General features: G+C 42.4%; 1 protein-coding gene across 1 annotated transcript; it reads left to right on the plus strand.

The window, feature by feature from the left end:
* Nucleotides 1-14180: 14180 nt before the first annotated feature.
* Nucleotides 14181-55703, plus strand: LOC144753074 (olfactory protein-like). The gene is made up of 7 exons (XM_078640864.1): nucleotides 14181-14279; nucleotides 20002-20141; nucleotides 25854-25921; nucleotides 28872-28985; nucleotides 32710-32820; nucleotides 54141-54166; nucleotides 55620-55703. The coding sequence occupies exons 1-6, from the start codon at nucleotides 14181-14183 to the stop codon at nucleotides 54164-54166; spliced, it is 558 nt and encodes a 185-aa protein (XP_078496990.1). The 3' UTR covers nucleotides 55620-55703.
* Nucleotides 55704-72089: the final 16386 nt, after the last annotated feature.

Genomic DNA, 72089 nt, shown 5'->3' on the forward strand with positions numbered 1-72089 from the left:
ATGGCACTCATTTAATCGACCTCGGAACGATGAAAGGCTGAGTGGCCCCACCATGACTTGAACCTGCGATCACGAGGGCGAGCACAGATTACTGCCGTGGAGGGATTAATCCACAGGCTCCAGGTCCTGCACTTCACTCCTAACACAGCACTGATCTTTGCATCTGCCACTAACCCCCCTCCCACCCCCCCTCTCCCCTCCCTACACACACACACACACACAGTTATTATTAAATCATGGGTGCCTTTTAAAAACTTGTGCTGCTTCCTCGTGGCTGCTTGCAGGAATTTTATCGATGTTCATCAAACCATCCCACCCACAGGCTTCCCCAGCGTGCGCTCGGCCGGCCTCCCTTCTCCTCCCCCCTATTCACCACCCCCTCCCTCTCCATCACGGCCGCAGGCCGTGACTCGCATCTGTTTCTCCTGCCCACCTCCGTTGCGCTCTCCCCAGGCCCCCCTTGCCTACATAACATTTGGTCTTGTGCTGGAGTATCTGTCATCTCTTGCGGTATTCGTTAACCCTCTTCTCCTCCTTTATCTCAGCTCTCGTCTTTCTCGCTGATCTCCTTGTACTTTCTCACATGCCATCCCCTGTCTCACGTTTCTCACCGGTTCTGTCCCTTTTCACATGCTTTGCCCTGCTACTCCATAACCTGGTTTTCGACCCTGCTATGCCGAGTCTTGTGGTTCAGTGGACGAATGCAACCACTGTAGTGGCCTGTGTTCACCTCATGGTCACAGGTTCAAATATTGGTGGGTCCACTCAGCCTTTCATCCTTCTGAGTACTCCCTCTCCAATCCCTCTCTCTCTCCTCACTCACCCCTCTCCTCACTCTCTCCAAGCCTGACTCTCTCCTCCCCTCTCACCAAGGTATTTAGGAAAGTTTACAATATTGCCATTATACATTATAAATAACTTTTATTTCAATATTAATTAATTACCAAAAAAAATACATTTATATTAGTAAGATATATACATCTAAGTCACGTAAATACAAAACATGTGGCATTACAAATGCTATAAGTGTCACATTTGCTGAAGTTAAAAGTATTGGCATTGTAAATCACAAAACATAAATATAAAATTTCATTTACAAAACCAATAGCTCCAACTTTCCTACTGCGAGACCTATTGGCAACGCCAGTGCTTGTTTCTTTTTAGCACCGGGGGGTGACGATCCCCGTGGCTGGGGGCCCCCTCTGGGCCCCACATAAAATGTAATAATTTTGCCCCCGGTATTTAACCCCCCCGGGGACTAATTATAAAAAAACTTTGTTTTATTTATGGCACAGTCCGTGCACCCTACACGCACCTGTCGGGTGTTAAAAAAAATATTTCTGGGACCCTCTAAGCAGGTCTAGAGGGTAAAATGATTTCTACCCTGCCCCCTTTCTCCCTTCTGCACACATATTTCATTGACTTCCTCAGCCTCGCTTCTACCGAGGCACAAAATGGCTGCCAACAGTTCCTGGTTTCAAATGTTGACAACCACTTGATAGCCAATTAGCATTCAGCGCGTGCTCGGAAGAGTGCGCTTACGGCACAATGACAATCCTTGCCCTCTACGCGGATCCACCGCGCCCATAGATATATAAATGAGTTTAACTGTAATTTTCTCAGGAACTACTGAATAGACTGTCACCATATAAGCAAAAGGCACAAGTCTGAACTGAGGACTACCTCTTTGCCAAATGTGGCATTATTCCGTTCAGCTATTCGGGCTGTAGCTGTGGCTAAAGGTCCTATGGGAAACTGCACGGGGAAAACACGTTTTGGGACCCCCCTTTTTTCTCGGCCCCCACTTGACGAATCACCCCAATACTTTCAGGATAGGAGCGGACCAGAGCTGGCCAAAAGTTTGGAAAAGTTTGCAAAGATTCATCAATCGGTGCCAAAGATATTGGGAATAGAATGTTGCGGATTTCCTAACTATAACTACCTACTGGCGAGTGCCAGTAGGTAATATATATATATATATATATATTCACTGAAAAAACCATAGGTTATAGACCATATATAGTTAGGAATTAGCATTTACAAAACCTTGAAAATTCACTGAAAAAACCATAGGTTATAGACCATATATAGTTAGGAATTAGCATTTAAAAAACCTTATTTTACTCACACAAAACCATTGAAATTCCATATATAGTTAGTTGCACTAACTATATATCGCGCACCCGCAATCCACTGCTGATCATGTCACATATTACATCATTCATGACATGGTCAGTGACATCACTGATGACATCACTGATGACATCTCAAATGACATCACTGATGACATCACTGATGACAACATCCAGTGACTGTATTTTTCTGTAAAGTTAAAATATGTCTTGAGTGGATGTATAAGTGTCTGGATGAAGGATTTAGTAGGTGCATGACTGACTGTATGAGTGAGTGATTAAATGTGTCTCACTGAATGCATGGGTTAGTGACTAAACTGTCTTAATTTGTGCATCATTATGTCTGTTGTTCTGTAAACTGCTGCATGTGTTGATCATTAGCTATACGAGAGGCTATATGTGTTATTAATTGGTTGCCCAAGTATTTCTATGGGAGATTGAGTTTGTGTGGGGGTGGCTGGAAGGTGTGAGACTCTATGCATAGATGTGTGAGCAGTTTATTCACTAGGTGTATGAGTTCAAGAGTGCATGTGGAAACAGCTACATGGGCAGTTGACTGTGTGCATGAGTGTATTGATGAGTGAATGGATATCTCAATGCTACATGTCATAGTAAGTACATATGTAAAACACAGTACATGTGAGAGTTGGCATGTATAAATAACTGTGCATGAGAGCCACTGAATGAGTGAGTGGTTGTATCGATCATTGTGAACTTGTATCAGGGATTGTATAAGAGAGTAAATATGTGTTAGTATATGTTTCAATAAGTAAGGTGTGTTTAACTGTATAGTTGAAGAAATGGAGGTGAGATTGTTTCTTTGCATGACTGACTGGGTGTGTGAGTAACTCCATGGATGAGTGGCAGTGTGTGAGTGTCTGTATACACTGAGTGTATCTAAGGTTATATTAGAGTCTGAAGAGGTTTATCGTATTAGCACAAGAATGATGTCAAATGAGATGTCATCAGTGATGTCATCAGTGATGTCATTTGAGATGTCATCAGTGATGTCATCAATGATGTCACTGACCATGTCATGAATGATGTAATATGTGACATGAGCAGCAGTGGATTGCGGGTGCGCGATATATAGTTAGTGCAACTAACTATATATGGAATTTCAATGGTTTTGTGTGAGTAAAATAAGGTTTTTTAAATGCTAATTCCTAACTATATATGGTCTATAACCTATGGTTTTTTCAGTGAATTTTCAAGGTTTTGTAAATGCTAATTCCTAACTATATATGGTCTATAACCTATGGTTTTTTCAGTGAATTTCAATGGTTTTTTAATAGCAAATATCATAAGCTGTCGAATGTCAAGTACGTGGTAAGTAAAAACATTTTCGTGTTTATGCACACTGATCTGCTTTGAATGCTGCCCCCCACCCCTCATTTCTATTAGGAGTACTCTCTCTTTGCAGATAGTGAAGGGTAGTTAACGCAGCCCTTTGCCCCCTTTGTAATCCGTCGTGCCTGCTTCTCTCTCCATTTGATTGATTGTTCTCTTTGGTTCATTCTCTATTTACAAACAAGCACAGAGTCGCAATACTCTGTTTAGTCTTTGCAGATAGCGAAAAATCGTGTAAAAAACAAAAGGAATCGAGCAAAATCAGTAGGCCACTAATGGGATCTCTTTTTGACCTCGCTAAAATAGAAACATTAGGAACAACCTGTTGAAAATAGCAATGCGTATGTACATAAGCGGCGTTCATTTGTGTTCACAGTACCCCTTGTTGATTGTTTCAATCGAGCATTGAATTGTTCGAAGTTAATTCTCTTAAGGATCTTCTCTACCTGCAAACGAGGAAGAATAGGAATATTCTCTCTCCCTTTGCAGATAGTGAAGGGTAGGTAACGCAAGCCTTTAACACGTCGTACCTATTTCATTCCTCATTGATTGATTGATTGTCCGAACATTGACTGTTTGGGAATTAGTTCTTTTTGGAGGTATTCCCTGTTTGCAAATAAACGTAGGAAAATCTTTGCAAGTAGTGAAAGGGTACGTAATGCGGACCTTTCTCCCCCGTTGTAATCTGTCATGCCTATCTACTCCCCACTGATTGATGCACCTTTTTCACCCGGACCATTTACTAGAGATACGTCATCTGGCCCGACCAGAGAGCACCCCTAGTGAAAAGGACATATGCAATAATAACGAAGTGATCACTGTATCCTGTTAACAGAAACTTTACCATGAAACAACCTGGAAAGAAAAAAATAGGAAAACGAAAATCAGTAGGCCACTGATGAACATGAACTTTTATTAAACAACGAACAAAGAAACGATAACATAACGTAATGATAAAACCTATTAATGTCCTAGAAACAAGAAAACGTTAAAATATGCCAGTGGTGAGAGACCAGAAAAACAGTAAGAGAAACCAAATCACCCCTCGCTGTCCCACCGCCTGCCACGCCAAAAAAATCGATAGACTAGGGAAAATGCAAGTCAGTAGAACATCCGCCCCCACTCTGGAAACTTCCAAGGTGGGGCAGGGTTCCGGCTACGCCCAGCCGGGAGCAGCCCATATAAGGCAGGTCCTGCTGCCACGCCTCGGCCAGGAGATCCTAACGTAGGGTGTAGCCGGAGGAGAGGCCGAGGCCAGCGGGACCCGGCCAGGGGATTGCCTTTACAACGCTGAACAGTTGCAGGGGGGGGGAATGTCTCCTTGACCCTCCCCTCTCTCTCCCAGTCCGGCCGCGGTGGCCCTTGAGAGTTGCAGGTAGTCCCGCCACATGCTCTTCCGGTCCGGCCACCAACGGTCGGGGGGCCGAGGCCGACGGGATCCGGCTGCAGCCGATAAACCAAGAAACCCGTTCATGGGGCCAGAGCCAGGGGCGTCCGGCCGACATCCACCGGAAGCCCGGCCCGAAGACGGACGGGACACTTCTTTCTTTTATAATGGCTGCGACAACACTGGGGGGGGATGTCTTGCACATGCCTCCGACCCCCCCCCCCCCCTCGTCCTCATCGCCTGGTCCGGCCATAACAAATCTCAAGCGAGACGCCGTGGGGTGCACTGGGAGGGAGAGACGGTGCGAACAAGCCTCTCCTGCCTCCCCAGGTGGAGGCTTCCCAGCTGCACCCTCAGCGCTCCAGGCGCCCGGAAAAGGGTTCTTCCACTGTGGCCATGCTGCAACGTCTCGCCCGGCAGGGTGGAGCCCGTCCGCTCATGTGACCCCGCGATCGCCGGTAGCTGCCGAACTCTCAAAATGGCGGTCGACCTGGCAAGAGCGGGCCCAGCATAAAGAAATGGCCCGGTCACTGGTTGACTCCACCACCGTAGTCCTCCACGACCTTGAAAATTCTAGAGGAGCCGCGGGAGTCTCCGACCCCCGATGGGGAATGACTGCCATGATCGCCCGTGGAGTGACGAAACTGTATCCGCGGGACGTCGGCGCTCCCATGCTGGCGCCAGCCTCACTTTGAATTACTAGAATCCTGCAGACCTCACTTCCGGTGAAAGCACAGTGTGACCCGGTAGGAAAAATTATTGCACCCCCTCCCCTTTTTGACTGATAGTTCAAACCACCGATCCTTTCCTTTGCCCTTTTAACGGAACTTTGGACTGCCTCCCCCTCTTTTACATTTTCTAGAGAAAACAAAACATTAACCACTACATTAGCATAGCAGTTGACACCAGAACTGTTTTCAAATTGAAAACCAACAACATCTTCAACAGAATCCTTTTTGTTTCTGCTGTGACCCTGCTACAGCACAGGCATTGTCCCCAGCAGTAATTCTGCAATGCCGGTAAGAATAGCTGTGGTGCCTACTGGACTCACTCACCCCCGCGGCGCCCCACGCCGTTTTTTGCTGGGCGGCAACTTACTAGACATCACTTTCGTGCCATCTAGATTTCAGCGCGTTCTGCTGCCTTGGAACTATTCGCACAACAGACCGCTACTGACAAGAATATTTCATTATTGGTGCTGTCAATTTCAATAAATCTATTGGATAATTCAAAAGAAATTGCCACGGTCTCTTCGTTGTTTAAATGTTTTTACTGTTTTTGTTTTCTTGTATATATTTATATGTTATTAAAGTTTTATATTCCTACTACTTTGTTGGAGTGCTATATATTTTTAATGTGACACATAATTGTAAAAACTTTGATGTACAAAGAGTCATTCCTGGAATCTTCCGCTTCAGGCTCGGTCCCCTCCCCAATCACAATACAGGATGGTTTTCAGATAGTAGGAACACGTGTGGTGTGACGGATCTCATCGGGTGTGGGCCTTGATCTACTATAACTCCTTTGAAGAGGGGTGATTCTTTACAGCTGGGGCCATAAACTACATCTGCAGGGCTAGCTGATAGCCTGGACAATCGGACACAGAGAAAGAGGAGTGTCAGAGGGTGCGGTAGTGAATAGGGCGAAAGGGAGGTGTCGGGCGGGCACAGAGTGTGATTCTCAGGGAAGAGCAGCGCAGATGGGGGGAGGTTTATTGCCCATGCATAAGACAGAGAGCGGTGGTGACCAGTGCCTAGGGAAGATGCTTGCGTGGGTGAGGAGCCATGCTACGAATCGACAGCGTGCAGAGAGTGGGTCTGGTCAAGACATCTAAAATGGCTGCCGTGCACGACAAAAGTGTGGCATTTCAAAAAAGGCAAGATGGCGCAGACAATGTTTTTCAACACTTCCTCATTTCCTTCGAATCGAACGTTAACAGACGTTGGGGCATATTACCAAAGTTAAGCGATATTTATCGCTAACGATGCTTACCAACCAATTTTTTACCACTAAGCATCGTCAGAAATTATCGAAGATAAACCTTGCTATTATCAAGGTTTATCGCAAATGCGATAATAAACGGCCGCAATGCATGAATATCGCTAAAAACTCAGCGATATTCATGCATTACCGAGCTAATGCTCTTAGCCATGTTATCCACCTCCCATTGGATAACATGGCTAAGAACTGCTCAGGGCAGGTGTTACTTTTTGGAGATATTCGCGCTTAGCGCGAATATCTCCAAAAGTTGGTAATAGGAGATAGATATCTTGCATGTTGTAATGCAAGTTATTGTGGTATATGGAACTCATACCATAATCTCTCAGGAAAGCAGAAACTGATCCTTTTGGGACCGCCTAAAAAGGCCTAGGGGTGAGGAGTACTCTACTTTGCCCCCTTTTCACGTTCCGAACTATTTTATTTTACTCTCTTCTGTAATTACACAAAATAACAGCGATAAGATGCATCGGAGACACACAGTGAGAGAAAGGAGGCCGGAGATGAAGAAGAGATGTCAAATACACATTGGAGATAATATAGTGGCAGAAGGCAAGTAAATATGAGTAAACTTACCATGTAACATAAAAATGTTGCACTCTATACTATAAGTCTCATTTTATACTACAATCACTTCGCTACAACCTCATAAATTAAAAATAAAAATGAATAATGTCTCAAACAATTTTTGATTTCTAAATATAAATTTATTCTTCAGAATTTTCTAAATTTGAAAGAACTAGTAACATGTCCTCATCAGCAATGTCCTCATTAAAAGTCTCCAATGATGATTCTTGTAACTCTATGGTCTCCAAACACTCGATAAATTCGCCATCAAGAGATTGATCAAAACAATCATTCAAGTCATCTCCTCCTTGTGACAATATTTCATTATTGGTGCTGTCAATTTCAATCAATGTAGTGGAATCATTCAAGTCATCTTCTCGTGACAATATTTCATTATTGGTGCTCTCAATTTCAATCAATGTAGTGGAATCATTCAAGTCATCTCCTCCTTGTGACAATATTTCATTATTGGTGCTGTCCATTTCAATCAATCTAATGGAATCATACAAGTCATCTCCTCCTTGTGACAATATTTCATTATTGGTGCTCTCAATTTCAATCAATGTAGTGGAATCATTCAAGTCATCTCCTTGTGACAATATTTCATTCTTGGTGCTGTCCATTTCAATCAATCTAATGGAATCATACAAGTCATGTCCTCCTTGTGACAATATTTCATTATTGGTGCTCTCAATTTCAATCAATGTAGTGGACAATTCAAAAGAAATTGCCACGGTCTCTTCATTGTGAGCCATTTTATTTTGAAATTGCTTGCTGTAAATTGCAGAAAAAAATAATCACTTTCATTTATCGTTTTTAGTAATACATAATATAAAACTAACTTCATCAAGTATTTAGTATAACAGAAGGACTGCAAATAAATAACAGAAAACATTTTTCAAATTATCTTCAAGTGTACAACATAGTTCCCCTTACAAATTAACAACTCACCTTTTTAAAAGTAGCAGAAGTGTTAGTACTGTGTAAATCAAACACCAGAAATTCACCACCAAAAATTCCTCACAAATGTACCTCAGACAGTAGTATCACAAAATGGCTGTGGTTTCCTCTCATTTGACATATATACATAACCAATTAACTTTCATCACACACAAATACAAAACCAAAGTAACATTTTAATTGGTTCTAAATTTCAACACTTTCAAATGTGTTTTCCCCATGCAATTTTCCATAGGACATTTACATACGTCTACAGCCTGAATGGCTGAACGGAATTACACCAAACTTGACAAAATGGTACATCAAACCTAAGAGGTCAGGAAGGATCTACTATGCCCCCTTATGGTCATTTCCCCCTTCGCTTTGGCCTCCTCTTGTCTCTCAATCCTACCGAGAGACAAGATGGCGGCCGCTACGGACTGTTTGGAATGTTGACAGACGCCGGAGAACCAATCAGCTTCGCAAAGCTCCGTAACGCGAAAAGTACGCGAAGCGGAGCGCTGTTACAGATATATATCTTTTTTTGAACGTTAATTTCTCAAAATCCACTGGAGCACATATATTGAGACCTAGCAAAGGCACATCGGGCTACCAGTCCCTAATATTTTGCCAAGTTTCGTGCAAATCCATTCAGCCGTTCGATTATTATTATTTTTTTTTTTTTTTGCCCCGCGGAGCCCTTTTAAAACCTCCACATCAAACGTAGGGGGTCAGCGAGGATCTACTATTCCCCCTTATGGTCATTTGCCCCTTCGCTTTGGCCTCCTCTTGTCTCTCGATCCTACCGAGAGACAAGATGGCGGCCGCTACGGACTGTTTGGAATGTTGACAGACGCCGGAGAACCAATCAGCTTCGCTTCACAAAGCTCCGTTGCGTGAAAAGTCCGCGAACCAGAGCGCTGCCCGGTCCGCTGTTACAGATATATATATTTTTTTAAACGTTAATTTCTCAAAATCCACTGGAGCACATATATTGAGACCTACAAAAGGCACATCGGGCTACCAGTCCCTACAATTTTGCCAAGTTTCGTGCAAATCCATTCAGCCGTTCGGGCTAAAAGTGAGGCCAACCGCCCTATGGAAAACTCAATGTTAAAAACACGTTTTAGGACCCCCCTTTTTTCTCGGCCCCCCCTTGACGAACCCCCCCAAAATTTTCAGGGGCTGCTCAGAAACAAAATGTGCCATTTTCCTGAAAATTTCAGCCAATTCCGTCCACAAACGCCAAAGTTATTAGACATAGAATTTTCAAAAATCCCATAGAGAAAAAATCCTAACTATATATACCTACTGGCGACCGCCAGTAGGTAATATATATATATATATATATATATATATATATATATATATACACTATCTACTTGCAGCCACCAGTGGATAGTTATGGTTAGGACCCATGTTTCCATAGGAAAAGTGTTTTTTGTTTTGCCAATAACTTTGGTGCCACTTGACGAATCTCCACGAATCTCCCACAAACTTGTCACAAAACTTCCCCTCTATGGTTCAGCAGCTGTGTTGAAAGTTTCAGGTGATCCATCAAGGGGGGCTGTGAAAAAAAGAGGGTCCCAAAACCCGTTTTCCAATTTTAAGTCTGTATGGATTTTCACTTTTGAATGCAACTACAGCTGAACTGCTAGATGGTGGTACAGAAAGCGTGCTTTTTGTGATTTGCTGTAAATCCATTCTACAGTTTTTGAGATATCTACCTTTAAAAAATATAGATGTCTGGGACTCAAATCCTACAAAAATTTGATTGCCAGTCAAAACTTCAACCAGGAAGTGTTGACAGCCATCTTGGGACTCGAGTTGGAGTCCTTGAAAAAAGTTTTAACAATGAAAAGGGGGCAGGATAGGAATACCCTGGCTCCCCAGATATGTTGGGGGTTCCTGAGGGATCCTGTCAGAGGTACATTTTTCATTTGTTTTGTAAATTTTGCCAAGTATCCGCGAATCCGCTGCAAAATTAAAAAAAGAAGCACGCCCGGGTTCCCACGTTTGCTTTAAAATAATCCCCAGGCCAGGTCCCAGGAGCATATGAGGCCCTCCTCCTAGAGTTTATCAAAGCCCCAGGGGGCTGCCACCTCCCCAGTACACTTTTGAATATGAACATGGGCAGGCCCACTGGAACCACCTGCAGATCCAGGAACCACCACCTCCCCAGGGCTATTTCGAATTATGGGGAGGGCCTAGCAGAACCTCCTTGCCATGGGGACCACCCCCTTCCTGGAGCTACTTTCAATAAATAGGGGAAGCCTCATAGACTCCCTTGCCCTGAGGACCGGCACCTCTGCAGAGCTACTTTCACTATTAGCAGGGGCCCTCGCGGGCCCACTCTGCCCCGGGACCGCCACCTCCCTGGTGCTACGTTCAACAACAATGGGTGGACTTGCAGAGCCCCCACTGCCCCGGGGACTGCCACCTCCTTGAGCCACATACTTTAATAAAAAAAAGCGTGGGAGGACCTATGCCCTTCCCTGAAGCCCCAGACACGGCCACCTCCCTGGGTTACAAACCAATAACTAAGGTAGTCCATTGTGGACCCCCGCTGCCACCACCTTCCCTGAACAAATGTGAACAAAGGATGGGGGCTGCGCGGGACCAAATTTGAACAAAGGATGGGGGCTGAGCGGGACTCCCCTCCAGTAACCCTTCTTGGCCCTGGGGACCACCACCTCACAGGGCTGGCTCCGGTAATGTCCCAGGGTGCCCACCCCCAGGACATTGAAGTTTGCTATGGCATGGCTGGACCAAACAGTGTGCTCTGCTTTGAGTAGGTCTATGGGTGACTGACAGTGTGTGAGTGGCTGTATGGGTATATGAGTGAATATATCAGTGGCTGTATTAGTGAGTGAGATGGTGAGTGAGATGGTGTATGAATGGCTGTATGGGCGACTGAGTGGATGTGTGTGTAGACCTATGAATCAGTAGTGGGTGTGTAAGTACTGGTGTGGGTTTTTCAATGGTTTTGAGAATGGTAGTTTGAAAATTGGAGTGGGTGTATGAAAGGTTATATTGGGGTGTGAGTGGGTGTGTCAGAGATTCTGTGGACGATGTCATCAGTGATGTAATTTGAGATGTCATCAGTGATATCACTGACCATGTAATATGTGAGGTCATAAGCAGTGCATTGCGGCGGGCTTGTTAAAGTTAGCTAACTGCTGAATTTCTCTGGTTTTGTATGGGTGAAACTGGAGCCTAAGTATAACATCTCTGTAACCTTTGTTTTTTTCAGTGAATATATACATATAGATAAATAACAGCTTTGTAACAGCTACAAAGGCTTTTTTCTCGACTCCTGTGCACATTTGAGTTTCTTATTTACACAGAAACTGACACTGAAGGCAGACAAATTACTGAAGCAGCAATGGCGGCCAGATTGGAACATACATGTAGAATATATTAGTGTATTGATTAAACACTTTTTTTCAACTTATGCTCCTGGCTAAGCAATGTTTCAAAAGATTAGATTAACAATAAATCAGAAAAAATTAAACGGACGCTGGACTCACAATAATTTGTACATTTCAGCTCCATTGGTTAAACCTATATTCGTCAAGTACTAAATAAAGTTATATTCAAACAATGAGCCAGTTTTTGGACATTATGGCCCTATTATGTAAAGCAATCTGCACAAGTGCTCAATAGAGTTATTTTGAGACTTTGAATCTGCTCAATGAATACAAATAAATATTTTCTCCATTACAATTTAGAGCACTGTGACGTTCAATAAACATTTACTTATAGCATTTTGTCATGGAATGAGATGCTGTTTGGACTCAAAAGACGGATTTTCCCACACGCTGGCTCCAGCTAAACTGGTAATCCCAGACAATACCGGTAAGACACGTTGCTGGAAAGCCCTCCGGTTCCCCTTGCAGCGTGCTTATCTGTGAATACCGGCCTTCCTGATAATGGGCGGGGGGGCACGTCAACAAAACAAATCCAGTAGCTGCTGCATGTGGAAGACGTGCATCCAGATCATAAGGGGATAACATGCATATTTAGCAGCACATACGGGCGGTAAAAACATTTTATTTATATTTATTATGAAGCTTATAGAGCGCGCGGCTACCTCCAACGGAGGTGTCCCGGCGCTAAGATTACAGGCAATCACACGAGAAGAGAACCAAGTGCATGTCCAGTCAAATGGCAAACCAAGGGCTAGAGGTATAAGATTAGCGTTTGGCAAACAGCCAGGTTTTTAACTTGCGGCGGAAGACTAGCTCAGACTCGATGAACCTAAGCTCTAGAGGAAGGCTATTCCAAAGCTTGGCGGCTGTGACGGTGAAAGTTCTGCCGCCACTTCGGGAGAGCCTGAATCTGGGGACATTCAGCAGACGTAGGCTGTTAGATCTCAGGTGTCTTACTGAGGATGATAAATTGAGCCTTTTTCTAAGATAGACCGGGCCTGTTCCATTAATTGCCCGAAACGCAAGGACCAGAACTTTGAAGTCAATGCGACGGGCAATGGGGAGCCAATGTAGCTCGTCTCGGAATGCTCTGACCGAGTTGCGAGCAGGAATGTTTCCAATGAGCCTTGCTGCCGCATTCTGAATGATTTGTAGTCGGTCTATAAGATATTGGGGGGCACCGGCATATAGGCTATTGGCGTAATCAAGATGTGACGTGATAAGTGCGTGGACCACCGTTTTACGGGAAGTCAGAGGGAGGAAAGGAAAAATCTTCCTAATCATACGCAACTTATTAAAACAGGCCGCAGTAACTTTGTTAACCTGGGCTTTGCCAGACAAGGTGTTGTCAAATACAAAACCAAGGTTGACCATTGATGATACTTATCCAGTTGCTAGGCACTTTAGAGATCAACTCTGATCTTGTGACATACAATGTGCTAGACCAAATACCACAGTCCATGAGGGGAGGAAATAGAGAAGCCAAATTGAGACACCTAGAAAGCAGGTACATCTTAAGGATAGGAACTAAAGAACTCTTTGGGTTGAACATTGTTGATGAAATGTACACATTTTTATATGTGTAAATATACATTTTCTGCCTACATGTTTTTATTAAGATTTTGAATATTTATTTGCTGCATGTTTTGAGCATACACATACATTAAGGCACTGACTGTTGTTTTATGTTTTATATTTTTTTATAGGTTGGAATTGAAAATAATGCACATTGAGCTGGTGGGGAGCTGTAAGGAATGCAAAGAAGCTAAGGTATCTATAATTTGGTTTTGTTTCATTTGAATTTTCATAATGTTTTGAAAAATGCCTAATGGGGCTCAATATGTGCTATGATGTTAGAAATATGTATATCTTTGGTCATTAGGTGAGCTCATTTGGGCATTAGCCTGGTGGGGGTGGTCCCAGAGGAAACCTTTCGGTTTTTCACATGGATGTCCTACAATTAAGATTTAGGGATCACCTAATGACCTAGAGTTGGCTTGCACTTTATCTGCTTCCCACATTTGGAGCAAGCAAGCTAGAATGGCTATGTCGGGAAACCAATATAGGAATTTACTTAACCATGAATTAAGATCTTTTGTTAATCAGCGCATGCAACCAGAAACTAAGCCAGTTTTATCAAGAAATTTGACAGCATAAAAGTGACATTAGATTATCAGGATATCTCTTGTATCTCCAGTGGTGCAATGTGTTGCATAACCAAGTCTTGGCAGCAAATAATCTTCCTGCTTTACTTCCTGTAGTGAGATGTATAAATGTACAGCGTGCAGAGCAGCAGTCATCTGAGCCTCCGGAGACAGAGTCCACTAGCCATAAGAGACCCAGAGTCACAGACAGCTTGAAACCTTGAAGACCATCATGTCTGCGATGTGGATAAGCCTTGGCCTGCTCTTCTCAGGCCTGCTTCACGTGCAGGCTATGGAGATTCCAGTCATGAGCAACTTTGACCCTGACAAGGTAACTATCTTAATTGTGTTAATCTGCTGCACATATCTCAAACTTGGAAAATTATCAGGTCTGTGAGGAATAGAAGAGGTGCACAGGACTCAACACTTAATGCATCATCTCCAACGCATGTTTATTTTAAACTGAATAACTTTGATCTTCCAGTGCAGCAAATAAGATCTTTATTTGCCATGCACTGCAACCCTGCTTTTAGTCACCGTTAATATTCTACTTTGGGGCCTAACACATATTTTCCAATGTTTTCAGTTCACTCTTCAGTTGTTCCAGACAATCTAGTATGACAGGAAACACACCTCTTCCAATGCACCTCAATCCAGTCCTGAATTACTTCAGATATTACCCTATTGCATTATAACACACTCCTTCCAAATACATCTAATTTCAATCCTCAATCACGCTATATCCTAAATAGTCTGTTATTAAATACCCATTCCTTTTAATGCACCTCAAATGTTTCCCCAGCATTACATACACATACACATTCCATCCAATGCAACTCAATTGAATCCTTAATCACCCCAGGTATTCTGATATGGCATTGTAACACACTCCTCCCAATGGACCTATATTGAATAATTATTGACCTTGGATATTGGGGTATGAGTGTAACACACCCCTTCAAGTGCACCTCAATCTTCACTGGACCATTTCAGTTATTTTCACAAAGGGATCGGACACAACACTTCTAAAGAACTCTATTCCAAACTTGCACTGTTTCAAATACTATATTTAGTTGCCAATACTTCCATTCTGCCTGCACCACTTCTGAGATTCAGATTCTGCTAATAGTGATAGCACCAGGGTCGTTATGGTGAGTCAGTCATTTTGGTTTTCTTGTAACGTTGGCACCGTCTGACAAATCTGCATGAAACTTGAAAAACAAAATATGTCTTGGGATGTTTCATGCAGATCCGTCAATTTAGGCCCAAGGATAATCAGTAATTCACCATTTTTTTCCCCATTGGAAGTTTTGCTTTATGACACAGAAAAAGCAGTTGAATGGAATGATGCAAATCTTTGCATGGATTTAGAAATGTACTCGAGGAAGTACCTCTTTTGTTGTGATATAAAAGTTGGGCATGAAGGTATTATTTATATATATATATATATATGTATACCTTCCTCTCCCCCCCCCAAATAAAGCACACAGTCAGGGGGAATATGCATGGCAGTTGAAAATGTATTTCATTACTGTGTTTCGACTGCGAATAGTCTTGATCAAGATTGTTCGCAGTCGAAACGTATAACTGAGTGTGTGCTTTACTTTGCTTGGGAGAAAAATTAATCAGTCCAACACACTTCGCCGGTACATCGCTCCATCTACCTACAGGCCCGGAGATCGGAAGGAGCATCTATATATATACACACTGAGCATAAACTGTCATTTATTTCCACTTATTTTTTTCTTCAGAGTTTTATATAGCACAAACTTGACCCTAAGGTATCAGAGTGCTTTACACGAGCACTAGTTGCATTAACGACAGACACATTCATTTTGGTAGGCACGGGGAGATTTAGGGGTATATTACCAACAACTAGCGATAATTTTTGTCTCTAACTTGTTTAGAGACAAAAATTATCGCCGCACATCGGCGATTTTTATCGCAGATAAACCTTGCTATTAGCAAGGTTTATCGCAAATGCGATAAAAAACGGCCGCAATGCATGAATATCGCTGAAAAGTCAGCGATATTCATGCATTATCGAGCAAATGCTCTTAGCCATGTTATCCACCTCCCATTGGATAACATGGCTAGGAACTGCTCAGGGCAGGTGTTAGCTTTTGGAGATATTCGCGCTTAGCGCGAATATCTCCAAAAGTTGGTAATAGGAGATAGCGATGTTAGCGACTGTTTCCAGTCGCTAACATCTTGGCACGCCCACTTTGCATGTCATTAGTGATAAATATCACTGACATGCAAAGCGGGGCCCAAGATGGTCGCTATCTCCTATTAGCTGTCACTAACTGGTGTTAGCGACAGCTTGGTAATAGGGAGATAATTTTATCTCCGCTTTCTTGGCTTTTAAAGCCAAAAAAGCGGAGATAAACCCCTTGATAATATACCCCTTAGTGATTTGCCCAAAACCACAGGATGTTGAGTGTCCCTTGCGGAGACTCAAACCTGGTTTCCCAGCTTCGCAGTTGACCGCTCTAGCCATCAGGCTATAGACTCTCCCCTTGTTGTGTGTAGGGAGGAGTCTATAACTCGCGAGAGGCGATATGTGCATCTGCACATATGATTTAAACGTGGTATTTTTGCCATTTATAGAAAATTTATTTACCTAAAACCATGATGCAAAGGGTTAAATTTGAGCACTAAGATAAAAATCACTTTAAAGATGCCTCTGATCAGAAGGCTTGTTTCCATGTTGTTTCTGCTGTGGTAATAAACTGGAACATGACCTTTTCACTGTAGGAATGAATGTGCATCAGTATATCTGCCATGTTAGTCAAAATAAATGTGGACCAATTGGTATTTGAAACGAGCATATTATTCAATGTACATGCACACATTTAATTCTAGAATGCAAAGTCTTTTTTTCCATGTTATGCTTGTACTCCAGCAGGAGGGCTGATTTACCATTTGACAGATGGTACACCCTCTAAACGGGTGGCAAAGGATAATGCCTCCCCATCCTGACGGACACAGTATGCCAAATTTTGAGATGACTGCTGCTGGCCAGGTGGTCACTTTTGGTCACTTTTGTATACTGAAAGACACTGGTGATGCCTTTTAATGTACAAAAATTATAGTGGTTGGCCGCCGGTGGTTTTGACAGTCATTCAACAAGGTTTTTACATTTTATTGTCAGAACCAACCTACAAAAGCAACAGATTGTTTCAGAAAAATAAAAAAAGAACACCCCCCTCACCCTCCTGTCTTTCATTTTCCAAAGCAGGAGTTTGTTTTAGAAAAACAAATAAAAAAAAACCTCCACTAGGAAATGTTCTCTCAGCATTGGTGGGGCTTTACTTTTTTCCGTCCCTCTGTACCAGGTTGCTCCTTGAACAGAACAAAAAGACTTCACACCAGTTAATTGCAATTATTCACTATTTGTGCAAAAACAAATGGGCACAGGAAACATCTATTGGGCCAAGCCACTCCTGTGTTCCAGGCACTGTTCTTGCCACCTCCAAGGCCAGAGATCACAAAGGCAGTGCCAGGGGTCACAAGGCACAATCCAGGGTTGGCAGCTGCGACCTTTGGTGATCCCTAATTGGCTTCCATTACCGACTATGTTGACGGAATGTTTTTAGCCCTCCTGTCTCTAAATGAGGTGGAGGGACCACAGGTTTGGCGGGCATGGAACTCTGTTGCAATAATGAGAGAGTATATTGTCCACCAAACTCTAAATCAGGCCTAAATAGCTTGAGATCTACCCTGCTGTGCTTAATCCCAAGCAAAATAGGCATTAATAAAAATACACATACTAAACCTCCAATAGCTCTGGAAAGGGCAGATTTCAGACAATTTAACTGCTTCAGAAAAAAATGATATACATGACAAGGAAATACAAGCCTTGCTAGAATTATCTGAAGTGGATACCAGAGTCATGACATGAGAAGTGAAAATACATGTGAAAGAAAAAGCTAAACAGAACACAGTTCAGATCCTAATGAAGAGTTCATTTCACTTCTCCAAGGCAGCAAAGTAAAATAAAAACCGAAAGACAGTTCTTGAAACAAAACAGGATGTCCATACTGCTGCATTTTTCTGAAGGCTCAGCCTAGGAGAGCTCCTAACACTGCAACCACAGCTGCTAGGCAGTTATCATCCCCTATGTCGATGCAGAATCATATGAACTCCTAACAGTTTCTGAGAATAAGAGAGGTTTTAACATCTAAACAAAAAGGGGCAGATTTACAAGGCTGGCGCATCTCTGCAAATCAGCAGGGATGCTCCAGAACACTAGCGACACGCAAAACCACCCGTGCGTGACCACTGATGCGCCGCATTTACAATGCGGTGTGCCGTGGCACAACGATGGGCAGATGCGTGTCGCATCCCCCGGTGGAAACGCAGCGCATTGCTGGAGTAGTGTCGCAAGCGCGACGCAGCTCCAGCAAGGCTCGGGGTTGCCCTATGCCTAACATGCTGCGTCACTCCTTACGCCTGCTTCAAGCAGGCGCAGGGTTTTGACGCAGCATGGCTCTAAAAGTGACTCAGTGTAAGCTTGTAGATTTCACTGTGTCACTTTCACAAGGCGTACCTGCGAGGGAACGCCCACATGAAACCTGTTTTAAATCTTCCCCAAGTGCTCAAAGCAGAAGGTGAATGAAATAATAGAGAGTCTTCTGACTCTCATGGATACAATGCAGCAGAGAAAATCAACTGGGCCGTTAATCCCCTCCCCCCAAAGTCTTTAATAAGATAATGGGGATCCATGGCATAGCTGAAATGCCCAACTTACTGCGGCAGGATATCACTTTCACCTAGGAGTACTAATAAATATTTTTGGTTGGGAAATCAATTACATCTGTTAGTTTTGCATACATAAAAAATAGCTTGGAATAAACTGTACATGCAGATGCACAGAGTGTAACATGCTGATTATTGCCATTGTTGAGGGAAGGTCAGGAATCATGGTTTGTTCAAAGCTGCCTCTCATGAGTTCTCCTCCTTCCCATACTCAAATGTGTTAATAAATACAATAATGTATTCATTGCATCTCCATAAATACTATGCACTGCGTGTTTGAGTGTTTTTATTCCACAAAATGCTGTGGTATCAACAACCATATTTCACAAGGAACCATGAAATATGGAACACATGCTACCACTCGCAGAGAAAAATGGATCTCATCATCATAATGCCAGTCACAAGCCACTCTGCAGAGCGTTATCATTGTCATGGCTAGTATGATGTGCATCATGAATATTCATATTATGTGACAAAGTTATTTAAAATGTGTCAAAAATGCAGTTTATGTGACACAATCTCTGCCAGTATTACTTTCATTAGTTTTAGTTGGAAACCTAGAGCCTGATTCAAAAAGGTTCGAGTAATTTACACATTTGTGTAGGTTTAATACTTTTTTGGGTATTCACAAAATCTGAGTCTATATTTACTTCAAAATTGTAACGTACATGTCTCCACCAAACTGAAGGGCCTGGGGTCTATTCATTACATGCAGGGTTTAGTCACAAAGGTAACTAACACTTTTGAGTAATTTACATTTGTTATTTACTCTTATACATTTGAGTAACTTTACGTTCGGATTCGGTGAATAGTCAAAAGTATTAAAGTTACTCAAAGTGTTAGAGTAACTCATATGATGTCACCAGTACCCCACTATGAGAATATTGTACCCTATGAAATAATTACCCAATATGTATCCTTTTTCTATTTCTCAACCGATCTCTCTTTCTCTCCCTTTCTCTCTCTATATAGACAATACAGTGGCAGTGATTGCCCCTCTGTAGTTATTGTTAAGACTAACTTTCAACACCTTTGATGGCTGTTCGACAAACCTGCATTAAACTCTAGAAAAGCAATGCTCATCAATGGGGGAGCATTTACAGGAACTCTGAAAACAATGCACGTTCTTCTTGTACTAAACTATTGGGCCAGTGTTTTGAGTAATGCCACTTCAGAATCCTGATGTAGAAGCAGCATTCTCCTGTACTACGGCCACCGGTAGAGGTGGTTCTCATCTGCCAGCTCTACCGTGTCTGCATTCTGGAGTCTTTTGATTGTCCCTTCTCTTCCAGATTCTAGGACTGTGGTATGCGGTGGCAGTGGCATCAGACTGTCCAGAATTTGTTCAGATGAAGTCAATGATGAAGATGCCCATCACCAAATTCAGCTCACTTGAAGACGGAGACCTGTATGCTGCCACAGGCGTCGCAGGGTAATTGTTAGAAAAAGCACTCAACAGAGCTAGTGGCCTATTGGCTAGGCAGTATTCGATGAGCATGAAATATAGAGAGAATACGGCAATGATTTGTATTAGAGATTATTTGTTTTGTTAACGTATGTGCATACATTTCCAAAAATATTTCACTCGACACACTTTGGTGAACATTTTTCATTTTAGAGTCAGTTTTTACACATTTTTGGACACCCTTTTTACCCCATCCCTTGACTAATAATTCAACCTGATGCCCTGCGCACAGCTTCAGAAATTGTTAGTTTTTGAACTTATTCCATCAGGCCATATCCAATCTCTGTTTACTCTTAGTAGTATACTGCTACTCCCCTCTACCCTAATGGTAAGTAACATTATCACTTTATTGGAACGATGCATGATTCTTGTGACACAAAAGCTAAGTAGTCCGTTGTAGACATCTGAGCTGGAATCTTATTTGCCTCATGGGAAACGATGAAGGGGCCATTAGAAAGTGTTCTTAGACAAAATCAATAGCCTAGCTGGTGTTTACAGACAAATGCCTTGTTACTTTTATTCATCAAGTTGAGCTGATGAAACACATTGGATCCCAGGAAATCCTTGACAACTCCCAGAACGGTTTTCGTGCCTGTCACAGCACCAAAAACTGCCTGGTAGCGCCACCGACTGTATCCCCATGCAGTTTCACCAAGGCAGATCTGCAGTGCTGATTTTGCTTGACCTTTCAGTGGCATTTGATAGAATCACCCCAGTGCTCATAATTCAGCGATTGCGGGAAGCAGGAGTTACTGGTTGGGCCCTGCAGCTTCTCCGCTCTTTCATGACCGGCAGGACTCACATTGTTAGCTATGGTGGTGTACCGAGGAATGAGAGGACAGACACAGGTATGGCTTCAATAAAGATGAGACTTTATTTAAAAGTCTTTTAAAAGTATCTCAATACGAACCCACAGCAGAGCAGCGCCTCTTTGTCAAAGAGCAGCTAAGGAATGAAAGATCAGAGTTCTAGAATAGAATAAGTAAAATAGCAGAATAGAAATAGAAGAGAGAAAGAGATAGGATAGAGAGAATGTTACACATCTTCCCCTTTTTGGAGAAATAACAAATGATACATTACTTGATACATTAAATAAACAATATAAAAGAATACAACATTTAAAGAAATAAAATATTAAGAGAAAACAAAATCTTTAAATCGAACAGGTAATTTACAAATCCTTTTTGATGGTAAACAGGAAGTTGAAACAGAAATCAAATCAGAAGCATCAACAATACTTTCAGTAGTTGGAATAGAGACCACACTTCCTCTTGAAGTAGAAGATGTGGAAGCAACAACATTACTATGCAAATTGGATGATGTTACATTTGAGAAAGAAGTAGAACCTTCAAAACAAAATATAATCATCCAAATCATGATTAATAGCAGTTTTTTTTATAAATCGAAGCTTGCTCATCAGAAATAGGAACAAGTCTATTCTTACTCCACCATCTCCCATCATGAAGTAAACAAGAATTGAGACCAACTTTTGTAATTTTATAAGGAAAGGAAACAGAAGATTCTCCCTTCTTGACAAGAAAAGGTTTCTTGATGAGGACATACGAGCCAGCAATAAAATCCGCTGATTTAGCATGTTTGCGAATATCAAAATGATACTTTTGCTTGCTTTGTACTAAAACAACAGTTGTTGCAAAACAGACTTGTTTTCATTGGTTACACCACCTGAGGAAGAGTTAGAAGAATGTCGCTCTAACCAAGATGGAAGAAGCAGAGTAGGACATTTTCTACCTCTTAACAACTCAAAAGGTGTGAAATTAGTTGTCGAATGCGGAGAATTGTGATATGCATTCACCTTATTTTTAAGAAAAAGATTTACATCTAATCCAGAGGATAAAGCACTCTTAACCCCTTCTTTGAGAAAACGGTTCGCTCTCTCAACAAGTCCATTGGCAGCAGGTCTGTATAAAGCAACCTGAATGTGTTTAATGTCCATAGAGTTCAAGAAATTTTGCATTGCATTAGATACAAAATGAGTACCGTTATCTGTAACAAGCTCTCTGGGAGGACCTTCAGCAGAAAAAACATTGTAAAACCATATTGGTCGAGGCTGATTCAACAAAAGAAAAATAAATCCATTTTGAGAAATAGTCAATCAAAACTTCCAAAATTCTTGACGTGGTGGGTAATAAATTAATGGACCAGCAAAATCTAGGGCAACTTTATCCATGGACCTTCGGGTAAAGAGACTGGACGTAATGGGTTTTGTGTTGTCCTCCAATGTTTGTCCGATACGACACATTGAGGACACACATCAACAAAACTCGAACCAACAATAATTCTCTCTGAGTTTCTTACAGGTAGCAGTGACTCCTAAATGTCCTGAATGAGCAATTGAAATAAGTTTACTCCTAAGAGCAACAGGAGGAATAATGCAACCATTCCTCGTACAGATGCCATTTTCCAAAGACAATTCTGAGGAGACTTGAGCAAATGGTTTAAGATTATGTGGAATATTACGAATGGGAGGCCAACCTTTAACAATAAAATTTGAAATTCTATTCAAATCATGATCAGTGGAAGTAGCTTCAAGCCAATCTGTTTCAGAAATGGCACCATTACATGAGGAAGATATATCAATGGAAGCCACTACACAATCAAATTCATCTAAGACATCATCAGTTGTAGTAGGTGAAAGGAAGCGGAGAGAGGCAATCAGCCCTGAAATTTTTCCCACCTTGAATATATTTAATGGTAAAGTTGTATTCCTGCAACTTGGATAGAATACGTACAAGACGAGCTGAAGCTTTACCCAAACCATCTCCTTGCAAAAGATAAACCAGAGGTTTATGGTCAGTGTACAGAATAAATGTATTACCCCAAAGATAAGTTTTAAATTTGGAGAGGGCCTCTCTTTCAATTGTCGAGTATTTTGACTCAGCATGAGTCAAAGATCTCGATGCAAAAGAAATAGTGCGATCCTTACCCAAATTATGTTGTCCAAAAACTGCACCAAGTCCATTTAAACTGGCATCAACAGTAACTGTGCAATGATGACCATGAACAAACGGGCTGAGCGCAGGAGCATTAACCACCAATTGTTTGATATTTTGGAAGGCAGTATTAGCATCATCTGACCAAATAAAACTGGTACCCTTCTTGAGCAAATTTCTTAAAGGTTGAACATAGAAAGAATACTCATTCACAAAACGAGCATAGTACTCGCAAAGACCTAAAAAAGATCTAAGAGTATCTTTATCAGAAGGAGGAGGAGCTTTAAGAATGGCCTGAACATTGCAAAATTTGGGTTTAATACCTTCAGGCGTGATGGTATGACCTAGATAGTCAATTTGTTGTACCAAAAATGTACATTTGTCTGGTTGCACTGTAACTCCTCTTAATTTCAAAATGGAAAAAACTTTATGCAAAAATACACAAATGTCCCTCCTTGGTCTCTGTGAACACAAGAAAATCATCTTTAGAGCAAAGGCTTTCCGCCTTCCCTATTAACATCACCTGGGATGAAACAGCTTATAAGGAACCGATACATTGGACACAATTTCTCCAAAGTTTAATTTTAGGACTGATAAAGCAAGACTCACAGGATACTGCAGTGAGATGAGGGTTGCATAGAAAAAGCTGACAAAATTAATCATAGTAAAAGCAGTGAGTGTTGTACTGAATACTTTAAATTAGTCGTTCACAAGAAGAGAAATGCCACCTCCCATGGCTGAAGAATGGTTGTTGTGTCTTAATTCAAAATCAGAGTGGCTAATGCTTTGTCAGTGGGCGAGTCTGTTAGGTTTCAGTAAAGTCAATGAAATCCATCAGCTACGATGACTTAGGTTCCCTTCACAGAAAGAAAAGATGCAGCAATGTGTATACATGGACTTACCACCTGTTCGCGAGAATGCAGAGGGATTCACTTAGAATAGTGCGCTGCCTTAGGCAACGGTCAAGACCCCAAGAACTGGCAGCATGGCCCGTGGAACAAGTTATCCTGGTGTGGATCAGTGCGGACGGGCTGGCCTTTGGCGCATTGACAGTTCAGCCACGGTTCGCATCTGCTGTGCAGCTCTTCTGGTAGGAATATTAAGCAGCCTGTAAGTAATGGTACGAGTCAGTTGATCCGTCTCCGGTATAAGTAAGAAAGACAAAGTACTATGACTGAGGTGTGGGGACTAGATGGCAGACCAGGTGAGCCATCCAATTCTGTGAAAAATATTAGGTGAGAAAAACAAGTTAAATGAACAGCAAAAAATATAAACTAACATGAATAATACAAACTAAAAGAATAATGTGCTAAGCAAAATAAGAAATAAAAACATAAAAGACAACATGAGATAGGATTAAAGGTAATTTTAAATGGTCTCAGGTTATGAGTATTTGGAAGAGTTTTGTGCTGACAGTAGTACCATTTAGAAGGCCCTTCTCAGTGTCAGTGCTAATCAAGTTTAATCCTAAGGATTTTGTGGCCATGGGCAAGAAATATTTTTGGGACCCCTGTTGGAACAACTCTGAGTTTTTTAAAATAATTTCTGCTCATTCAAGCTCTATATTGCCTAGCAATATTGAATAATATGTTGAAGGCTGAGATACAGAACTACACAGAAGTGAGCTAGAGATAAAGTTAATTTCCAAAAGGACCTCTTGGCAGGTGGGAGCCCTGCCCTATTGCCCACTTTGTCCAAACCTTGAAACATCACAGCGCTAATCAGGTAACCCACCATTGATGAAAGGAAGAAAGAAAAAGCAAAAGGGCTGATTACCAACTAATGCGATTTATGATGGTGTTATGTGATAAGCTCAGAGGGTTTGTGTCTTCTGCAGTGTTCTGTGACCCAGTCAGGCATTGCACTGTGCTCTGAAGGCCCACATATATAGAAAGACAGAGAGTGTTCCACATGTATATTTCATCCTCACTTCTCCTATATTATATCATCTGATCCCCATATTCCAAGTGCCCAAAATGGTCTGTGCCTAAAAAACTGTTTTGGCAGACCTGTTATTCTAACATATCTCACCTTTCATTTCAGTACTGCCTGATCTCCTCTAAAAGCAACTGCACATCCTCTGGGATTGTGTTTCTCAGTAGTGTAGTCTGGCTGATCATCGTCTATGTACTCGGGGTGGGTTCGCGGGAGTTGTGAGCAGCGGCAGCAACAACAACAAGCCAAGAGGGCAGGGGCTGGATTTTGAAGCTCATGTTTTAGCACTATTACCAGAGATGTGTTGGGGGCCAAGGCTTCATAGCCTCATTTTCTTGGGGGCTAGGATAATATCATACTGGCCCGTGTATCTCACCGAGGTCTATGAGGGTATGACAGGCCGCTGGCTCATGTTTGAGGGGCAACGGATGGCCTCCAGTCTTTATTCTGAGGTTGGGTGGGGCAGAGCAGAACTCCGCAGAATTCCACAGAGTTTTAATGTAACTCTGCAAAATTCCACGTGGTACAACTCCACGATCTCTGGCCACCCCTAACGAGTACACTAGCACCTTTCAGGAAGACTGAATAAATACCGGGCCTAATTGGTAGGTTGATGCATCTCCACCATGACTATTGAAAACATTGACTGGTAGCTACAGTATCATATTTGTTAAGTCTAGTGAGCTGGTGAACACTTATCTGCTAAAACAAATAATAAGGTACATATTTGTTCTTTGTCTACAGCACAATGGAATACTAAATAATATGCAAGCTTATTTGTGTTCTTTTCCAGACCTTCAGGATGCATGAAGATGGATATGGTATACCATTTCGTCAAAAACGGTCATTTCACTCTAAGTGGTGAGTATCAGCCATAGGGGGTGTCTATTCCACAATAATGGTGTGAGAAATGTGTGTAATTTACTTTTGCATAATGAGGGGTAAAATTGGAAAAATTGCACATAAATATGCAAAATGTAAAACCATCATTTAGCACTATATTTGAGCAAAAAATACATTTGCACATGAATTTTTGACATGAGGATCCCTTTTGGACTAAAAAGTGCAACAAACAGAACAGCAACAAACAACAACCACTCACATTGTGGTTGCTCGAGTTGTTACTGCACTATAATTTTGCCACAAGTAGCAGCACAATTTTGCGAAATTGTGAAATGGCATCATTTTGCGAAATTCACATAAAGCATTTGGCAAAATTCAAAATGTTATGCAAATTATGCCAGCCTAATTTAAATTTCACCCAGGCCTACTCCATACACTTACACTTTTTTACCCACCTGAATGACCTGTTATCATGTGAAGGTCAAACAGCTACGGCACAAATATTAACTGAAACTCAAACCTAACTGTGGGATCCTGTGCTTCCCTATTCCCTGCATGAGTGAGCTAGTGCGTGGAGGGCCTGATGTAGATCTCGGCAGAAGGGTTCTTTGTGACAGATAACCCATCTGATGAAATATAAATCTCCTAGGAAATATAATGGGATTAATACTTTTGCAGACAGGATATTCGTCACCGTTGTGACTGGGTAACCTGGCCGCCGAGGTCTAATTGAGGTCCTTCCTTAACCCCTCCCCTGCTGGTGACGGAACCACTCCGTCATCACCTGCGGTCGCGCTGTGCTGATGACGGAGCGGTACCGTCACGGCCCGCTCGGAGCGCGCGCTGAGCGTTCCATTGAGCGGGCGGGGCCGTGACGGAACCGCTCCGTCATGAGCACAGCGCAACCGTGGCTGGTGACGGAGCGGTTCCGTCACCAGCATGCGCCCATCGCGCGGCCGCCCAGCCCCCTTAGACTGAGCAACATGCCTAGCTTCTGTGGTACCTTTGCCCATAACCTCATGCAGGATTGTCAAAAGCTTTTGTGTAGCCTCAGTCATAAACATTCAGGGCCCTGGTTTACTGGTAGCATATCACTGATGAAATAGTGCCATCTAATGGTAGCTAACTTTGCCTGCTTCATCAAGCATATATCACAAAAGCAGGCTGGGTATGTTATGTGGTACATATCTTGAGCAATGACCATGGAGAGCCCTGAAAAGAGCAGGTGAAGGTAAAACAGCCTTTGATGCTGAGGCAGCTGCTGTCAAATTAAAGTGGAGGTGCAGCACAGGCAGAATATTTTGACCCAGTAGAAGGCACTGCCCAAAACCCTCAATACCCTTGGGTTCAACACCAATGCTTTCAATCCTGGTTCATTCCAACCAGTGTTTATAACGGGCCACGATTGAGAGTTCTGGAGTTGCGAGTTTCCCACAGTGCCTGTCAGTGATTCAAAAGAAACATTTAATGAAAACAAACTCATTTAAAAGATTACTTACCAGCTAACTTGGTCCTCTGGTCCGGTTTCTGCAGTCCATGGCTCCAGCACAGGTTCCCAGAGTCTAATGAACTCCCCTAACCAGTCCAGACGCTGCTCTCATGCTGGCAATACTATCAATCAGCATGAGAGAAGTGCCTTGATTGGTTGCAGAGGTCTTCCTTGGCACTCCCTCATGACATGGACCCTGTGCCTGTTCCCCTGCTGGCTGTGCAACATGTTGCAAGACAGTCAGCCAAACTGGCATGCACACGTGCAGTGCCCACCACTGCTCCTGCCCGCTGCTGTCCATCACCAGTAATATCACTGCCCCCGATAGGCTCGGCTCTGCTGGCAGGACACGAAATACAATTGTAATAAAATTGTTATATTACCATTTTATTTTTCATGTTTTCTCCACTGCCAGCAGTGGGGCGATGCTCCTCTGCCTTAATTGAGGAGCCGACACATTCAGCTACTCAATTGTTGTGTCAGCCCTGATCTGAAACATGAAGTAAAGTGAAGAAACCTATGACTGGCTCTGCTGGATTCATAAAGTGGATAATAACAATACCACTATCTTTCCACAATTCTATTGTAGACATCATTTAGGTGTCAGTGCATCCTGCCTCCCCCAGTACCCCTGCAACTTTGCCTGTGTATACGGTGAGCAAAAAGCACTATGGTGGGGAAAGAGCTGCAGATTCCATCTTAAAAAGTGACATACAAGAACTAATCAGTCGAGGCACATTATCTTACCTAATATATTGTGAAAATCACATGGTTTCATGTTTGGCCTCCCAATTTTATAAATTGATCTTAAATGTGTTTTTAAGATTGTTCTTCCCATTACATTTGTAAATTGCACTAAGAACAGTTAAAAAATGAAGGTTGATATACACTTTCCTGCCCATTACTACCACACTTAAACATACACCATGGCAACATCAAAAGCAATTGCCAACCAAGTATTCAGACAGCACTGCCTTGTTCATGCTCAGTCATTGTTAGTCAGAGCCAAAAGGCTAATACATTTCCGTAATAAACCCTATCAGTATCCTTCCAACACAAACTTTGATACAATTATAAGAAATTGGAAGATCCTATTTTGGTGCCATAGTTAATATATTTTCCACTTTTTAATTAAGATATATGCAGATTAATAAAACAGTAAAATAATTTATGAGTAAAGACTTATTTGATGATATTGTTAACCCACAGGGGTTTCCACGAGGAGCTTAATTTTTAGACTACTCAAATGTGCTGTCAACTGTCTTAATTATCTTTATTTAGTGGAAGATGAATGGCACTGTTTTGAACTTGTTTAGCAAATTAGCAATTTTAATTCCGATATAGTGATTATTTTTTGCTAACCTAGTTTCATGTTTTTGAGAGCACATTTACATTTTGCTTCATAAATTTAATGTAATATGTACCCCTTTCCTCCACATTTCCTACAGTGTGAGTAAGCAGCTGCTGTTTTTTTTCCAGATCTCGCTAACAGTGACATCCGCTTTGTTGATGGGGACCCTGAACTTAGTGTCCTGGAGTACACCCAAAATGTCTCAGAAAGCGGTGATGCCTGCAAGATGGTGAAACTGTTAGGTATGTGTCTATTTGAAGCATCTCAGGAGAGCATCCTCGAACATTCACAGAACACTCAGACAGCTCTAAATGCACACATGATGATGACCAGCCATGATATTCAAACAAATGTCAAAGTCAATACACCCTACAGGCATGTTCATGGTGCAGGACATGCTTTTGCCTTCCTACAGTGTGTTGTGAGATTCAGGGGGAGATTTACTAAATTGTGGCACTGTGTTGCATTAAAAAGAAAGACCAAAACAACACCGTGGCTAGTCTCCTAGTGGTGGCACACTGTTGGCTGCCTTGTACCAATGCACACACACATGCACCATAGTGCAAGGGTGTGTGATTGATGTCAAGCCTAGATTTTGTACTAGACTTCCAGTAATAAATACCATGCTTAGTTAGTCATAGATGAATACTTTTAAAATCTTGCATTTGTGCTCTACTGTGCATCACAGGTGCACAATTGGATAACGATTGAGAAAAGTAGATTTTTCTGTAATAATACGCCTGCCTCCAAGAGGCAGTCGTTTTTGCCACAAAGTCCTGTTTTGTAGATAGGTCTTTAAGTCAAAATCCAAGGGGGTTGCATGGGCAAGCCAATATACCTTCCACAGAATTACCCATTGATGCAAAGTAGCACAAAGAACTGCTTTGCATTACTTAAGGGATACTTTCCAACACAAATCAGGATTTGTATTGGAAAGTAAATTCCAGTACAACACTTTGCATTGGTTGGAGTAACATTTGTTAAGTGAACTTGGTGTAAAGTGTCAGTAAATCTGCCCCTCAGTTTTCTGTCCAGCATACATCTACACCAACTGATAGCATCTCTGTCCCCTGCCGCACTGAGGGTCCATTACAATCAACAGTCCTATTTCAACTCGCACATCTAGGCCAATCAGAAGAATATGTTAGGCCAGGGATGACTTGTAATTCTAGGAATACCTAGAAATTAGGAAAACATGTTTCCTGGGGAAAGAGAAAACACTGCATGTGTCATGGTATGTCTATGTAGTTAAGAGGCAGGTCCACTTTTCTTTATTTGCTAAATATATTACTCTTAAGCTCAATCTCCTCTTCATATGTCATGAAAACCCTGCAGCAGCTTCAACTGTCTTCTTCACTCCCATCCTAATCTCTCAGTCTCTCTCTTGCTAATTGCCTGTTTCACAACACATATTACTCTTGTCTGGTATCTTTCCTGCAATATTACAAGTGTGCCATCTTCCTACTATACTGATGACATTTTCTCTAGACGTTTCTTCTCCTAACTGTCATTCATTGTCTCTTCTTAACATGGTTTTGCTGTATCTCTAAATAAGAAGCTCACAATAAGCCTGATCATTACATTGACTCCTATTCTCCTCTCTTTTCACTGAATCTTCCTTTTATCCTCTAGACTCAACCCAATCTGTATTCTTTCCTATTACCATGTCCCTTACATGGAATGCTGATTCCCCACTTTGCTTTCCTCTTATTATGCTCAAAAGACCTGTTGCTTCAACCCAACCCACTTTCTTTTTTCATCCGTGTTGGCTTTCTTTTTCCTAACCCACTAGCATCTAGAAGATCACTTTTGATCATTGAAGGTTGTCCTTATGCACATCTTGCTTCAAAAGTTTTCATATCAATACATTATGCCCGTATATTACTTAAACAGAACTCTAATTCTATTTTTTCTCTGCTGGAGTACATGCATCCATACTTTGCCTCAGTAAAGTAGGGTGCAGTTTCTGATTATTATCCTTCACACAGTTCATGGAGTTTTCCACTTTACTTTCATCAGTACCATAGCATAGAACTTTATGCTGATACTTTCAAGTATAATAAGAGCAGCAATAGATTCTCCTCACAGTTAACCAGGGGCCGATCTGTCAAATTACATTTGCATACACTATGGGAAAAATGTGATGCTGGAAATCTTAACAGCATCATAAACATAGTAGTCATTTTCAAGCATAAGTTAAATCATGCTGAATTTCATGACCTTTGAGTATTTTTGCAGTTTTTGTGATTAATATGAGATGGCCCCAAGGAAAACACTTTGCAACTTGCTCTTTGGTACTTCTCCTATCTTGTTCAAATGTGCAAACCATCTAGGAATCATATCTCAGCTTAGTCATTCCATGACCTCATCCTTTTTCTGTTCTTTTAGACTATTCCTAAATTCTTAGTTTAGGAATGCGCTTTCTCTCTACATTCCTTCATACAGATTCTTTATTCTGACCGCTATGTTTTTAAGGACCTCTCGCTAATCTGGTCGTCACCATTTTCCACAATCATATTGCTAATTCTGTTCTATCCCTACCTCTTTGTTGAGTGATCCAGTATTCAGCCTTTGTCATCACGTTGGTGAAAGCATTTTAGATATTCATTTCAGAGGCATAAAATACACACCACTCCTACTCAGAACTACCTTTCATCTTACCCCATATGCTTTCACTGCTATGATCACATATTTACTACCACCCTATAATTCATCACCCTAATATTACAAACATTTCAAATAAATACTTTATATAAAATCGCAGCATTTCTTAATTTCTCTTGAAACAATCTAAAGAAAGAGGCAATTTTAATGATGTCTTTTGACTTCTAAAAGCATACAAAGGAATATTTTTTATTGCACAAGGCTTTAAATAAGTGATTTCCACCAGGTACCACAGGAGCTCTCAGAAGCTTGCCAGCTGCTACTAAGTATCTCTTGTAAATGAGACAATACCTAGTAAATGATATAAAGATCTGGTACTTAGCAGTGCAGCCTCCTGCACGGCACAGGAAGTAACATTAAAGAGTGGCAGCCCAACCAATGGCAAAGCACTCTGTCCAATAACACACAGTAAGACTGACAGCATGAAGCCTGCAATATAACCAGTTGCCTTCCTAAAAAACCACCTGCTCAAACAGGCCCTGGCACTGTCAGTCTCAGAGCAAGAGAGAGAGCGATACTATATTTGTTAGTAGCTGAGAATGATTGTCCTTGATTAACCGTAGCTCTTATTACCGAAGAGGTTTAAACAATGTCCTCTCTTTAACAATATTAAGGCCCAGCTAAATTAATTCTAGGTTTCATATTTAAATTCCTTGTAAAGGTGTAAGCTCTCCAAATATATGAAAAAAATCAACTGCACTCGACAGGCATGTTTATCATGCCTTATTTTTTTTACCAAATTACTTTTTTTGGTTCTTGCATATTGTCTTCTAACAGCTGCTTCTTTCATAGTTTCAGAATTATCCGGCATTCGTGAAATCTAATGAAACGTAATCCTGTAACCTCCACTCCTAGGTATATTCAAGCGGATTTTCCATTTGGAAGGAATCCACTTTGACTATGCATATCTGAAATGTGCATAGATAAGGTTTAAAATATCTTCGCTCGACCTGAAAATGCACCCAGTGCTGCATTTGACAGTAGTAGTTTTGTGCGCTTAATAACATGGGAAACTACCCACAATTAGTTTTATCTATTATTCACTCTCCTCCCCAGAATGCTGTCCCATTACTGTCCAAAACCCTAAATATAAGAGTATAGAAAAACCCTAAATATTTGCACATTTTCTACACTTTTAGATACAAACATTCTAATTCTAACTGGTAATAAGAATGTGAAATCTTAAACTTCATGACTTTCTTTCTGCAGGTAAGTTACACTAACATGACACGTGACATGAGAAATCGTGACTGAACCCATTAAAAAGTTTGTTTTGTTTGTCTTCCTGATTTCTGTTTGCAGGCAGAAAGCCAGAAATCGATGAAATCCCTGCTTTAACCATAGCACACTTCAAGATGCTGGTACCGGTAGTTGGGCTCAAAATGGATGACGTCATACACCTGCCAAGAGACAGTAAGCATAATGCATGCTGGTCATTTCTATACATAGAACAAAGCCTGGGCACGTGTCTCGCGCTCCTCGCTGATGCACTGCCAGAAATGGGAATCATCACCCAAGTGTATCCAATTGATCTAAGTACTCCTCAAGTAATCCATTGAAACCTAAATTCTGTTCATCATTTTTAACTTTTCCTTTTTCGACTTAATTCATCACACCGGAGACAGTAAAATTACATCTGTATTTTTTATTCAACTTTTCTTCACCGAATGTATGCTTTATCAGGCTTTGTACACCGGTTCGTCTCTTACAGATGCATCAATAATGGAGTGATCAAACCCAATGCATTTCGAGCCTTCCCGGCTCTTCATCAGGGGTTTCTGTAACAAGATGGAAAAATCATCTTAGCTGACCGATACATTAAAGTAAACAAAAGTAAAATAACGTGACATTGACAAATAAGTGACAAAAACCATAGATGTCAACTGAAATGTGTCGACCCATGACTCCACAGTGTCCACCCCGCAACTGAAAACAACTCATTTTATACAGCCATTCCATGATTCATAGGAAGCCAATGGCAGCCTCACTATGCAGATGCAACCACATTTACTAGTTAGGTAACAAAATGCCGTACAATCAGGAAAGATGGCTCTTTGAGGGCCAGCAGCACCCTTCATTCGTTTGAAGGGTGTGAATTGAGTACTATTAAATTGATTAATAGTAACTTACTATTTCATATGCTTAGACATAGCAACGCTACAAAACATTGTATTAAAATACAGGTTTAAGGCACTGAAACTACTGTGTTATACAACAAAAAGATCTTGGGGTAGGCGAACATAGCAAGAAGACCGGGCAGCAGTTTTAAATAAAACAAAATCACCCATTATAGAGATAATGCAGCTAAAGTGACCACAAATGCACGTTATCATACACATGTATTTTAAACCAATAGATGCCAGGTGAGCAGATTTCTGCTGTGGAGGGAGATCATAGATCACAAAGTATCCTCACCAAACAATTAGAAAGCTTCCATTCGCCACAAATTAGTTTGACCCCATGTGTTATCTGTGCAGAGTAAAATAAAGTAAGAACTTTGTATCAAACATCGTCCCCAGATTCTGCAATGGAAAAAAATGGTGGGTTATGGCCCTTTGCAGGCAATATGTAGAATGGAACAGCCAATGGAAAGAATAGAACAGGAAAGAGAACGTCAGTTCTACCAGCCTTAAGGGACAGCTAGCTGCCCTCCAAGCACCCTCAGCCCTAAGGCACATCAAGCTGACCTCCAAGCACCCTCAGCCCTAAGGCACAGCAAGCTGACCTCTAGGCAGCCTTATGGCACAGCTAGCTGTCCTCCATGCAGCCCCAAGGTACAGCCAGCTTACTGCCAGTCTTCCGTAAACCACAGTTAGGTGACCTCCATGCAACCTTAGGCATAGATCCCGTTCTCCAGGTAGCCATAAAGGACAGGCACCTGTCTTTCAGGCAGAGCTGAGTGGTACTTGTGCCATGCTCATGGACAGTGCCATGAATAACGTTTGACCCAAGATCAAATGTTTGGAATTGATTTCATGTACATAACTCTGCAGACCCTTCCTTACATTAAGTGGGCCAATCGATAGTTACATACATGCAATAAATTGGTGTGAGAACGGTAGAAACCCATAGCCCAGAGTTGCCTTCTGCAGAGGATAGATACCAAGTTTACTCATTCAAAGTCTCTGAGATAAAAAAAGGACTTACATAGCCAAAGTTTGCTTCTGTGATACCAATCAGGCTTTACAGATTAACATTCAGAAAATAGTTTATTTATGCCATAGTTCTCTAAAACATAGTACAACGCATAGATAAAACACACAACTCAACTATTCAATGTGGTTAAAAATCATTACATACATGAAGTATTTGTTGAGTAACTGACTATATTACAATAGAATGTTGATGATTTTCTACGCTTTAAAACTCGCACCACTGCACATTTGAAAAACACAAATTTGAAAACATACGTTAGCTGCCTCCCATGCTCTATTTCCATGTTTGATTAAATCTGCTCTTCATTTTTCATTTTTCATTTCATTAAGCTTTATTCGGTTTGTGTAAAGAAAAACCATAAAAGCACATGGTTATACATCGGTATATGAATAGAGATTAGTACAGAAAAAAACAATTAAAAGACAGGGGTTAAAACATCATACTTTTTTTACATTGATACATTTAAGTAGATAAGTAGCAGTAAAAAAATAAATAGGTTCCTGCATCATAAAAAGCAGCCTCATTGCTGCATCCACATTAAAAATACCATATTTTAAAAACATAGGTTTCAGATAAGCAATGTGATAATTCATATAAAGATTACAAATAAGAAGAAAGTGCACTGTGCTTTGCTTAGTTTGACCATCACAAGGACAAGGACCTACCGGGTGCTTTTTATGATGTGGAAAAGCTACCAGGTGGTGCACCAGTCCAAACCTTAATCTTGTGAGAACATATATATGTGATATTCTTGATACCTGGCTCAAATATATCTGAAATCCTTCCCCGACTAAGTATTTGTTATCGAACAAACAGGTCATCAATTGGTCGCTGTTATGTGACCGCCTTTTAGCTCTAAATAGCAGGACCGTATTTTTCAATTCTGCTTTGGGCATTTCTACTACAACGGAAGGATTCGCCAGAATATTTAAATCAAATATTTCTTTAAAACTATGTACTATGTACTCTAGCCACGGTTTCATAAGGTAGTAGTCCAGTTCAAGGCAATCTTCTATTATGAATCTGTTAAAAGCAGTCTCCTCTTTTAGCCAAATGGAACGCCAGGTCATTAAAGGCCTTAAAGCTATCAGATATGACAAGTAACTAATTCCAACTTCTCTGTGAATTAGTTCAGTAGGGGCAGAGGGTGGTAAACTTAGTAGTTTTTTTAGGAAATTATTTTCCTCCGTTAGTAAGCTACTATCATGGTAGTATCCCCAAACCCCCGCTCCATACAGTGCGATCGAGACGCATCTGGACTGGTAGATCTGCAACATGTCCCTTATGCGTCTTTCGCCTAACTTGACTGAAAATCTGAAAACTCTGTGGACACTTTTGGCCATTTTGGCCCGGACGTTAATTATTTCAGGGGTCCACTTTCTATCTCTTGAATAAGTAATCCCTAAGTAACAAAACGTGTCCACTTGTTGGACTTTTTGTCCATCTATAAAAAAGGGGTAATACTTATTACGACCGCTACCACAGACCATTGTATAAATTTTGCTCTTGTTAATCTGCAATGTCTTTCTGTTATAAAATCTGCAAACCTATCTATTAGTCGCTGAAGACTGTTTGGGGTCCTGGACAATAAAATGGCATCATCTGCATAAAACAGTACTGGTACCTCTATCCCCTTTATCTGAGGGCCATCTGATTTTACTCGTTTTAATACAGCATCTATCTCGTTAATAAAAAGAGTAAAAAGCAGAGGGGCAAGGACACAGCCTTGTCTAATGCCACATCTCACATCAAATCTAGGCGTACCGGACGTAGCCGTGCTAAAAAATATAATATTTCTTCTGGGGCCCCAAGTTTCAGTAGTGTTCGCCATAAAATTGAATGATCAACTAAATCAAACGCACTGCTTAAGTCCGCAAAGCAGAGGAAGATGGAACCTTGTTAGCATAGGTATATTTACCAATGATTAAATCTAGATTAACACATTGTTCCAATGTTCCTCTACCCTTCCTAAAACCATATTGGGTACTGGTTAAAATCCCATTGGTCTCTGCCCACTCTTCAAGCCTAGCTAACAGAACCCTACTCATTATTTTGACAGACGAATCCAGAAGGGAGATTGGACGGTAATTCCTAGCTTCCGATTTATCCCCCGTCTTATAAATCGGAATAATGATGGATTCTCCCCATGTAGGTGGGGCTCCATTGCTTACAGCAGCATCAAAAACAATTGTTAGTAAGGGGCCCCATAATGCAGGAATAGCTTTATACACGTCAATAGGGACCCCATCCGGGCACTGTGCCTTTCCACCCTTACTTGCTTTGATTCCCTGTTCCACCTCATCTCAGGTGAAATTTAACGGTACTATAGGCCAGGTACTGGTGTTATCATTGGGGGTATTGTTAGATTTAAAAATCCCTGAAAAATGGGTTACCCAGGCCTCACTGCTCACATGGGATAGTAACTCTGGAACCATGGCATATTTTAAAAAAGGCGAGTTTACTGTAGCCCAAAACAGTGGACAGTTAGATGTAATTGCCGCCTGTGCAAGTTTTTCCCATGCCTCCTGCTGCACCTCCTTTTTCCTCCTTATGAGGGCCAGTTTGTAATCCCTAGCTACAAGCAATGGGTCCTTGGGTCTATTCGTTAGTGCCTGTTTTAGCAGAGTAAGTAGATTGGTGCAGGCATGGTCAAACCAACTCTTATTATGGCAATTTTCCCTATTACCCGACCGTGTAAAAATGTTATCAATACAGAGATTAATATTATTACAATTCTTTAAAATTAACGCAGGATCACTATCTATATTTAGGCTTTCATTAATCTCCATAAAACAGGCCTTCACTATATTTTTTGACACTACGTCTGCTTTCTCCCCCTTCCATTTTATCCTAGTGCCATTAGATCTATGAGGTACAATGTTACCCACACTTTTCGTAATATTGGTATGCCTGGGTTCCCAAATTACAGTAGTAAAAGTAATACAATTATGATCACTAAATTGGGACTCCTCTATCCTAGGTGTCATACAGAGGGGGGAGATATTCGAGAATATCAAGACGTGATCAATGGTGGAATTCGAATTTCTACCAGTAAAGGTGGGAATCATATTTCCTCTGCCATCACTTACGGGTTGCAATAATTTCAGGTCATAATCTGCCATCATTTTGTTTATTGACTCTCCATATGTATTGTGAGGAAAATGGGAGTCATCTTCCCCTGCAACTCTCTGCGCCCCGCAGACCCTTTAGGTAGACAACGGGCATATTGGAGTGTTAAAATCTCCCACCCATATGAAATTAAAAATAACGTTTTCATCTGTAGTTAATTTCTCAATCACACTCTCTAGTTCCTTAATAATTTTAAACCATGTATTATCAAAGATATTGTTGTAATTATTGATTAGAAGAACGTCCCTGACATGTTTTTGAAAGAATCTGCACCTTTTCACTTCCAATGGCAAATTTGTCGAAACAAGAACTAAGAGGCCACCCTTTGCTCTCCCAGACACCGAACCTTGCGCTTGAAGATTATACGAGACATACCCATTATAACTAACAAATTCGGTACACCATGTCTCTTGTAGACATATTATATCTTGCGAACTAAGAAAGTTCGCCCACCCCAACTTTTCTCTTTTTGAGGCCAGCCCAGCTATATTCCAACTAGCTATAGTTATCCCTTTGCTATTGCTTATAGCTGCCGTCTCTAATAGTGGGGTTATATTTTCCGCATGGGGGGCCTCCTCCTCTATGTTGATGTTCCTTGCGGCTCCTGGACAAGTGCCATGTTGAGGAATATCCTCAGCCATGGCTTGCTGTTCACCTATAAGTTCCCCCTCTATAATGTTAGGCCTAATAATAGCCGTATCCCTTATAGGGCGGTCCAGAACCTGTCAATCATTTGTATCAAGGGTACTAAATACTTGGAATCGATTGGACACTGGCACCTTATAAAGGGATGAATTTGATGATAAAGCCATTCTTTTTGGAGGGTTAGCTCCCCATTGAGCCTGGATTGGAGTCGGCAAACTGTTCATGCCCAAAGGGAGTCGACGTTCGGCCCTATTGATCTCATCGTTAATAGCACTCACTGCTTTGACTAAGTAAGTATCAATTGTTGCACCCGTATGTTAAACAGGGATTTTAATTCCCTTTTGTTTAGACATTTTATAAAAATCAATTAAACTATACTGTCACAAACCCCAAAGCCTAAGCAATAAGTTAAAACCCCAATAGGCATATAAAAGGGTACCTTGCCCCTATAGTAACATTTAGGAGGCCTCTACTCACGGGCATGCCTCACCGTTATAATTGCAATACAGAACCAAGAGGGACGGCCCAGCCCAGTCTTAGACAGTCTCGGACGGGCTCAGACGGGCCCGCCCTTGGCCCGGGCTTCGCCCGGCGCCCGCCCGCAAGTGAAAAGAAGTCAATAATATAGCAGGAAGAGGAGGGGCCTAACAACCCTCAGGTGTTCCCATCGCTGTGTCGAGCGCTAGGCTTGCTGGGACTCGTAGTCCTGGAATCCCTCGCGGCAGGCAGGAGGAGCAAGCTGGCGTTCTCCTTCAGTCCAGCCCCCAGCAAGGATCCCCTCACAAGTCGACAGGAATGCCCTAGCGGGACACGACAGCAACAGTAGTCCACGGTAGGTCCCTTTGGCGAAGCGGCACCCGCGAAAGCGGTGAGGTAACGGGTTTTTAGGAACCCGTTGGTGCCAGGGGATAACACCCGAAGACCTCTGAGTTCTCCCTTGTTCCGGACCACAGAAACACGGAGTCTTCTAGTCGCAGTCAAAGATCAAGTTTTACTGGTAGCTACCAAGTAACACGTGTCCCAGAAGTACACCACACGGATAGTAGGTTCTCGGGAGACTGTTCGTTTTTACAGAACCAGCCTTCTCCTTATATACAAAAATAATAGCTTCGAGCAAGAATTCTTGAGTTTATGATATGGCTATACACATATTTCTACAATAATACAAAGAGCGAAGTCATGTAAGCAAGCCCACATTTTAGATGTCCAGTTCGTTGATAGATTACCCAGTTAGGCCCGGAACTCCCATCAGATATCGATGAAACCTCAATAAAGAAGGGCCCCTCCTAGTCATAAAACTGGCCATAAACAAGGAACGTGGACAGGTGCATGTTTGCAGAAAGCATGGTCTGTATGTAGTGAATGGTTTGTGGAATGTTATCCATTGATGCTATCGTATTCGGCCACTGGGCGAGGAGCTGCCCAAACAGGTCTGGCTGAAGGCAGTGGAGTCAGTTGGGACAGGTCAGGGGGAAGTCAGGGAAGGTGGACGTGTCCTTTTGGATCAAGCTCGACCTTTAATTGACTTATCATGAGGGCAAGGCACAAGATGGATGCTGCTTACAAAATGGAGTTTAAAGGGTCGGAACGGAAACTATGATTTAGGGGTGTTGGCAACCTCCGATCATGACGCAAATGCATAGGGATGATGTCCTAGTCATTATCAGTTCGTCGATACTAAATTCGTCATGGTATGTTGATGTTTTGTGACACGGGTATTGGACCTCGATATCGGGATAACAACAGGGTCCAGATTTTCAGAACCACAGACCCTCCTTTTGCCCTTATGTAAGGCAATAACTCACGTTAATCTGAGTCCAAATCGGTATGGAGAAATTCGTGGAGATGCTGCTGTAGCATCATTCTGTTACTCCGTTCGTCCCTTGACACAGGCTTCCGTACACACGAAGTAGCACAGAGGCCACATAGTGCAGGAGCGCACTGTACACATAGGCAGAACATAAACAGAAGGGCTAAGATCATCCCAATGAAGATCAGTGTTTTCCATCCCCAGCCGGTGATCAGTTCCCAGAACCACCCCAGCAAGGACCAATCCCCTTTCTCAACGTGAAGGGAACCAGATATTTCATGTAGTTTAGAGATGGCCTGGTATACTGTCGGCGCATTATCAGGGATGAATATACAACAACTGGATTGGATGACTCTACACACACCACCACGATCGGCGAGTATGATATCTAGGGCAATTCGGTTCTGAAGGGTCATAAGTCGATCCGACTGAAGCTCGGTTGTCAAATTGCCAAGGCTTCAGCCGTTGTAATCACGGTGGATTCAACTATCCTCGATAACTGACGAATATTCCTGCTGTTCACCATAGGACCCCAAAATGGCAGAAAACCTTTGGCGAAGTCAGCGAATTCCTGACCCGCGGTGTCGTCTTTACTCACGACACCCCTAGCTGTCCTTGTCCGATGGTAATCTGCTCTGGCCATGTAGGTGGGAGGCAGCAGAAATGAGATGAAACATGTACCTGAGAAGTCAGGGGGCACCCACGTGTAGGGTTGGTCGTGGCAGACGAAATACGTGCCTTTGGCTGCTAAGAGTATAGGGGAAGTTCGGGAAGTGAACACATATGTTTCTGTGCAAATGCTCTTTCCTAACTGTGCCGTGGGATCCCTACCAATACCCTGTAAACATAAATGACCTCGGTGGGGCACTACCCAAACTGGGCGGGATTTCTTTGCTGCCTGGCTCTTGATCAGGTAAACCCCATTTTTGGTCACGTTCCAACGGGTGTAGGGACTGAGTTCATCTTTGGGGATTGTCAGATATGTGTCGATATCCCTACTCATATTTCTTATCCCTGCAATTAGTGCCTTGTTACTGGAATCGCTCTCAGTGGAACGGGTCGGGTATGGTTCTAGGGCGAATAGGAACATGATCTGGAAAGCCCACAGAGAACCATAATAACTGAATGGCAGAATGAAGTATGGGATCCCCTTATCGGTTGTGTGTGGCATGAGTCCGCATATCCAACAGTTCGAGGTGTTCATTATGGACTGGTGTTGGTGTAGAAGTTGAATGAAAGAGTTATTTACAAATTCGAGTCTTCGGGCAGACTCGTGTTCAGGTAGAGGGTGAAAGTAGTGGGGAGAAATAGTAGGAGGAGGTGGTGGCTGGGTGTCATTCAAAAGGTAACTTTAAATACGAATAGAGTATAACCAGTCAAAAACACAACTATGCTACATGACATTAAAACACATATTATCAGGAATCTTCTTTTGGACAGTATCGTGCATAACTGTTTTTCAAACTTCGTGAGTCTGATAGGTCTCTCTACTCTAGGAAACTCCATCCTCTAGTTGCTGCCCGCGGTGGTAGATTGATTCTGCCAGGGAGCGCGCTCTGTTCAGTCCGGGGTAACTCCCGTGGACCAACCAGAACCGTGGACCTAAAACTTCCCCAGTTGCACTCCCCAGACTTCAACCGCGACCCTAGCAGCAGAACCGGATGGCGGTTCGAAAATCAAAAATGAGCAAGTTCCCTGGGACGAGAGAGCTGAAAAATCAAAAATAGTTCTTAGGGGAAAAGAAATTCACATTAGTTTGCATTTTTATTAGTCTCTTTGTCTAGACTTTAGGTTGTACCGTCGTTTCCCAGGTACGGTGTGGTCTTCAAACAATGTCTCGGGTTCGGTAGTGTCCAATTGCATAGACGGTGACACAAGTCCTTGTAAAATATGATCACTCTCCTTTTCGGTACTAGTTTCTTTCAAACGTGCATCGCTGAAAGGGATGAAGCGAGGTACGGATTCTGTCTCGGAGTCGGCAAGTCCTTTATTGACCCACCGGTCGTATGGAAGGGGTAGAGGGACCCGTTTACAATGGGTCCCATGTACCCAGTTCTTTTTGCCTTCCACCCGAACAGCTGATCTCGTGGAAAGAAGCACCAGGTGTGGTCCGGTCCACCTCGGCTGTCCGTTGTTGGTGCGCTGGAAATTCCGCACCAGGACCCACGTGCCGGGTTCGATGAGGTGGCCTGGATCGTCAGAGGCTGGCGGAGAGGAACTGTGAACCTGTTGGTGTAAAACACGTAATTTAGTTGTTAATTCGCACAAATAGTCAAGCAGTACGCGGTGTTCTATTTCACTGAGTTTCTTTGGTCTTGGCACGCCCCAGACGTTGGCTGGGCGGCCAAACACTATTTCGTGGGGGCTAAGTCCTAATCTGGAATGCACAGTCATTCTGGTTGACAAGAGTGCTAGAGGCAAGGCGCCGGGCCATTTAAGACCTGTACTGGCTTGGATCTTGGCTAGTTTGAGTTTTAAAGTGCCATTGTAGCACTCTACTAATCCAGCTGATTGGGGGTGATTTGCAGCTTGGAATTTTTGGTGTATGCCTAGACACTCACACACTCTCTTCATCACGCATCCTACGAATTCACTTCCGTTATCACTCCAGACAATTCTAGGCATACCGAATCTCGGGAAGAACTCTTTGACAAGGGCTTTGGCAGTTGATAAGGCGGCATTGTCCTTAAGGGGGTACGCTTCCACCCACCTGGAGAAGGCGCAAACAACGACGAGCACATACTTCAGATTGTTGCACCTCTCCATGTGGATGAAATCGAGCTGCAAAACCTCGAACGGGTACATTGGAGGCGCAAAATGACCAGCTGGAGTTGGGGTTCCCCCACCGGGATTGTACTTTAAACATACCATACAGTTTCTGACCACATTCTCTGCATATTTTGGGATATTACTATTCTGCCATACTGGGGCCAATAGTTTACATATTCCTCTCGAACTGATGTGCGCAATTCCGTGAGCCATCGTTACTACTGCAAGTACGTATGCATTAGGTAATAGCCATCGCTGGTGTTCTGATAGTTCGACCCAACAACCATTCGCATCTAATCTACCTGTGCTTTCTCTCCATTCATTCACCTCGTTCTCAGTGGCCTCGGCTTGTATCGATTTCACGCTGTCAATGGTGTCCTCACACATTCCCACATCAGCAATCCATCTAGCGGGACCCACAACATACATTCGACTCATTGTGTTCCTTGCAGTTTCTTTCGCAACCTCGTCTGCAAATGCATTCCCGCGGCCAACATCATCCTGAATCTTTTTGTGTGCACTGCATTTTATGATGGCAACTTGTAGTGGCAAGGTCAGTGACTCAAGGAGCTCATTAACTAGCTGACCATGTTGTATCTTTGCACCATGTGACGTAAAGAACCCACGTTCACGCCACAATCTCCCCAAACTGTGAGCCACACCAAAGGCGTATTGGCTGTCAGTGTACACATTCACTCGCTTTCTTTTCGCCAACACACATGCTCTGGTAAGTGCAATAAGTTCTGCGGCTTGTGCAGAATTGTGGGAAATACGCGCGGTCTCTATAATGGTGTGTAATGTCATTACGGCATATGCTGTAGTCGTATCACCATTCGGCAACTTGAAGCATGAACCATCAACCCATAAAGTATCGTTGCATTCGGGAAGGGGAGTGTCCTGTAAGTCTACTCTCCCTTTTGTCTCTTTTTCTGTCCTAAAGCAGCAGTCATGGTTATCAATCTTGTCTGTGTCTGTTTCTGTCGGGATGGGAAGTAGCGTAGCGGGGTTGAGTGTATCACACCTCTTTATGTGGATGTGACTTGCTAGCAGTGTAAGTTCGTAACTGGATAGTCGAGCGCTAGTGAGGTGTTGTGTCTTTGTCCTATTTAGCAAAATGTCTACTGCATGCGGAACCATAACGATCAGAGTATTATTCATGACTAATCCAGCAGACTGTCGAATGCAGACAGCTGCTGCGGCGGTTGCTCTCAGACAACTTGGAAGGGCTTTAGCCACAGGATCTAGAGTTGCCGAAAAATACGCGCATGGGCGCTGTTTGTCCCCAAAGTATTGCGTTAAGACTGATAATGCACAACCTTCCTTTTCATGGACATATAATGTAAAAGGCTTACTGTAGTTGGGGTTTCCCAACACAGGAGCCGAACATAATGCATCACGCAACTCTTGGAAACTCGTCTGACAATCTTCAGACCAGGGCATAGGATTGGGCGTGTCCTTACAGAGTAGTGTCAGCAAGGGTTTAGCTAGTAATGAGAAATTCGGTATCCATTGTCTACAGTACGATGTAATGCCCAAGAAGGCTCGAACCTCTCTCTGTGTCCTTGGGGCACTTAGTTCTGCGATTGCCTGTATTCTTTCTGGTGTCAGTCTCCTTCCCTCCTTCGATAAGATGTGACCTAAGTAGGTTACGTCTTGTCGACAAAATTGTAGTTTGGAAAGAGAGACTTTGTGCTTCATGTCACATAAGTGATGCAATAATGACAACGTGGCTTGCTTGCAAATTTCTTCAGTGTCTGCAGCGATCAGCAGATCGTCTACGTACTGAATCAAAGTTGACCCATCTGGCAGCACAATTGTGTCTAGTTGTGTTTTCAGAGCCTGACTGAATATTGATGGGCTTTCGCAGTAGCCTTGAGGAGCGCACTTGAAGCGGAAGCTTCGTCCTCCTAAATTGAAGCCGAAAAGGTCTCTACTCTCTTCAGCAATCGGGATGCTGAAGAAAGCGTTCTTCAGGTCAATCACCGAGAACCAAGCTGCTGAAGCTGGAAGCTGGAACCATTGTCAATAAAGCAGTAATGTCGGGGACAACTGGAAACTGTGGGATAACTACCTTATTTACTTCTCTGAGGTCAATCACAAACCTATACACAGGGGGCTGTGAAGGATCAGTACGTTTTAAGACTGGCAAAACTGGACTGTTACAAACGTTACCTGTTGTTTCTTCGATAACATCTTTATCGATCAGATCATAAACGATCGTTAACAACGCCTTTTCGCATTCGCTAGATATTTTGTATTGGGGAATACGTGGCAACCTAACCTTGGCTTTCAAAGTTATGACATACGGTGCTATCTCCAAACGACCGACATCATTAGAACCATTAGCCCAAAGTATATCAGGAAGTGATAACAATTCAGTTGGAATATTTTCCTTCGACAAATACATTGGAGAAATGGCTTTCTTACCTAAAGTAAGTTGTACTCCCAAGGGGGAACAGTATAGAGTCGCATATAACCTTTTTAGCAAATCCAAACGTAACAAATTTTCACCGCAACCTGTCGTAAGAATGAGGGGTGCTTCCAACTCGCATGGGCCAACAGAAAGTAATATAGGACTAGAGATCGGATTTCTAACAGGGGCGCCAGAGAAACCTACTGAGACATTCATTTCGCCAGACAAAGGTGCGCCAGGAAGTTTCGAGTGCATAATAGAACTTTTTGTAGCACCAGTATCCAGCAGAAATGGCTCTGACACTCCTGATGTAATTACCTCGACATAAGGTCCATTCTGATCTACTAGAACTGAAACAACTCCCTCTCTTTGTCCATGGCTGTCCTAGCAATCGTTACCCTCATTTTCGTGTTCGGTGTAATAGTCGTCAGCATAGTACTGAGCTGACTTAGACGATGCATTATTCTGTTGGTCAAAGCTATTCATGGAATTCTGAGGCGGAAAAGAAGCTGTGTTCTGGGAGAAATTTCCACGGCATGTTGAACACCTCTTCCCCTTACACCCGAAACGCCGTTTAACCGTCGCGCAAGAGCCGGACAATTACTTTTGAAGTGACCCTCTTCCTTGCAATACGCACATTGATTCGGGCCATACGGAACACGCTGATGGGGAAACTCGTTTCCTTGCGCGTTTCTCGAATACTGCTGTTGTTGCTGATAATTGGGCTGACTAGCCATACGAGGCGGATAGGCCTGCTGGAGAAGAACTTTAGTTTTTAAATCTTTCGTCTTTTTGTCTGCCTTATCTAGCTCGTCTTTGCGCCTATTTTCATAGTACTGGGCTGTTGCTAAAATCTGCGCTGACGTGGAGACAGCCCAAGCACTTTCTGAATCTTTTAGTTTAGTACACAGTTCAGGAAGCAAATTATGTACAAATTTGTCTACGAGCAATCTTTGGCCACCCTCGGTAGCCATATCCTGACCACTATGGTCGGTGAAAGTTTCCTCAAATCTCGTGAAAAAGTCAGACACATTCTCATCTTTCTTTTGCTTGCACGCAGAGAGTTTGTCCCAGTTTACGCGTACTTCAGGCATTATTGTCTTCATGTACGCTATAATTCTACCGGGAAGTTCAGCTATTAACGGCTCACGTTTAAAACCACCGACTTGTCTAGCATCTGTAGTTGTAATGTTCGCCCACGAGTCACCTAATTCTTGGTCATGATCCGTATGACGGATTTTACTCCATAAAGGATGGGGAACAACGTTCCCAAACAACATGTCTATATCCGCTAAATTCATTATACATGAGCTTGCAGTTTGCGACAACTCCTTATAATACCCAGTCGGGTTTTTACGGGGATCGGGTAGTGTCTGCTTGAGTGCTAAAACTGCGGATCTTTTCCAGGGGACATGTACCCATACACGCTGGAAATGAGGCGGAATTGGCGGTACTGCATTTGCTTCGCCTTCCCTCCAAACCGGAGGAACCTCTCTCATGGGGTACTGTCTCGCTCTTTTCCTACTAGATGTACCACATTCAGATGATGACCCAGAATTACCACCCGTACTTCGATGTGATAATAATATCTCAACTGCTTTTTCAACATCGGGACCTACGATCATACCCTCCCCAAATTTAAATCGTACACTACACAACTCTTGCTGGTTGCTCTTCTGACCATTATCTTCCAAATCCTCACACAGAAAAACACACATCTGCTCAAAGACGTATCTTTGCGTTGGTTCATCCCATTGACGGAAGACGTTCATGACAGACTCTACATCATATCTCGCTGTATCCATAGCCCAATTCCGTGCTAACTTATTCAATGACTCCCTTTCCTGATAATCAGGCATTTGGCTTCGTAATTGTCTTCGTTCCGTATTAGGGGTCGTTTTAGGCGACCGAAAAAGAGGTGAAGGAAAGTTAGTAACAATGCTGGCCATTTTATGCCAGACGGAAGGCGAAAGTGGAGGAATAACTGGTGGTAGAACAGAGTCACGCAGAGCAGAAACAGAAACATTCGTAGAACGAGTATCAGAGAAAATAGAAGGTGCGCTAGGCGAAGTTGTAGAAGGAACAGTAGGAGAAGTAGATGTGATCGGTGAGCCTTGAGGAGGCTGCACCAGAGAAACAGGAGCCACCTGAAGAACAGCTGGTGGGTGCTGTGAAGGAGCCGGTATAACAGCTACCAGAGGTGCAACTAAAGGTTGCGGAGGTGCTGTGGCATTTTGTGCATAGGGTGGTGGCGAATTTAATAAGTGGGACATTAATGGATCTTTCTCGGATCTTTCCTCTTGACCTTGTCCCTTATTTGGTAGCATCGGGTAACATTTATCTACTGCTAGTTTCTTTCTCCTAAGTGTGTGTTCGCTTTCCTGCTCTTCCTCGTTATCTCTGTATGCAATGGCAGCTTGTACCATTGACATTCCTCTTTTATTCTTTTTTGCTAATTTTATTTCTTTCTGTTTGGCTTCTTTGCGGCATAAGCGAAAAGAGTCAAACATCGCCGGCCGGGCTTTCTTCTTGAACAATTTGACCTCTAGGTGATCTAATATTTCTGGATCAAAACTACCATATTGGGGCCATTTTAAAACACCATCCTTGCGGGTGTATTTTATCCATGCTTCATTATATGTGATAGGACCTACGCCGTGCTTTACATAGAGCTCATATGTTGGAGTTCCAATTGGAGGAACCGGACAAGAATCCTCTAATCGGGAGTCCTTACTACAACCAAGACAAAACAAGTTTCCAAGTCTGCTAAAACCAGGCATCTTTGCTCACTAGTCTAGCTTCAAACTTCAAAGGATGATCTATTACGATACTTCTCGTGAATACATGAGTCCTTCGGCTTTGGGGCTTGCAAGTACCAAATCAAAGCGTATCTCAAGGATACCAAAAACTAAGGACAAACTAAGGACTGGGAGATGCTCCACTTATACTTAACTGAAGTATTTGAAGATCTGTGACGTCGCTAGAAGACTCGTCTATCGTTTCGCTCTACCAAGGATCACTGGGTCCAAAACAAGGCGATAGTCAGGGCAGCAGTCCTTCGTAGCCGTCGGGACGTGGGGAACCTCGCAGCAAAGACCTTCGGAACCACGTCGACATACAGGGGTCGCTGGAGTGGCTGGCCGTCCTCTGGAATTTTCACACGAAGCTCCTCACGAACATCTGGCTTGGACCGTCGCCGCTTGATATCGCCCCGAGTTGGGCACCAACTGAGGTAACGGGGTTTTTAGGAACCCGTTGGTGCCAGGGGATAACACCCAAAGACCTCTGAGTTCTCCCTTGTTCCGGACCACAGAAACACGGAGTCTTCTAGTCGCAGTCAAAGATCAAGTTTTATTGGTAGCTACCAAGTAACACGTGTCCCAGAAGTACACCACACGGATAGTAGGTTCTCGGGAGACTGTTCGTTTTTACAGAACCAGCCTTCTCCTTATATACAAAAATAATAGCTTCGAGCAAGAATTCTTGAGTTTATGATATGGCTATACACATATTTCTACAATAATACAAAGAGCGAAGTCATGTAAGCAAGCCCACATTTTAGATGTCCAGTTCATTGATAGATTACCCAGTTAGGCCCGGAACTCCCATCAGATATCGATGAAACCTCAATAAAGAAGGGCCCCTCCTAGTCATAAAACTGGCCATAAACAAGGAACGTGGACAGGTGCATGTTTGCAGAAAGCATGGTCTGTATGTAGTGAATGGTTTGTGGAATGTTATGCATTGATGCTATCGTATTCGGCCACTGGGCGAGGAGCTGCCCAAACAGGTCTGGCTGAAGGCAGTGGAGTCAGTTGGGACAGGTCAGGGGGAAGTCAGGGAAGGTGGACGTGTCCTTTTGGATCAAGCTCGACCTTTAATTGACTTATCATGAGGGCAAGGCACAAGATGGATGCTGCTTACAAAATGGAGTTTAAAGGGTCGGAACGGAAACTATGATTTAGGGGTGTTGGCAACCTCTGATCATGACGCAAATGCATAGGGATGATGTCCTAGTCATTATCGGTTCGTTGATACTAAATTCGTCATGGTATGTTGATGTTTTGTGACACGGGTATTGGACCTCGATATCGGGATAACAACAGGGTCCAGATTTTCAGAACCACAGCGGGTGCTGCAAGATGTTAAGTACTGTGAGGCTTACAATCCTCAGGTGTTCCCGGCGCTGTGTCGAGCGCTGGGCTTCCTGGGACTTGTAGTCCTGGAATCCCTCGCGGCAGGCAGGTGGAGCAAGCTGGCGTTCTCCATCAGTCCAGCCCCCCTGCAAGGATCCCCTCACAAGTCGACAGGAATGCCCCAGCGGGATACGACAGCAACAGTAGTCCACGGTAGGTTCCTTTGGCGAAGCGGCACCCGCGACAGCGGGTGCTGCAAGATGTTAAGTACTGTGAGGCTAACAATCCTCAGGTGTTCCCGGCGCTGTGTCGAGCGCTGGGCTTGCTGGGAAACGTAGTCCTGGAATCCCTCCCGGCAGGCAGGGGGAGCAAGCTGGCATTCTCCTTCAGTCCAGCCCCCAGCAAGGATCCCCTCACAAGTCGACAGGAATGCCCCAGGGGGACACGACACCAACAGTAGTCCACGGTAGGTTCCTTTGGCAAAGCTCTTAAAAATTCAATGTTAGTAAAGCTGGTGCTGCTCCAGCTGGGTCTGGTAGTAGCCAAAAGAGCCATGGCAAGGACTTGGGAGGCAGATACTAATCCAACACTGTAGGAATGGCGGAGAGGGATGGACATGTATATGTTGGGGGAGAAGACGACATACAAAGCAAGGGGGTGGCCCAAAAATTTTTGGAAAATATGGAAGCCATGACTGACCTACCATGGCTTGACGCTCACGAATTCGCAGTAGATCAGGTGAGGGTGAAATACCAGGGAGAAGGGGAGAGATGAAGAGGAAATCCTTTGAAAGACACTATCCGTTGTTGTTGATTGTTTATGTACTAGTATTCTCTGACCTTGCTGTATCTGTAAGGAACACAGAAACAAGATGTGATTATAAAAATGCAAATAAATAAATTCCCCCAAAAAATTCAGTGTTAAAACCCATAAAAATAAATTATGCAATATAATATAATATGTTCTGAAACATTGTGCTGCTTCTAGAATTGCAAACAAACTGGAAACCCCCCTTTCCAGAATATTAGCATTTTATTCCTCAGCTCTTAGTTAGGTAAATGGGAGGTTTTAGCAATATGCTTCATCTACCATAAAACATTAGAATTGATGACTTCTTCAATATAGGTCAAGTCTCGTTTAGATTCATCAATAGCTAAAGCTCACAGATCCTTTTAAGACAAGGATAAAGGGGCACATGGATCAAAGTTTAATTTTGCGATTACCAAATAATGATTTTTTAGAAATCGCTATTTGGTATTCGTAAAATGCAATGCAACAAAAAAGAGATCAAATAGCCATTCTCTAATTGCCATTCTATATGAATCGAAACGCATTTAGGGAAATCTCTATTTGCTATTGCAAATCAATTATTTCCTATGTGCCTCAAGGCCCATAGGTGGGAATGAACTTGCATTGCCTAAATTGCAATTACCTAATTGATAATCGCAATTTAGGTTTTGCAATGGCAAGTGAGCCCGGGGGCCTAAGGCCCCTCCTGAGGCGCCCCTAACAAAACACCGGTGCACATATAAGGCACACATGCCCTTTGAAAAGTTCAGGGTTTTTTTTCTTCTTTTTTTAGTCCTCATATGTGACAAAGGCAGGAGTCATAATCTGGAAATTATCGGGGATCTGGGTGCAACATTACCTCCATGATCTTAGTCTCCATGCAGTTTTCTGCATTTTTCAAAGTATGCACATATTAGCATCAACTTGAAGTTGATGCTAATTAGTGTTTACTAAATGCTCAGGTTGCCTTTACGAAAGGCATCTTGCATATGCATTAGGGAATCGCAAATTGCGATTCCCAATTTGCATTCACAATTTAGGTAATCACAAGAAATTGCGATTACCTAAATTGTGATTCTCAAAAACTTTCATGCATTGCAAAAGACTATTTTGTGATTACAAGTGGCCGATTTTTGGGCATTTTGTATTATGCTAGTAATGGTGTAATTCTCCGTTAAAAACCTACTGCGTGCGCACAGGAACGACAGAGCATGAAAAGTGTTTGTTTGCAGTGCTCTTGCTTAAATGCACACTGATGCCAAAAAATGATGTGAGAATGGATTTCACCAAAAAATATAGCCCATAGCAATGGATTTGCCTTTCATTTATATAACTGTCATTTTTCTGTAATTTTTACATAATTACGCAAAAGCAAAATAGGTGAATTTTGCACAGCCCTGCTAAATATTGAGTGGTCTCCACATGAACTCTTAGGGGCAGATGTATCAACATTGTCTTTTGCGAGTCCTTAATGGCAAATTTGACCAATTCTCTATTAAGAATTCGCAAAATGCAATGTATGTAGGTTTCCAAATTAAAATAACGAATCCTACGCATTTCTTAAGGAATGGCTTCCCATTCATTTCTATGGGCCTTGAAGTTGGTAGTAATTCGGTAATTTGGATTTGCGATTCCTTAAGGCCAAATCGCACATTTTTGGGTGCTTCAAAAATTGTATTTAAGGAATCGCAATGTGCGATTCCTTAATGCATTCTAAAAATAGCAATTCTCAAATTTTGCAATTCCTTATTTTGCGATGGCCTTTTGGGATGATACATCCCAAAAGGCTTTTTCCCGTTTGCAAACGGGCCATTTCTGTGAATCAGCCTATTTGCCAATAGGTAAAACGCTTCATACATCTGGCCCTTACTCCCATAATCTGTTTTCTTCTACACTGATCCTTTTTAGTTTGCAATTTAAATCCTCATTATTGCAATTATTAGCATTTTCCCTATATCTCAATAGTAGAAGCATGGCTCTGTGTTACCAGGAACTTAATTTAAATTCCATAATTACAGCTTGTCCAATAGAGAATTTCAGAAGAGACAACATAGATTTAAGGTAGCATTCCTTTATTTGTTTCCAAGGATTTTTGCCATTTAGACAGGAGACCTCTGACTATATAAAATCTGAGATTGAACGTTCGATTCATAAACCTTTAAAAGATGTCCTAAAGAAAGTCGAGCGACATTGCCATTAAACATCTTAAGTGTGGCTACTGTGAAAACAGAACAGGGCCTAGCCTTTTCAACCTGAGTATTCCATTTGAAAGTTGTCTGAAATCTCATACCCATTTGGCCACTTCATGGACTTTTAATTTATGGATGTACCACTAAAAGGGCTTATATTTGGACCCAAATGCTAAGACAGTAGTTTTATTTACATGTTTATTATTTATTGATTGGACTCACAGTAGTTATTAAACACATCTAGGGGCATATTTGCAAGCCCCTGTCGCCACCACAAGAGACACCTTCCTGCACATAAACAACCTTCCCTCAAATTAGGGCACCCTTGTACTATGGTGCAAGCATGTTTGATTTGGCACTAGACAGCTTAATTAGTGCCAGCACTGGGGAAAACACAGGGCTGCAACGTATCCTTGTAAATATGGTGCAGCCCTGCGTTTCAGAAGGGGCGTAGTGGGGCGTTACGCCAAGGAGGCTAACGCTGTGCTCCACCACTTGGTCGTAATATACACCCCAAGCATATTCCTCTGCAAGCTGGTTTGTGTATGGTCCATTATCCCCAAATCAACATGCGTAGAGCATACAGCACTTGTTTTCAGAGAGAACAATCCAGTCTACAAGAGTGTCTGAGGTACATCCGCTATGAAGAAGGCAAGTAGGGTAGGGGCTGGTTCACAGCATTGTCTTGGCCCATTATTCAATGGACTGTTTTCTGACAGGAGCTCCCCTCTATATATATTTCTACCCTTTCCCAATTAGACCTATGTATTTTTATTAGACTGCACAAAACAACTTCAAGGTGGGCCAAGGACACTGAAGAGCAGCTCCTTATGCAAGTTGTGGTGTTTCATGCAGTGCTATATTTCATTAAAATGGAAATGAGTCTATGCTCAAAAAGTTTGTTTTCCAGTAGGCGTAGCTGTCATTATGACACAGGCACCGTTAGTGATTTCTTTGCCAGAAAATTGTAGATCACAGATGCACACGCCATAGCATTGTGTGTGGAAGGCCCTCCACGAGTGCCTGCTCCAGCCCACACTCTGCCAACCTACATTCTGCATGCTGGTACCCATGGATCACATCCTCTATTCCCCAGGGAGGCTGGCCCCTTACCGTGGGTGCTTCATCTGGCCCACTTTCTGCAGTTCTGAAGGCAGGTTCCTAAGGATTGCCTCTTCGAATCCGTACTCCTAATGTGCACCCCAGAGGGGGCGGGTTGCATGTCAGTATATTGGGTTCCCCTACATTGTAGCAAACCATATTGTCACTTTAAAATTGTGAGACATTACATATTTTTTGGGGGGAGACCAACACCACTCCCCCTTTAAAAAAGCAAATGAATTTACTGGAGATGGTCTCCCCTTATTTCATTATTATTTACCCCTTATGTATTTTACTTGCTTTTAACCATATAACGTCCAATGATGCAGTGTCCCACGAACCCATGATGTAGTAATATTGACGTAGTAGTGGAGTACTATTTGACTCACATTCTATGCTTAATGTGCAACACATGACTGCATGTGCCTCACACTCGGCCTCACCCCACCCATGGTTATCAGACTTCCCAGTCCTGCTCTCCACACACAGAGCCATCCTCTTGGTGGAAATATCGAATGTATTCAATGTTTGTTTGAACTGTGACGAGGGTGATCAAGACAGAACACTCCTAACACTACTTGTCTTTTGTCTTTCAGTGGACTGTGTCCCTGGAGAGTTTTAGGTAAGTTCATGTCATATGTCAGATGGCACTAGACTCGACTGCCCCCATGAAGCACAAGTGGATGAGAAGCAGCGTAAAAAGCTCATACATCTGCTCTACTTCTTAACAAGCTATGAGTGATGCATGTAACTGACATTAAAAACGAAAATAGACTTTGAAAAGAAATAACTGGCATCTGAACACAGATCTGACAGGATTAGGCATATCTGGCACTGGTAGACGCAGCTGGCACAAGCAATGCCCGATCTGTCTACCAGTAACAGCTGGGTAAGAAAACTTATAGATATGAACTACAAGCAAGAATACACAGATCCAGCATGGGTGGGCACAGCTTCTATGATCAGGTAGAAATCGTACAGGTGGACAGAACGGTCACTGGTAGAACTGGCATCCATATGCAGACCTGGAATCAGTAAAAAGCCTGGCATGGGTAGGAAGAGCTGGCAGGGGCATTCCCACAGGTAGGCAGAATTGGCAAGAAGGACACGGGCATCTGTGGCATAGGTGAAAGACTTTTCATTTGTAGGACTCAGTGCTAACATAACATTGGGCCATGCAGCTTTTCCTCTGAATAAATGCAGACATTTCTGTTATGGATTGTACCTAGACATGATCACAAGCATTCATGGCCCCTGCAAAACAGCAATTCAAGGGAAGTGGAATGGATCAATGGAAGTTGAATAGTGCACGCTTAGAGCTGCAGCCCCACAGCACCTCTCATGCACCTCAGTCCTAACCTGCAGCTCTCCCATCCCCTCCATTGCTATTATGAGATCCGGATGCACCAGCCCAAGAGGGACTACCTTGTGACTGTTTCGAGCTGGGTCCGTTTGCCTGTGTACTGGATTTGGGAGTAGACTCCTGATGGAATGTTGTGGAGAATAGTTCAATTCCCTTCTCATAACTGGTTGTTGGTTGCTGTGGACTCTTTTTGTCTGTTTAAACAGTAGAAGGCCCTTTTCGACTTTTGTCATTTGTAAGATAATGCCAAACAAGCATTGGTAAAGCCAATTGTTCTGGCTTGCATTTTGAGCCCTGATTGACACATTCAAATATACTTCTACAGTGTAAAACAACACAAACAAATGTTGCTTTCCATGTAGAATTCATACATTAGAAAATGAATTTAATATGTGACAATTCAGTATATTTGTTTTAATGGAAAAAAGTGCAATGATACACCAAGCAGCCACTAGTATGAACATGAGACAGAAATACTCCTCTGGGGGCAGTCTACGCCTTCGCTAGGTATATGTTAAAGAATTGGGAACAATAGGTCAGCAGACAGCAGCACTGTCACGCGAGATCTAACAACCAGCATGCTGCAATTAGATTCATTAGAAACCATTTCAAACCAGTCTACTGGAATTTCTCTAGCAGAGTGACAGGGATATAATGAGAAGAGGTGCTCAGCACTCCTGATCCTGCTAATATCAATGTATTTCTCTTGCAGGGGATATACAAGAGCCAAGACCGCCTTTGAGAGCTGAAAAGAGTGGTCTGGTGGCCACAAAAGTCCCTTTCGAAAAAAACCTGGCTTGCTTTACCCTTTGTGATAACTTTCACTATACATGCTTTATTTTAGTATATCTCTGACTTCCTGAGGTGATATATCTGCTCTGTATTGACATTAAATGCATTAAAATCAATTCTGGTTGTCTGTGTATGATTACAAAAATGAGTGGTGCTCTGAAGTTGTAGCTATGAATTAAGGCACCAAACAAAACATCTTTGATAGATACAATGTATTGACTGGTGGACAGACAAAGAGAAACATTGCTGAACATGTGAAATGTTCCATTTTTCTTCCTAAGTTTCACTCTCATCTCAGCTCTGCTAGGTTTCCCAGATCCATGCTTCAGTGCAGGTGGCTTCTTTGAATTGTGGGACTTGTAATCTATTCCATTATAAAACAAGAGTTCCAAAATGTAAAGAAAAAACCTGGACGAGAGCAGCTCATCATGGAAAACTTGGCAGCTATGTCAACTGAAAAGTGCTATCAGTACCTAGATGAAATATGTATGGATGCTCACTTGTACAGCAAGATGGCTGCCATCACCTAAATAGCCGAACGGCTTGTTTTGTTGGGGACAGTCAATTATATAACATTAACCTTAACACTTTAAGCTGTAATTCTTTACTTTTGCAATTAACTTTGAAGTTTGGTTGAAGCGTACCGCTTGGAGGATCAAACAGCCACAGAGAGCTAATTGTTTTACTATCAGTTCTCTAATCAAACATATTGTCTGCTTCAGCATAGCACATTGCTGACAGAGTCTTCTTTCAGTGCAAGCACATAACTATTCACTGAATATCACTCTGGCACTATCTTCAGGGAATACAGTCTGTGTTTGTCTGTCCTGTCCTCAGCTTCTAATGCCATCAGAAATCCAAGACAGACAATGTCTCTGACTAAACTATGAGACTAGACCTGAAAGCAACTGGTTCTCCGAAGATCTATTTTCTTGTAACAAAATAGATAACTCCAAGGGCTGAGCAAGACAGAAGAAGTCTTTCTTTTCTGTCTGTCTATGCCTCTATGGACCTAAATGGAAACTATGCCATGACAGGTCAGAGTTTTGCTCCTACTGATCACAGAAATCAAACCCTTTTGACAAAAGCAGTTTCTTTTATTTTTTAATGTTTTTATTTATTTCCAATAATAGCAACTTTTCCTTAATGGCCAACCCTCTCTTTTCCCATGAAAGAACTTTCATCACTGGACACATACATGACATTGGATCACTGGTTTTACGTGGCACAACATTGCAGTATCACAAGTACCATCAAACATATATTCCCCTGCATCACCCACTTGGTCAGCTCTGTATCATTTTGCAGAGCTTCCTCTTGGGCTGTATCTACATCTTCTTGTTGCATTTCCACTTCTAGCATATTCCATTCCATAGCTCCCCACTCCGTTCCCGGTGTATGTTAACTTCTTCTCCACATTCTGCCTGGCCCCATCGGGTAAACTCCTTAGTCCACCGCCCTTTAGTTAGTAGATGGCTGATAATCCATCTTTAGTGCAACACATCTATTAATCTCAGTCCACTACTTTTCTCATCACTCTTGTGTGTTTACTGCAGAGTATGCAGCCCAGCAAGCACAACTGTATAGTTGGCTGCAGCGGGATCCATTGTTAAAGCACTCAGTGCGGTTATCACATCTCCCCCAAAGTTCCGTACCCCCTGGCCATCCCACCACATGTACATATTGTGCCTATTGCAATCCTACGTTGCACCAGTAATACAATTTGTTGGGCTCCATTTTGTGCAATAAATGTACCTCCCCTTCTTTCGGTCCCCTAATCCTCCCCTATATCTCTTTCCCATAGGTATTTTAGTAGAAGCATTCTTCTGTTCCTGGGATCAGTAGCCCATATTGTAATGTGATTAGTTTGCTGCTTCCATGCATGTCAAGTAGTGTCTGATTTAGGAGATGTGTGTCAGGCCTGTGTGCCAGGCTTTCCGGATTGCCACTGTCAACCCAGCAAACATTAGAAAATGTTTACTATTGATGCCCCATCAATCCAGAAGGATGCATAACTGAACAACCTGCCATCCACATGTCAATCTCCCATGCAGTTATGCATAGCTTACTTGTTTATGTTTCGCGGGAAGGCTGGGAGAAGGGTACATAATCCTGTGCACCAGGGTTGAATTGTTGCGCATTTATAAACTTGTCCCCTTCCTTCCTGGAGGCTTTGTCCCATATCTCTATGGTTGTTCAGATTGAAATTGGTAATGAAACTAGTTTCTTATGTGAGATTGAGGGGAGTGCTAACAGTCCCACCAGCCATATCAGTTGCTTAATGGTTTGATCTACTGGGTCCATTCCTTCTTCCTCAAACCAGGGGACTAAATATTGTAGCTGTTTCTTGGTAAATTTTAAAATTTGTGGCCTGTATGCCCCCTTCCCACAGGACTTTTAATACATGAAGACTTATCTTAGATTTTCCTGTGCCCCAATATAATAGTCACATCAGGTTGTCCAATCTACAAAAGCAATTGTCCAGTATATGCATGGCATATGTTAGAGAATGTATAGGGTACTAGGGGGTACAATCATCTTACTCAGAGCTTTGCACCCCATTAGTGACATCCAGAATCTCAACCATTTGAGTATACTATGTTCCAGGTCAGTCAATAATGTCCCCACATTTCATTCATAGACTTACGCTGGTTTAGTGCTCAGATAAATACCCAAGTATTAGAGTGGGGTCAGCCAAAGTTGTATATTGAGAGGTTCCTTCTCATGTTTATATTCTGCATTTATGGGGTATAGGACTGATTAATTTGCTTTCCGTCTGAAGCAAAAGTGACGCCCAATCTCCTGAATCATGCCATCTATTTTGCGCCACACCATAGAGCAATTCCTAATGGTCAATAAGTTTATATGGTGTGCAAAATAACAATGAATTTGGATGTGGCCCGATTCATTATTAGTGGCTGAGATTAATTTAAGCATTCCAACTATCACTTTTTGTATACTTTGAAGAATTGCACTAAGGGAGCTGGGTATGCCCATTTGTGGGCCTGTACACACTGTGTTACTGGGACCAACCTGTACACGGCTGATGAGCTCATAATTAGAGAGAAATTGGTCCTAGGTTGCTTGTTTTCTGAAATGGGGAGGTCCTGGATTGACAGTTAGTGCTGATCTATTCCTATTGGAGCATGGCCAAGGCTGATTTGCATATAGCTGGGTCTAAACTGAGCTGGCATGGTGTGCAAAATACCAATGGATTGTAATGAGACGCGAGTTATTACCAGTGGCTGAGATTAATTCAAGCATTCTATCCATCACTGTTTTGTATATTTTCAGTAATTGATGCACCATTCATTTTCTCCATAATTTCCCTATTGCCTACTAAGATTTGCTGTTTCAATTCCATTGTGGAGGGCGACTCGGTGTCTCTGGAATGGGAAGTTTCATTTGGTGCCGCACTTTGTGCCATCTTTGCAAGTTCCTCCTCAATTGTGTTTTGAGGTTTTGAGTTCGCCCCTAAACCACTCTAGTACTTCAGTGGCATTTGGAGTAGTCTCCAGAACCCCTCAGGCCTCTGGGTATGCTTATGGTGCCATTGCTTATCTCTGCCCCAGAGTTAGGAATTGTAGATTACATCAATATGTCTTTTATTCAGTAGCACATCACTGTGCAGGTAGCGGAAGGGGCTCCCCATCCGGCAGAACCAGGAAAGCAGCAGCCCACTCTATGTGTCACTGCAGGTTTCCAGGTTCACGCTCAGCTGGGCTCCTTCAAGATGCACTCACTGGACAGCTCATCACTGTGGGGCCCACTGTCCACAATTCTCAGGAGGTCCTTACAGTCCACTCCTTCACCACAGTGGCCAAGAGCAGTCCAGATCTTTTCATGGCTGCAGTTGTCCAGTTCCCCAACTTTGCTCGGAATTGGTTAGTGTGCATCACTGCCAGGAATGGCAGGTCGGCATCAGTTCCACTACGGACACCTCCCTGCTCCACCATGTTGCCGGCGGGGCGAGATAATGTGATGGGGGTCTTAATAACTGTGTGATCATAGCAACGGGAGGATGCATCCACATAGGAGAGCATCTTGGCTCCTCCGGCAAATGTTAATTTTTATAAATACTATAATACCCAGTACACCAGTTTGTAGTGTAGGTCCTATATTCCCAATAGGCTCAGCGCATTGGAATATTATACATTATAGGTTTGACATAGGACTGAGGTCAGTATGTGTCTATCGAGTATACTAAACTTAATTGTGAGTGCCAGTTAGCACTAAAAACTTTATCGAATACACAAGAAGGGATTAGTTTTTGACAACCACATCAACATGACAACTTTGTTTCCCCAAGAATAAAAACGTATGTTAACACCTTGACTGCTTGGGATATTTGCCTGCTGTGCTGAAGGTCAATAGAAATGGGTGTGGTCATGACGAGCTCAGCTCGTCATGAGCACACGAGCAGTGTGCCTCAGCTCGTCATGAGCATGGAAAGGGTTAAGAGTCGTGGAAATAATAGATAACTATTTTACTCAGTCAATCGTGCATGCTTTGTTTCTACAGAGTTGCAGAGAAAATCGAGAGACGGGTGTTTCAATAAAAAAGGGGTTTATTGAACAGTCTTCTTTCTCATGCAAGAGAGGTGAACTGCTACAATCGTTAGACAGAATGCAAAGTATAATGCATACAGCATAAACAGTAATATAAAATACTACTGTAATAGCATTGTCTGGTGCTATGACATATAAAAATACATACATAAATAACACAATCTAAAATACTCAACTGGTGCTTCTAAAATACGCCTCCCCCAATGTACCTAACCTAGGTATAGTACGAGGGAAGAAGTAAGTGAGGTCTTTAGCATAGGTTTAGTTTTACCAAGAATTGCCAAAGGTTTCTCTAGGTTCTAATCAGCTCCATACCTTAGAATGAGAGAGGTTGGTATCTCTTTCACAGACTCGATTTCCCAACACCCTACAAGGGGAGTCAGAAACACTGGAGCTGGAATCTCGACAGAGGAGGACAGCTTCTGATCATTGTGTCAGCTGGAGAGTTGGCTTCCTTCGGCACTTGCTGTAGCGAGCTGCGTCGGGCAAGTAGGTAGCCGAACTGCACCAAACCACACCATGCTTTTCCATAGCAAGTGAAGGTATATTTATACCTTGAAGGTGTTTTTCGAATGCCAGCTTTGGCGTAAAGTTGGGCATATGAACGTCATGAATGAACCCCTAAGGAATAGATGTTCATTGTAAAATAACTGAGTTCTTGGAAAAATCAATATTCAAGCAATGGGAAATCCCTTACGGCTTAAGAGTCTGGTTTTCCAAGAAATCGTTGTGACGTAGAAGAATGGATGGAAGTAGCCATGCCTGTATTTGGACTGCATGGGCTATGCCTAAATGAAGATTGGATTTCTATGCCTATATAAGGGCAACGCGAATTGTACCTATATAAGGGCATGAATCGGGAAATTCAACTGGAATCTAAAATCGAACACAACAAGTTCACTTAATGTATGTATGTAGTATGATTTACACATAAATAAGAAGAACCCTTATTTCAGTAAACCTAAATGTTTCCACACTCTCATCCCTGAAATTCATCTGATTCTCTTTTGTGACGACACCAAAAAGGAGGTGGTTGATTGAAAGTCTTTGGTCTAGTTATGCTTTTATAGTATATGTAGTAGGTTATATTGACCGATCATCCTTCCCCATTATCAGGGGTAAGCATTTGTAACCCAAGTCAGACTACTTTTAACTGTTTGTGCTCCACCCGTAATGGGACCCCTCAGAACGTTAGATGATTTATGATTGAGGGGATGGTTGTGCTTTATTGCTCTACTGGATGATCAATATGGAGAAGGGGAATTGTCATCTGAAGCAGGTAAAATTGTCAATGTTTCATTAGATACACGTGGTGGCTCTGGATCAGCCACAAAGCACATGTAATGGTGTCAGACTCCACCATGTCAAGAGTGGTGAGAGGTTAGTATTAAGAGATGTGGGGTTGGGCTTATGTTTCATGGAAGAAAGCATCAAAGATATGTTTTTATTGTGAAATGGATTATTTGGAGGAACTGCTTCTGCCAAGAAGACAATTGCTGTCAAGACCTTGATAATTGTCTGTAAATTATTTTTTGTAAATAATTTTTGGGAAATTGTCAGATTTTCCAAGCCACCTATTATAGATGGTATGTTCAAGCATTTCCAACTATGAATTTGAAAGCTTTCTTTGGTAACAGTCTGATCCTGAGTGGAAGCACTTTCTGGATACGTGGTTAGCAACATTGAAAATAGTTCTGACTGATTCATTGTCTGTTTCCAGAGAATGGAAGGCAATGCATTGTGGGTGCAGACGTCCTTGTCAATAAAATTGTTTTATCTATATTGCAATGTTCATTTGAACAAGGAAGGGAATGTAGTTCAGTTTTTCTGAACTGTTTTCCAAGCATTAACATGGAAAATGTTTGATTTTCATAATCTTCAATCAGAACTGTAAAAACAAAATGATAAAAGGATATATACATAAAAAAGTACAACATATGTCAATAATTTAGCCAAATTAGAAAAGCGTTTGTTAAGGAATCTAAATATGAACACAATTTATCCATAAATGATTACCTATGATTCAATTCCAATGAATCGTTTTACAGATAATTTCCTATGTGTCGACTAACAAATGATCTTCAAAATCTTGGTTTTGCTTTACCTAAGCAAAAATCAGTGTTTTAGGTAGTGGTATTCTAATGTCCAATATTCTATTTCATCTTCAACACCCAGCTGGCTGACATCCAGTTAGTCACCATGTGTGGGTGGGTAAATAACAGTGCTATAATAAATAGCTTTGGGACTCAGCCATTTAATGGAAACATAACAATGGAATACCAAACTTACCAAGCCAGTGATAAATATTTTTGCAAATTTTCATACAAAATGTGGCCCGGGATAAATTTTTCTAGACCCTCTGGCACAAATGTAAGCTCAATACCAGGTTACCTACTTGAGTCAGTTAACCTGGTAAACTGCCTCCCACCAACCACTTGCATATAACATGAGAATGGTACGTTCTGGGTAATGATCAATCCTGTGAGACTCATAGATGTGTTTGCTATTATTGAGTTCCAAATCTCTTTTCAATATGATTAGGCACAGTCAAGAATACACTCTAGATACATACTGTTTTACTTTTTTAAAGATCAATGTCTTATCCTAGTGCATGTGACGTATATCAGTAAAACTAAAGGGTTAATAAACAGAATAGTAAACAAATTGTAATATTTTAACAGTACTTCTGGACTTTTTTGCATGGGAATATTGAACCAGTCCCTAGTTTCCAACTCCCCCATTCTTGCCTCTTGCTAATCTGTCTTAGCAACAAAAGAGCCTGTACCAGCTTCTAAGGTGGTCCCCCACGTGCACACCTTAACAGAACAACAGGTATCTTTGTTTTGTATTGATATGGTTGAACTGTGTAGCTGTGTTCAGAATGGTATTGCTCTGAGTTGCCTGTCTCTGGGCTTCATGAAGGATGTTTGCATTCTATGCTTGTTTAACCTGAGTCCCCCAGGTAGTTGTAAATTTCCTCACTGCATTACACTGGTCTCTACCCAGCTTAAATTCACTTTTCTAATTATTTTTCACACATTGAGTGATGTGAAAAGCCGCAATTACCATATTAATCTTGTTGCACCTTCACTCATTAACATAAAACATTATACATCATGTAAATATATATATGAATAACTGATGCATTATAAAGCTAGAAAAAAGGATATGTTATACTTAGCCAAAGAATTCTAAATACAGCTGGCATTTATAATTAAGAAATGTACACTCAAATAAATGAATATATGAAATGCAGTGGGTGATACATAGGCAGAAAATACAAAGATAATATTTGGGGTTTTATATTTAATGGGATTGTTTGCTGACAACTATTGCGGAGCAGTACAAAGATTGCATAAAGTCTGCAAATGGTGACTATGAGAAACTGTGTTGTTAGTTGACTAGGAGGTGAACTCTGGTCAAACGACAACCACAATCCCTTGCAGGGTTAACCACAAAAAGTAACTAAATTAATTTATGCTTACCCCTGGATAGCTCGACACGAAATCAGACAGACTTAACTTAGAGGCAATGTGTTCATTTTGATAAATGATTTGACACCAAGACAAAAAATATCCAATTAGTAGAACTGGATGGTTCATTTGACAGTTTTTAGGGAAAACTAGCACCTAAAAGATCAAAGTTCCAACCATGGACATAAAGTCAGGCGAAACCAGGCAAAGTAAAAAAATAACGCCGGCCGGGATGGAGTGCCATTCGGATATGAGAAGTGTCTTGAGCACCAGTCAGCTTTTACCTTCTGAGAAAAATGTTCTGAGAAGGTAAAGTTTAGTGTAGCAAGTTGGTAGCTGGTGTCCGAGGAGGGAGTCCCATCCTAAGATAGCCTTGGGTCAAAGCCGTGGTGGAGATTTATTTTTATGTTCAGACGATAGCCTCCAGCAGGACGAGGCAGAGGGCTGTAGCCGAAGACAGTTCTATGAGGCCAGATACCCCTTTGGCAAAGGACCAATGAAAATAGTTTGTTGCAGTGGAGAATGTAGAAGAGGAAGCTGCCAAATCATTCTGTCCAGTGATGCACCTCTTGCAAATAGGCAAGCAGGTTGGTCCAGGTTTCCTTCTGGTTCTCAGAGCAGTTTTTGGGCAAAATATTTTGAAGTCTTCAGTTTTGGGGGTTCGCCATCTGGGCACGTTGAGTACCACAATCAAGGGCCCAGGACTGGTGGGACACCTTTAGGGGTTCAGGACTAACTCAGAGTGGGTCCAGGTGTGGGTTCAAGATAGCAGGAGCCTCTTGTGTCCCTGTGGCTCTTGACAGGGGGCCAGAAAAGTAGCCCTTGGAGTCGCTCTGGTAATCCTGCCTGCAAGGAAAGATGCAGGGCTCAACAGCGAGGGCTGGCCTATGAGGGGTCAAGGCATGATCCAGACAGCAAAGCAGTCATTCCAGGTGTAACAGCAGTCTTACAGAGTCCATTACTGAACGGAAGAGTAGATCTGATTAACCTATTTTTTAGTACCCTGCTGCTCTTCTTTTCAAAGGCGTGAGAAGCTTCCAGAAATGTTCTTTGAAGTGCATAGAATTTCCTGACTCTCGTGCCCTGGCTACAACCTAGCTGCAGTGACAATGTGGGGTCATTAGGCCCTTTGTGTGATGGCAGAGCACACCCCATTCAGTTGCAAGTCGCTGTGCTCACCTCTGCCCCCCATCCTGCCAGCAGATGGCCCATTGAGGCACACCTAATTCCTCTATTTTGTGACTGTCTGAGAGGAATTAATGACATCTGTCAGCAACACCCAGTCATGTGACCCAAGCCAGGCTGCAGGCATAAAATAGCATAAAGGAAGAAAAATACCCACTTTCTAAAAGTGGCATTTCCAAAATCGAACCTTTAAACAGGGTTTATTATTACAATTTCATAGATAAGAAACATAATATTTCTACCTGCTCCAAATTTGGATTTGCAGCTTATTAAAAGTAACAAGGAATCCCCAATGCTCTCCTATAGGAGGGGTAGGCCTCACAGTAGTGAAAAACAAATGTAGGGTTTTATCATTACCCGGACTTATATAACTCCAAAGTACTTTTTCAACCTTTTAATTATACAGCACTCCGCCCTATGGGCTCCCTAGTGCCTACCTTAGGGGCAACGTATATTTGACAAAAGGGGAGTTCAATGCTTGGCAATGGAGTTTTAATGCCAATTGAAATAGCAGTTTAATGCTACATTCAGGCTGCAATAGCAGACCTGGGGCATGTTTAAATTGCTACTTTAGTGGGTGGTACAATAGGTGCTACAAGCCTACTGTTAGCATCTAATTTACAAGTCTTGGTGTGTATTGTATAGCATCCTACATGGGATTTATAAGTACATTAAATATGACATATATGTATATGACAATCAAACCACGTTTAGGGGAGTGAACACAAGAACTTTAGCACAGGTTTGGGGAAAGACCACCCTAAGGCTGACTGTTCTAACACAGCCAAAATACACCGAGGGCACTTGCCTGAGACTGATTAAATAAAACTAAACCTAGTTGAATCAAAGGAAATGATTTCTTTTGCACCCAGAGTCTCCCATTTACATAGAAGAGGAATTGGGTTGTCCTGGGTACTGGCTTGTAGCCATGTTTCATACTGTTGTCCTCCCCAAAAACAATACAGACAGTAATGGATCAGATGGAATTATATTTTGACAAGGTGATTTTCAATGAACTACAAATCCGGTAATATTAAAATTTATACACATTTACCTCCACCGGTCTCTACAGCTGAATGGATCCAAATAATTTCAGATGTCAAAAATAAAAAAATCTCCAATTTTCTTGAACTGAATTGGGTTCCATCAAGAAAAGTAAATAGGGTATACAATTGTCCACGGTCATGTCAGCATGAATAAAAGTAACACAAAAATTAAGAAAATGACTTTTACTGGTTTCACTAAACCAAAGTCTTAAATCATACTGATTTGGGAGTACATGCCATACTTACAAAGTATCGAAGATCAGGGATATATATGTCAATATATGATTAAACTGTCAAAATAATATGTATCAGAAGCATTTGCAAATCAGTGAGCATGGGCAGTCAACATCATAAAATAGTAGGCGTGGAATTTTAGAAAAGCACAAACAAGCTCATCCAATAAAAAGCAACTGGAGTCTCATACGAGGACAGTTTCCTGCCCAAACATAACTCGAAAACAGTTACTCAACCCTCTCCAAAAAAACCTGAAGACAATAGGAATAATGACAAATAACAATATTTTAATTCTCACCACAGACCCACTGATGGAGAGCAATAGCACTTGCCAAAGTTAAAATTAATGATTTAACTTAAGCAATAATGGAGACTGGTTGAGACTAGGTAAGAAATCTATACATGGTGACAGGGTTTAGAATTAGACATCAGGGGGTCAGTTAAAGTCAGGCAGCTGTACCTCCAACCAGACAATAAAAAAAACTCCACTCTCCTAGCGGATGACCCCCACCTAATTTAGACACCTCAATGTGCCTGCCATTCCTAACTTTGCCTGCTTGGTAAAGTGTCTCCACTGCCCTAGCGGACGACCCCGCCACCCAATTCAGACACCCCAATGTGCCTGCCATTCTTAACTTTGCCATCTTGGTAAAATGTTTTTTTTCCAAAAACGAATTTCACAAGGCATGTTTTCTTTTTTTTCTCTCTCTAGGGCTCTTAATAGATTTCCATTTCCAGTACTGCCATTGGGTATCTTGGCTTTGAGCAGGTGCAAGTCCTTAGTCTACCTAGGGTGCCAGGTGTAGGTGGTTAATCAAAGTGCCAGGTCTTCAGCTTCTTTCGGAATTTAATAAATGAGGCAGAGGAAATTTAAGATAGAGTTAATTCCATGATTTACGAGAGGTGTACGAAAAGGCTTTACCTTCATATCTGTTTCTGTGTATGCGTAGGAGGTGTGCGAGTAGTAGTCTGGCAGAACAGAGTTGGCAGCATGGTTGGAGGAATGTGATCCACAGGTTCAGCTATGGGGGGCCTAGGTTGTGTACTGCCTTCAATATGTGCATGATGAGTTTGAAGTGGGTATGATAATGTACAGGGAGACAGTGGAGCTCCCTGAGGTGTGGTGTGATATGAGCCCTGCGGTGAAGGTTGAGTGTGAGTCTAGCTGCTAAGTTCTGGATGGTTTGTAGTCTTTTGGTAAGTTGCTTGGTAGTTCTCGCATTGAGGGGTTTTCTATTGTGTCAATTCTTTTGGTAACGACTTTGACATTATTGAAAGATTTTAAAATTTGGGCCCAAATAGAGTTTTACAGCGTGATTGGGTCCAATATTGTGCTGGGTAATGCCTAGGTTTCCGATGTTCTCTATGAGGTCTGGAAAGGTTGTGTTAGCATGTTCTTCTGGGTGAAAATTGAAGTCTCCAAGAAGAATAAAGATGCTGGAGTAGATAACAAGGGGTGCAATGAAATCTATGCCCAGGGTTCGGCACAAGGTTACATTAGCTGTGATGTGTACCGTGAAGGTGAGGTGTTCCATGTAACTAGTGGTGGTGTCCATGAAGATCAAGCGGCATAGGTATTCTTGAATTAGATGGCGACTCTGCCTTCGGCCTAGGGCTGATGATCTTGTCTGGCAAATTTGCACCGGGCATGAATGGATGAAACAATGCGTAAGGCAGAGGTTGGGTTCAGTTATGTTTTGGTGAAGAAAAAAAGGTCATGCTCTAGATCCCATATCTCTGGCAAGGATATTTTGTGAGGTAGCGAGAGAGGCACTATAACGTGATGGCCCTGTAGTTTCTCATGGCAGAGACAGCGGAGACTGCACTATTGAAAACCCTGCAATCTCACCAGCTCTAAATAGGGTGGGTAAACTGCAAGTGTTGCATTTGGTTCATCTGCATCATCTATAATCTAATGACCCCCTTACACATTTGTTGTTAATAATATTTTTTATTCGGCATATAGCCATAAAAAGAAAGATGTCACACTCCAACATGAAGAACTGTAATCTTCATTCTCAGGGGTCTCACTAATGCAAAGAACTTGGCACAGAAGCTGAAATATGAAAAGACATCTTTATTAAACTTAATTAAGTGAGACTACATCACACAGAAGCCTTTAGCAACTGAATGAGGCAGTCTAAAGAGTACAAAACACAGAGGCCTTTTATATGCTTAGGGTTACAAACTCAGCATAAAAGAAAGGGGCAGTCCTAGCTTCTGCAAGCATGCAAAATACCTAATATGGACATACAAGATCTGCAAAATATTAGCCAATAGGAGAACATTCAAAAAAGCATCATATAACCAATCAATCAATCAATCAGGAATTTGTTAAAGCGCAACTACTCACCCGTAAGGGTCTCAAGGCGCTTGGGGTGGGGGGGGGGGGGGTGCAGGTTCCATTCCATCAAGGAGGGGGTCTGTCCAAGAGCCAGGTTTTGAGGTTTCTTGCGAAGATGGGGAGCGATGTTGTCTGTCTGAGGTGGAGCGGAAGGGCGTTCCATGCTTTGGCCGCGAGGAAGGAGAAGGAGCGGCCTCCCGATCTCATGTTATAGGTATTTATCGTGCGCACAGCTGCTCCAGCAAAGGAGCGTCCTGGCGCGTGACAAGGTAAAACACAACACCGCTAACAACAGGAGCAGAAGAACAGCTATGGACAAAGTTAAAATAAGAAGGTTTTGATAGCCCTACGAAACTTTAAAAGATCCTCCAACAGACATCATCTTTCTGGTGCGGGGGACCACGGCGTAGGAGAGCTGGGCTGATCGTAGGGTCCTTTGGGGTGCGTGGAATTTGAGCCGGCTGTTCAGGTATGCTGGTCCGGTGCCGTGGAGGGCCTTGTGTGCGTGGGTGAGCATCTTAAAGGTGACCTTGACGGAGAGCCAGTGGAGTGTGCGCAGGTGCTGGGAGATGTGGCAGTGTTTTGGCAGGTTGAGGACCAGTCTTGCGGCGGCGTTCTGGATGCTCTGTAGCTTGCGGATGAGGTTTTTGTTTATTCCGGCGTAGAGTGCGTTGCCGTAGTCGAGTCTGCTGGTGACCAGGGCGTGAGTGACTGTCTTTCGGTGTGCGAGGGGGATCCATTTGAAGGTCTTACGAAGGAGGCGGAGGGTGTGGAAGCAGGAAGATGAGACAGAGTTGATCTGGCGGTCCATTTTGAGCTCGGAGTCCAGGATGTTTCCCAGGTTGCGTGCGTGGTCTGTGGGGGTTGGCGAGTTTCCGAGGGCAGTGGGCCACCAGGTGACGCTCCAGGCGTCGGGGTTTGGGCCCATGATGAGTACTTCTGTTTTGTTGGTGTTTAGTTGTAGGCAGCTGTTTTTCATCCATTTGGCGACGGCTTCCATGCCTTCTCGAAAGTTGCGTCTGGCAGTGTTGTGCTCGTTGGATAGGGAGAGGATGAGCTGGGTCCCTCTTACGTCATGTGTCTGCCCAACCCAGAAGTAAATTAATTACAGCACCTATAGGTTAATCAGTAATGGCAGAACATGTCTGTATGCAGTTAGGCCAGCTGGTGTCTGAGATTGATTTCAAAGCAAGGACAGAGGGGGGTTTTCAACACTTTGCAGTCCAAAGGGCAGAGACACTTCATGAATAGAGCAGCCTGTGTAAAGGCAACACAAATTGACGACAAATGTAAGATGGAGTCAAAATTAAAGAACCTCAGACCCTCCTTTTACCATTAGACAGGCAAATCCTAATTCATTGCTTGGTGAGCATTCTACTCATTTTATACAAACAGGTATATATAAACTATCAGCAGGAATACAAAGAGAACAAAGCATTTAACATTCATATAGGAAAAGAAAGTAATGACCACTATTACAAACAGGTTTATCATATTTTTTTCACAACCCTAGGCAAAAGCAAATCTAAAAATTATTTTGCAAACATTTTCAGGGCTCCTAGTTATTTCAGTGACTATTGACAATGCCAGTAAAACAATAAGAATCAGTCTCTAAACACCCATTCTATGCAATCGCATGGGAAATACCCAGAGTCCGTCGAAGCCTCTCTGACAGGCTTCTATTGTCCATCAAATCTGCTTCTGTTGTTTTCTTCCGCATGGGCCTCTTCATTCAGGCCTTTCATAAAAATGGTGCTTCTCAGTATCCGTTGGAGTGCCTTCCTGGCAAACACTGACAGCTCATTTAAAAGTCTCAATGTCTCAATGCAGTGCACCAATATTTCCTGTGCTGCAGGCACTACAGATATTGTGCTCTTCATTAGTCACGGGCACAGATCATCTCATGCAGACCAAAGTACTATTAATCGGGAAAGAGCAACAGACTGTCACACTCAGCAACACTTTCAGGCTCCAACATTCTCTATTCAGTGTCAGAGGATGCTCGGGCTGCTCCTTCATTTAATCATAGGTACCACAATGTAGTGCCTTTTGCCAATCCTGGATCCTCCGGTGCACTGCACTTCCGTTGGAGCAAAGAAAAGGGGGTGTGTGGCCAAAACTCAGGCCAAGGGGCTCAAGGGACTGCACACTGTCAGAGGTTACCAGCACATGACAGGTGGAAAACTGAAGCCTCAATTCTTTCGCTCTTTTGCACTGAAACTCTGGTTCTGTGGCAAAACCAGCTCCTCCTTCTTTTCTGATGTTCAACGCCTTCTGATGAAGCAAGCACAATACTTTGAAGATATTATTGATGGCGCGGTGACGATCACTTTCCAGCCTTGCTACTTTTCTGGGTGCTGGGACTTTTTATCTATAGCTGTCACTGATAGGATTGTGGGTGAGTTCCGCAGGTTATTATGACTTACTCCCACAGAACCTAGTGACGTAGGAAATGTGACACAGTTGTTAGTTTCCTTCAATTAAGTACAAAAACAGTTCATTGTATAACAAAGGGACTGCAAGCAAGTGGCCTGCAATCTTCAAAGGAATGGCCATACGCCATGGGACTATTGTGATCTAAAATACACAGTCATTCTCAAAGGCAATACAAAGACAAAGGCAGTAGGCAAAATAGTGCCTGAAGCCTCTTTAATTGGGTTTCCATGTGAGAGCATATCCTCTACCATCTAAGGGTAGATAGCGACATGGGAATTCTATCTGAATGGATGTCCTCACACATGGTGGCATTTTCTAATGGGGCAAACACATTTCTTTCCCTCAATGATTACGTCTAGGTGTTCCTAAATTCCTTATCTAGAACACCTCAAAAGAGAAATCACATGATACAGATTATCAGGGAGATGTAGATACCTCCCTTTTAATAACTGTGCATCAGGTGCACTATACAATACACAGGCTAATGATCAAATGTGGAAACAAAAGACAAGAACTAGAGAGTCCTGGTATTTCCATTATTAAAATACATCTGGTCCATCAAAAATTAAAGCAGCAGAAAAAAAGGAACTAAAAACCAAATTAGAATAGGCATTGAATTTGTCATATTCAAAAAAACGTAAGGTGTCTCCTATTGAGGTGGAAAACTTATATTACTATAGTATTGAGTCAGTTAACCAGTCCATCACTACCCTGACAGTCAGACTGGAAAACATCAGAGTAGGCCTAAAGAAAATTCTTGAAAACCAGTCTGGTCATACAAAAGGGAATTATACATAATATGGGTGTCTCTGGTACATCACTGCAATCTGGAAGTGTGAACCTGAACAATACAAAAATAATAAAAGGGCTAATTGGTGAAAGGAATATGGAAAAGAGAAATGGTACTAGGACACAGCTAAAAACCCCAATAGCTAGGCACGATGCGACATCGGTCAGGGGAGAAGTAACAAAAGAAAAATCTATAGGAAGAACAATGAATTACTTGGGTGAACAAAAATCAAAAATAGTTCAGATGTTAGCTCTACCACTGGCCCCTAAACCATATACGGTAATCTCCGCTAATGTTCCAGTTCCTTCTTCAGG

The sequence above is a fragment of the Lissotriton helveticus genome, chromosome 5_1 (assembly GCF_964261635.1).
Source record: "Lissotriton helveticus chromosome 5_1, aLisHel1.1, whole genome shotgun sequence".
NCBI lineage: Eukaryota > Metazoa > Chordata > Amphibia > Caudata > Salamandridae > Lissotriton > Lissotriton helveticus.

Coding starts and splice junctions, on each gene's coding strand:
- LOC144753074 (XM_078640864.1), top strand. CDS start 14,181: ATGTCTGCGATGTGGATAAGCCTTGGCCTGCTCTTCTCAGGCCTGCTT. Junction 14,280..20,001: donor GCAACTTTGACCCTGACAAG/GTAACTATCTTA, acceptor CTTCTCTTCCAG/ATTCTAGGACTGTGGTATGC. Junction 25,922..28,871: donor CGGTCATTTCACTCTAAGTG/GTGAGTATCAGC, acceptor TTTTTTTTCCAG/ATCTCGCTAACAGTGACATC.